Here is a 60,948-nt window from a genome sequence, read left to right as displayed (position 1 = left end):
TATTATTCTTTAAAAAGGAATCCTACTGGCACGCAGGTGGTTGAGTGGTTAGCACACATCCCACATACCCTGTTGACTCTGGTTTGAATCCCGGCTGGAGGTCCTTTGCTGCATGTCACCCCCCCTCTCTTTCCCATGTTTCCTGTCTGTCTACTACTGCTAAATAAAAGTGTCTATGCTGAAAAAAATCTTTACAAAAATAAAAAAGAATCCAACTGACATTGGTGAGCCTCTAACTCCTCTAGCGCCACCATGAGGTTGATATTTTTGTTTTTTATTGAAATGTTGCATCAAAGAATTTTGGTACAGACTTTCATGATCCCTAAAGGATGAACTGTAATAACTGTGATCCTCTGACCTTTAATAACACTGTTATCACTTCTGAAGACTTGATGTCCTCAGAGTCCAGTGGTGATACGGTCGAAGTCACCGAACTCAAGCAGCCTCGAAGAGACTCTTTCCTGCAGTTGGTTTCTCTCCAGAAGGCATCTGGCTGCTGGCTGCTTGAACCACATCTGGCAGCTGTACTTGGAAAGACCAGCGAGGAGGTGGAAAGCCCCAAACCTGCAGCGGTGGGTCATTGTAAAAAATATGAGAAGGAAATAATGATTGTTCAAAAACAGATTTCATGAAGGTTTCATATCTTTAAAAAAGTTGGACTGATTGTTTCATTCCATGAAGACAGTCAATGGGGATTAATCTGCAGAGGAATTTAAGGAGATCATAATTTACAGTCATTTCTTGGTGTGGTTAACAGTGTGATCGTGGTCAAACTGCAGTAACAGCAGAACAAATCTAAGCTGCTGTGTTGTGTGTGAAGATAAGTGAGAGACCAGATTGAGAGACTGTGTTCAGTGCCCTCTTGTGGTGATTATAAACCATCTGTTGATAAAAGTCATTGACCATATCTGAAAGTACATCACATGTACTGCACATGTTTGAGAGTACTCTTATTTTATTTAATGTATAATATTGTTAGTGCTATTTTAAGAACAGTTTAAAAGTGTGTAGTCACATTTTCCTTTGAAATGATTTTCTGTCTTTTTTTTCCTTCATTATGTTTTTCTCTGTTGTCTTTTATTCTTTCATTTGGCGAATTAGGTGAAAGAGGAAGTGTGGGCCACCATTCTGGCTCTGATCTGGCTTCATGGTTTGAAGTTGGATGTTCAGGATGAGTGGCAGCTTCTGGCTATGAAGGCTGCGTCATGGATCCGTGCTCAGAAAGGTAATCACCATAATAATAAGTGCTGATCTGATGATTTTAACTGTGTGCTGGTTATACTCTATATTCAGTGTATTAATGGCTTGTTCTGATTTTTCTTTTTTTTATTTCAGCACCATGTGTGACAGAGTGTGTGGAAGCTGGAAATGCACTGTTGGGATGTGAGGTGCAGAAAGATTCCCTGGGGATTTAAAGATTTATTTATTCTGGCTTCTCCTTCAAGACTGGAAGAGAGGAACAGATTTACTCCATCCTGTATTTACTTCATCAACATTGAATGTCTACTATGGCTGCTACTTTGTGGCTATCTGTCGTTATGATATTTTGTGCCTTAAGTTACAGACTATATATATTTGCACTGTACTTCATCCATGCAGGATCAGCCATCTAACAAGACAGAGTTGGTTTTCTGTTTCTGGCTTTTTATGTTTTTTTTGTATCAGAATCTGTTTGAATCTTTGGACCTGAAACTTGTTTGTGCGTATAAACTCAACACAATTCTCCCTGCAGCAACCCATAAAACTGTGAGTAATGTTACAGAGGGAACATGTGCACTCCACTAGATACTGAATATACTGAATGTACTCATAGTCTCATACATGTATTACAATACATTTATCTCGTAAACCAGCCCTCAGACGTTTAACATACAATTGTGGCCTCAGGGTTACCTAACAAGTTCAAAAAGTTTAAATTCCTTTTGTTATATATAAAGCATAAAATTGATACAACTGCTTTTTGTGTTTTCTTTTTTTTTTTTTTTTTTAACAATGCCAACGAGAACAAGTTAAAACCAAATTGTTGCCTTTGGGATCACTAACGTTTGGTAAAATTATACCAACAAGATTGTGAAATAAGTTTCATTCTGAATTCTGTGAGCTTGGTTTGGATTCTTGCAGCCATCTGGTGTTAAAAAAATCATTTGATGCAGGTTTAAGTTATAGAGAATGACACTGATGATGAAGCACCTAAATTCCCCTCCACTCAAAAACTGCTTGTTTCTTTATGACCTCACTTGGCTGTTTGAACTTGACTGATGATGCAGAGTTTGACGGTTTCACTGTTATGTTTATTGGGTCAGAGGTGACCCTGGGCCACGAACATTTTTGAGATGTTCAAGTACGCCCTGAGTTGGAAAAGGTTGGGAACCCCTGCTGTAGAGGAAACTTTCTCTGTGCTCATCATCTGAGCTGAAGATAAGGGCCCTAACATCGTGACATCACGGCTAGTTTGAAAGCAAGTTGTGGTCCAGTGCAGCAGTAGGAGGTAAAAGTTACGACAATTCTGAGGTCTCGTGACTGACAGGGGCCCCAAAATGCTTTAGTTTTAAGTTCATTTTTTCAAAATGAACTCATCATCATTAATATACATTTATATAGTATGTTCTTACCAATGTACTCATTAAACTACCGCTTTATTTTCCTTGTTTCTGGCAAAAACAAACCACCCAACGCCTCTGTATTGCCCAAATCCCCCCCTCCTTGTTTACATGAAATGGTTCAGTCCTGCCTCCAGCCCAGATGCAGCACTTGCTCGCAGTGTGTTTATAGTGAGGAGAAGGGCGGCAACATGAGCTTCATGAGTCAACAGGCTCGAAAAATACAATTATGGTTCCAAAAACGAAAATCAGAGAAAAGAATGACAAGCAAGAAAACGGAGAGGACGACAAGAGGTGGGTCTAATGAGTGAGTGGTGCTGGAAAAATGTTTGCATTTCAGTCTTTGAGGACATTTAATCAGTGTAAGTACATGTTTAGTAGCTACTGATACTAATTCCGTTATTCCTGTTCCTGGTGCCAGGACCAACAGCTCTGTGCCAGGTGAGCAGCTTTGTGTTGACACGTAGCATAACTTAATGATGTCTGTGGGAATTTATTTGTATTATTATTCTGAAAAAATGTAGAATGATTAAATTCTTTTCAATGATAGAAATGGTTGTATACTTTGTTGGTATGTAAACTTAGTTATTTTGTTCATTACATCATTTTATAGGTAGGAAGAATTTTCTATTTAAGAATTTTAAGATTACATTTAGACTGTAAAACCTGGCCTTAAGCACATGACTTACAGTCTTCCATCAAAGTAGTGATTTCCTCTGTATGCAGAACAGTGCATGTCTGCATAGTGTTTTATTTTCACAGTTCAATGTCAGTAAATATTGTACAGATAGTATTGGACTACAAGAGAGTTACAAGACGTCACAGGTAGGTGTGGTAACAGCAATTGTGCATAGTTGGCGTTGGGGCGCTGTGTGTGGTTGTGGGACCCAATGTGATGTGTTTTCTTGGGGCCTACAATCCCTGGCTGCATCACATCTGTGTCAAATTGGAGTGAAATATTATAATAGTATAAAAACAGTTACTTTTTCATAAAAGAGTAGATACTGACACTTTGATTTCTGTCAGTGGAACAGGAATCCTGTTTTTTGTGGTTATTTTAATTGTTGGTAAATTGTCTGTAATGTAGAGTAATTGTAATTATTGATCACTGCAGCATTAAGTCTTCATATGTCCTTGTTATTTATTGCTTAGGTACAAAGATGAACTGCTATGGTCTGCTGACAGTCCAGAAGGAACCAGGTACAGGGCTGCACATTATCAATTTGAATTATTTCAACTATTAGCTTTGTTAACAAGAAGATAGAACTGTAGTGTGGTGAATTATGTAACATTTACAGAAGAAACCTTAATTGGCACATTGATGTGATGCTAATTTTTTGTATCTATGTTGTTTTAGTCAAATTTAAAATGGTTGAAATTTGAACATAAATGCACAAATAAGCACACATTCTATTTTTGTTTTTTTGATGATTCTCTTTATTGGAAGGATTTACACAGGTAACAACATACCAGTACAACATGACAGAAGACTTCCAACCCAACATTTTCCCCCATTTTTTCCCACCCACAATCCCAACCCACTCAAAAATGAACAATTCTAAGTCCAATGACTTGTAAACATTTCAGAGTACGTACAGGTGCATGAGTAAGGGAGATACAGTAGACAAGCAAATGAAATTAAAAAACAAATAAACAAACAAACAAAAAACAACAAGAACAAAAAGACAAACCATAATAATAAATAAAATTCAAATAAGTAGGGGGGGCTCAGTCATCACAATCAGGCAGAGATGTTAAAGATTCAATATAATTTAAGAGAGGTTTCCAAGTTTTATCAAAATGGCCTAAGGAACCTTTGAGGGAAAATCTAAGCTTTTCAAGTTTAATGGACAGTAGCACTTCATTCACCCATCTACTATGAGATGGAGGTTGAGGGTGTTTCCAATTAAGAAGTATGAGTCGCCTGGCCAATATAGTGGCAAAGGGAAGAACAGTACGCAAAACTTTAGAGGCAAGAGGCTGCAAGGGGGCACCAAATAAGGCCAAGAGGGGATCAGGAGATATAGAAGTGTTATATGCTGTGCTTAGAGTATTAAAGATTTCAGACCAAAATGTGGCGAGCTTGGGACAAAACCAAAACATATGGGAATGGTCGGCTGGGGATTGTTTACACCTATTACATGAATCAGTTACATTGGGATAAATCCGAGATAGCCTCAAATTGGTGTAATGAGCTTTGTGTACAACTTTACACTGCAGGAGGCCGTGCCTCGCACAGATTGAAGAGGAATGAACCAACCGTAAAACTTGTTGCCAATAATCATCGGGCAGTGTGGACCCAAGCTCTTGCTCCCAGGACTCCTTAGGACCAGAAGCCGGGGTGTCAATAGCAGAATTAATGAGGCTGTAACTGTTAGAAATAAGCCGCTTTTGTTTAGGATCAAGAGCCAGTAAAGAGTCAACCAAAGTTTCAGGGGGGCGGCTGGGGAATTTGGGGTTCTGATTCTGAATAAAATGCCTTGCCTGGAAAAAACGAAAAAGGTGCGATTTAGGCAGGTCAAACTTTGTTGAGAGCTCAGAAAAGATCATAAAGGTCCCTTGGTTGTAAAGGTCTCTAAATTTAGTTATCCCCTTGTCAAACCAAGTCCTGAAAGCCAAATCAGTGCAAGAGGGCAGAAATAGGTGATTGTTTACAATGGGGGAGAGATCCGAGCCTCTATGTAGGCCTAGGCTTTTCCTCAATTGTAACCAGATTCTAAAGGAGTTAGCTACTATTGGGTTTGAGGTAAAATTGGAGGCAGTCAGAGGGAGTTGGGAGCAAACCAGAGAGTGAAGAGAATGTTTAGATGAAGCAAGTTCCACATCAACCCAAGCAGGGCGCTCTTCATCTGCTGTGTTGGTAATCCAATATAAGAGTTTATTAACATTACAGGACCAATAATAGTGTAGGAAATTGGGCAGCGCTAACCCACCTAGAGCCTTTGGGAGCTGCAGGACAGATCTTCTAATACGTGGATTTTTATTGCCCCAGAGGAAGGAGCTTATTAGTTGATCGAGCAATCTAAAAAAGGACTTTTTAATAAAGACGGGGATATGTGAAAATAGGTATAAAAATTTGGGTAAAACAACCATTTTAACTAAATTAGCACGACCTACTAAGGATAGAGGGAGACCAGACCATCTGTCAAAGTCTAGTTTGCACCTCTCAAGGAGAGGAGCAAAATTTTTGGAGAAAAGTTGATTGATTGAGTTAGTTACATGTACCCCCAAGTATTTAAATCCATCAGTGGCATATCTGAAGGGGAAAAAATTGGGGGGTAAATTCCTGGCCAGATAGTTGAGGGGGAGGAGTTCGCTCTTATGGAGGTTAAGCTTGTAACCTGAATAGGACCCAAATTTATCTAAAATATCTAGAACCACGGGGAGAGAGGCAGCAGGATTAGACATGTACAAAAGAAGGTCATCGGCATACAATGATAATTTATGGACTGTACCGACTCTGGTGATGCCCTCAAACCCACCCTCCTGACGCAGCCAGATGGCTAGAGGCTCAATAGCTATGGCAAATAGGAGGGGGGAAAGAGGGCAGCCTTGTCTAGTTCCACGAAAGAGGGGAAATGGGGCGGACTGGGGGGAGACCATTTGTGTGGACGGAGGCTATTGGGTTGGCGTAAAGCAATCTGATCCAAGATATAAATTCTGGGGGGAAGCCAAATTTCTGCAAAACAAAAAAAAGAAAGGTCCACTCCACCCTGTCGAAGGCCTTTTCCGCGTCAAGTGAGATAATCACTTCTACACATTCTATTTTTGTGAACAGAGTATAACATTTCTGCTTTTAATCCATTTTGACACAATATATTAGAGGATTATGGCAAAAATATCTAAATGGTGTAACCATAAAAACTTTGTACCAAATAATTAAACTTGCTAAATACCCTAAAATTGTCAATAAAACACCATATCAACCTGTTCGGCATGATCTACTTTAGATGTTTTAATATAAAATAAAAAATAATGGAATACAATTATTATTCTAAGTATTAAATATAATCTGGGGAATCATGTCAAGTCAAGTAAACTACATGAAGTGTCTAGTCTGTCAAATTAGATTTTAAAATTAAATGTCAAATGGTGTGACCAGTTACACCATTTGAGTCCTATTAAAAGCCTGAGAAGAAAATGTTGTCAAATATCTGTAGTTTATTATAGTAATCTTGTTAGGGTTAGGGTTAGAAAAATCTAATAATTTACTTAAAGGAAATGTTACTCAAACATTCAAATTTACATGTATAAAATATAATTATTTACATTCCTGCTATTTCATTACTAATATATAAATAAAACTAAAACAATTAAACTGAATAAATTAAACTGATTTTCCCCATTAGATGCCATCTTCTAACAAGGAAAAAGTGGCTCATCACAGAGCATGTGTGAATGCTGCTGTATGAAACTGCTGGGTCGGAAGATTCAACCACCTGACCTCTTTATGATCTTATAACATTATCTCTGAACCACCTGACCTCTTCATAATATAATAACATCATCTCTGAACCACCTGACCTCTTCATAATATAATAACATCATCTCTGAACCACCTGACCTCTTCATAATATAATAACATCATCTCTGAACCACCTGACCTCTTCATAATATAATAACATCATCTCTGAACCACCTGACCTCTTTATAATATAATGACATCATCTCTGAACCACCTGACCTCTTTATGATATAATAACATCATCTCTGAACCACCTGACCTCTTCATAATATAATAACATCATCTCTGAACCACCTGACCTCTTCATAATATAATAACATCACCTCTGAACCACCTGACCTCTTTATGATATAATAACATCATCTCTGAACCACCTGACCTCTTCATAATGTAATAACATCATCTCTGAACCACCTGAACTCTTTATAATATAATAACATCATGTCTGAACCACCTGACCTCTTTATAATATAATAACATCATCTCTGAACCACCTGACCTCTTTATAATATAATAACATCATCTCTGAACCACCTGACCTCTTTATAATATAATAACATCATCTCTGAACCACCTGACCTCTTCATAATATAATAACATCATCTCTGAACCACCTGACCTCTGCATAATATAATAGCATCATCTCTGAACCAGAACCCCTCAACTCATGATGGAAGATTGGAACCAGTTCCTCTCTCTCTATCTGCCCACACACATCTTTTAAAGATACATTATCCAAAATTCTTATTGTCAGATTAAATCTTTATCAACTGAGTGTGAAATACACTTCAGACCCTCAAAAAATGAATGAAACTGAAAACACTTTGAATAGCCCAGGCTACTTTGTAGTAAAAACACACGTAAAGACAGATTATGCACAAGCACTAGTGCATTAAAATTTAAATGTAGAAATACTTCAAAAATCTCTTCACATATTATGATTTAAAATGAAGTAATTATTTTGCACTTGAATACACTGTAGGTGGATAATATATTTGATGTTTATCATTCTTTTGTGGTTAAAAAAAATGCTGTAAATGTAATTTCAAATGACATGAAACCAACATAAACACAAAATGTACATATTAACAGACCTGATGCTGCTTTTGAAAAAAAAAATCAAGACATTTTAGATTTACTCATCTTGCCAAGCCTTATTAATATACAATACTTTGTGTTGTTTGTCTCTGTGTCTCATCAGTTCCTCTGAAGAGCATTGAAGTGGAGCTGGAGGTGAGGGACCATGTGGCTACAGTGGTCTCCACTCTGCTCTACCAGAACAAGGAGGACAAACCACTAGAGGCTGTTTTTGTCTTCCCTCTGCCTGGAGATGCTGCTGTCTGTCATTTCAGTGCTAACATTGGACAGACACAGATTGTAGCTGAGGTGAAGGAGAAACAGCAGGTGAGCAGGACAGTAAAGATGTTCTCACTATAATGAATCTGAAAAATAATTCAACACACCAAACGTTACTCTCATGTGCCGTATATGCTGCAGGCTCGCGAGGAGTATGATGATGCATTGAGCTCCGGTCAGCAGGCCTTCCTATTGGAGGAGAGTGATCAGAGCCCAGATATATTCTCTCTGAGTGTGGGCAGTCTGCCTCCAGGAGAGAGCGCCTCCATCAGGCTGGAGTACGTCACTGAGCTGGCTGTGCAGGCCGATGACGGGCTGAGGTTTTATCTGCCTGCTGTGCTCAACCCTCGCTACCAACCTCAGGGTAAGAAAACCAGCCTACACTTTGTACTTAGTGCACACCACATCTGTCCATACAGAGGGTTTTATTGAGACAGTGACACATCTGGTGCTGAGTGCACCCACATACACTGGAGGAAGCCAAAAACCACTGTGCAATAAACTGGCAGAACACTTAACCTCAAAACACCTTTTACTCTTCATCCTTTTACATCTTCCAGCATCAGCAACTGTTGTGATGAGTAGACCCCAAATAATCTGTGATTTTTGAGGCTGAAATTAAAGTTGATTTTTACTGTGTTTATCCTTTACAAACATGTTTGTGAATTTACTTCCCCATAAAACATTTGTGAGTCCAGTATGTTGAATAACCATGTTTACTGGCATGGCCGTGCAGAGACCTTTGGAGGGGCAGGTGCTCAAAGTTAAAAGGGGGTACATGGAGCATGAATTTGAAACACCATACAGAAACATACCTTACAGTATACTGTAACTGGTTGAATTGTAGCAAACCATATTCATAAAGAATGTAACATGGAATCACAACATACCATATGATTGTCTTCCTCTTTCTCTCCTTCCATCTCCTCATCTGATCTATCATCACTCACTCCCTGTCCATCTGGAAACAAGGCATCATTTGCTCTTGGATTAATCTAATTAACATCTCTTACACAGAATCAATAATAAACCCACCATACATAATGACAATATTGAAATTGTGCTTGTTCTTGTTGTTTTCTCTAACTGAATACCTCTGTAATGTAAATAGCCTCTTGCAGCTCCTTTTGTTTTTGTTTTAACCTCCTCTCCTTAGGAGGCATCTCTGCAGAATGAAATATGATTGATAAACTACAATCTAATGAACAAATACACACACACAAACACATTCTCTCTTTCTCTCTCTCTCTCTCTCTCTCTCTCTCTCTCTCTCTCTCACACACACACACACACACACACACACACACAGAGTGACATTTCATACCTTTTCAAGAATTATACTGTATAGCCACGGATTTACTCCATGGTGCTGATTCATAATCTGCCCTTTATTATTCCTAATGCTAATAAAAAATAATTAAATGATATAGAAATAATATAGTTAAATGTATTTGAGCTTTTATTCAGTTTGACTATCAACTTTGTGAAAGACAACAAGGTTATAAAAGTTATATATTTTATATTTATGCATATTATATTTAATTTGTTATAAACAATTAATATGTTTAATGAGAGGAAAATCACAATTCAAATTCTTCTAATTATTATTGTTCTCATATTTATACTGTAATTGTCCAAAATTATAGTTTTAGTGAAATAACAGCGTATGCCTCATTACCTCTAGAAACATAGGAAACACACTGCAACTTACTTGACAGTAAAATGATACATCTCTCTAATGCACTTTGCTCATGACAAAAGAAACATATTATACATATATTGAAACAAAAAGAAACAAAAAGAAGCCTGACATACTTTTTCCCCTCAGCACACAGTGTGTGGTTAACTGCGGCTACGTAGGCTATAAGAAGAGTGTGCAGAGTCAGATGCACGCACACAGGAAAGATGCTAATTTCTTCGGTTTCTAGCAGTAGTGACCACCGTCTCTAGCAGCTTAGCAACAGCGTTTAGCAACAGGGCACGTCAGGGCAGTGACGGCAGGTCTATGTGGATCATGTGACTGACCGAGGGTAGAGCATAATTATTAGTAAATGTTATTCTTGAAGAGCTACACAGACACACTTTCACACACACACTTACAGGGAAAAAAATTGACAAAAGGGCACTTGGGGCATCAAGGAGTATAGGGGCAGGTGCTCCAGCACCCTCCGCCCCCCCCACCCCCTCTGCACGTGCCTGTTTACTGGCGAGCAGTATACTTTATGTCTTTGCAAGGCCAGGGCATTGAAATGCATATTTGCAGTTAGCACCACCAACAGTCAGTCTAGAAATTAGTATCAAACAGTTAACGACCCCGGATAAAGCGGAAGAAGACGGTACGGTACGGTTAACATGTATGTGTATTCACACTTCAAAAACAAGACCTAGTTTGCTTCATAGCACCATTAGTAGTCAAAAACTCCACCGTGTACCTTTGACATAAACATTTTCTGCAATTCTTGATCAAATTTGAAAGTTTAGTTTGAACAAAGCAAGATATTCTTTGATTTTCTTGACTTTTAGCTGACCAGCTGCATATAAACAATAATTTTCTCATCAAACACTCATTATACGACAGAAAATAATATCAGAACATGTTAAACAATTTTTTCAAGATCACCACTCAAATACTTTGTATCTCCTGTATTTAAATCCTGTATAAATATTAATTGACACAATGTGGTTTATCAAGTATTGGAGCCATTCTTTGACCTCCACCAGTTAGCTAACAAAAACCAAGTGAGTCTCAGTGGTACTAGTTGTTAGCTAGCCAGCTAAGAAGTTATGTTCACTTTAAAAACAATGATACCAAAGCAGGTTGCATATGGTTTGGGATGGTTTACATATTTCTACACAGGTCACACCATAAAAAACTAACATTATCATTCATTATCATGTTTTCTAGTATACTGCAAAGCTTCTTTAACTTATTTAAAAACCTCTTGGCACTCCGGGGTGAAATGTATGTCTCATGGACCAGGCCACCATAATAGCTACATATATTCAATATATCTATTAAGGCCTTGTCATTCATGAAAACTATCCAAGAAGGTGGGAAGTGTGCTTCTCCGACCCCAGCTGGGTATAGGTTGGTAATGTTAATATGTTTTGATCAGAGAGTAAGTCATATTTCTGGCATTTGAGTTTTTCTGAGCTTTATGTATGTCTGTGCCTCAAATGTGAAATATGAGACATAACATCAAGCATCCTGACGTGTTGATATCTACAGTAGTACAACAAAAAAGGAAATGATCCTATTTACAAGAAAAACATGTGTAACTATTCTTTACAATAAAAAGAATATAGACACAGACTTCTGGTACAGAAGGAGTATATGGTCAGGCAGAAAGAGTACTTGTGATATGTGAGGTTGATGTGACTGACACACTGGGTCTTTTGGATGTAGAGGCTACCGCAAACTCAGTTTGACAAAGTATCAATACTGAAAGAAACTGGGTTATCTTACCACAGAAGAACAGGAAACAAATATCAACCTCACCTGCAGCTGTCTTCCAGTAAACACTGTGTTTAGCAGTTATTACGTAGTGTTCATACCCCAGAACTTTCCTTCTATAACCAAATACATAGCGAGAGTTACATGAATTGAACAATGTCTACATACTGTATACATTTACATTGTACCATTGGAATGAGACAACTTTGGAGTTACAGAAAAGTCAAAGTTTCAATAAAGGAAGTTCAAATGAACCTGGAAGATTTAGAAACTAACTAAACATACTTGATATCACACTTGATAAACAGCATGAAACTGTGTTCAAACTGACAGCATGATTATTCTCCTCACTGGTGGCCAAGTGTGGGAGGTGTTTTATTTTTTATTCTAATACCCATAAGGTATTGATGTGTCCAAGTCAGTTTAACAGTTGATTTGTTTTTCATCTTTATCACGTGTTTGGCATTTGTTCCTGAGTTGTCCTCCCAGGTCTGACTCCAGGAGTGGATGCAAGACACTGAAATGAGAGTTTCCCTTGTTGGGTGGCAGGGTTCATCCTTAGAGACAGAGTGAGGAGCTCAAATTCACTTAATTCAGGAATCTGATTAGGAAACCCTTCGAACAATTCTTTCTGGAGGTATTCAAGACACTTGCAGCTAGGAGGAAACCTTGATGTAGACCCAGAGTATGCTGGACTATATAACCCATCTAGCCTGGGAACACCCCATGATCAAGAGGAAATTGAATACTGCAGGGTGTTTATTCTACTTTGCTCAATTTTCCACCACTGTGCCTCAATGTTTTAAGAACTGCAGGTTATAGTAGCTGCAGATAAGCAGTAGAAAATTGATGAGTCTTCCTTCAGAGTAGCTAGTAGGAGTGTTTGTCCTTAAAAATTTATATTTAGGTTTTCTGTATTCTCAGGTCATCCAGAACTTCAGATGGAGTCCATCAGTGCATTCTGTTGTCCAGAAGTATTATTTTGTTCACATGTTAAAATATGAGATCAATATATTTACTGGACATTGTGTTTCTATTTATTTCTGATCTTTCTAAATCCAGCAGCTGTAAAATGTTTTGGGGACGCACATGTTTGCAAAGGTTTTGTATGCAATAGCTCTGTGTCATCCAGTGCTTAAACCAATGTCTCTCAGTTGTTCAAGTGATGTCTTTCATTACAACATTTTAAACCTGTTTCATGTTGTTCACAGGAAGTGAAGGTGGCAGTGTCCAGGTGACGTCTGTTCCAGCCTCTCTGGTGCCCTACAGTCTGTCTTTCTCTGCCCGGGTGTCCTCTCCTCGTCCAGTCTCTAAAGTAGAGTCCAGCTGTTCCCTGGACCCTCTCCAGTACCTCAACACAGAGCAAACCCAGGCTACGGTATGTAGAGTGCTGATGTGTCTGCTGTGTGTGATTGATGACTTTATTTTGATCTATGTGTGTTTTGTGAACTGCAGGTCAAGTTGGCTGCAGGACACAAGTTTGACAGGGATGTTGAACTGTTGATTTATTACAAAGATGCCCACCAACCCAATGCTGTGGTGGAGGCAGGACAGACCTCTGCCAAGCCTGGTGAGGACAAATTAGAGAAGTGGTTACTAAGTGGTTATTAAAAGTTAATGATTACATGTGTTGTAATAAATGATAAAAAGCAGATTTGTGGTCATTTTTCTGTCTCTTTCCTGTTTTTAAGGTACTCTGATGGGTGATCCAGTGGTGATGCTGAGCCTGTACCCTGAGTTCCCCCAGGCTGTGATGTCTTCAGTGGCTTCATGTGGAGAGTTTGTGTTCTTAATCGATCGATCAGGAAGTATGGATTGTCCAATGGATAACAGAAACCCACAACAGACTCGCATTGGCAGTGCCAGGGTATTCTGTGTTAACTCTGTCATAAAAGCATTCATAGTGTCCCTCTCACACAGTGGCCTTCACTATATTCTCTCTCTTCCTCCAAGGATACCCTACTGCTCCTGCTGAAGAGTTTACCAATGGGCTGCTACTTCAACATCTACAGTTTTGGGTCCAGCTATGAGCACATCTTTCCGTAAATCTCTCCCTCACTTCACTAAGTCAACAAAAATGTGTTCTTGTCTTTAATATCACTGTTTTTACAAGTGTGTTTGCACTGGTGTTCATGGGTTTGTGTTTCTGACAGTAAGAGTGTGGAGTACAGTGAGAAGACAATGGAAGAGGCTCTGAAGAAAGTTGAGATCATGGATGCTGATCTGGGAGGAACAGAGATCCTGCAGCCCCTAAAACACATTTACAGTCAGCCCTGCATTCCCAGTCAACCAAGACAAGTAATATACACACACACACACACACACACACACACACACACACACACAGTCTAAGCTCTGTCAATTTTGTGACACAGCTTAGACATACTTACCACATCTCTCTCTCTCTCTCTCTCTCTCTCTCTCTCTCTCTCTCTCTCTCTCTCTCTCTCTCTCTCTATATATATATATATATATATATATATATATATATATATATATATATATATATATATATATATATATATATATATAAATATGTATATATATATACATCGCTCTCTATGTATATACAGTATACATAGAGAGAGTGTGGCTTATGTGGGCTGTACATATATATACAGCCCACATAAGGTTACATTTTGTCATTGTACATGCCTATTTCATAGTCAGTTGTAAACAGTATTAATCATTAATTAATTAGCAGCATTGAGTGTAGTAATTGCTGTTGGATAAAAGCTGTGTTTGAATCTGTTTGTCCTTGTTTTAACTGATCTGAATCATCTGCCTGATGGCAAAAGTTCAAACAGAGAGTGTCCAGGGAGAAAAGAGTCCTTTATAATGTTCCACGCTTTTTTGATGCAACAGGAACTGTAGTTCTTTCAGGGTGGGGAGAGGGCAGTCGGTGATCTTTTGGGCCGTATTGATGACTCTCTGGAGTTCTTTCCTCTGAGCCACTGTGCAGCTGGTGTACCATACACAGATGCATGTTAGTATGCTCTCGATGGAGGCTCGGTAGAAGGACACCAGCAGCTGTGTGATTTTATCCTTCCTGAGTATTCTCAGGAAGTAAAGTCTCTGCTGGGCCTTTTTCAGCATAGACATATATACGTAGACGCCGCATTGACTGCTGCTGCCGTTTGGAGCGACATGCCTACACGGCGGCCATCTTGGTACAGGGCCACTCGCTCCTGCAGCGCATTACGTCTATAGAGGAATGACATGTTTGCACTAGAGGTCGACCGATACAGGTTTATTAAGGCCGATGCTGATTTTTTACATCAGCCTTAGCCGATGGCCGATATGTGCTGCCGATTTTTTTGAGACGATATTTACATGATAAAAATGACATAATGATAACAAATGTTACACAAGTCTCAATTTAACCAAAAAAAGAAACATTTATTTACAAAATTAACAAATTAACAATTGTATTGCAGAACATAAATAAATAGAAATAAGAAGATAAATATGTAAGCATAAATAAAATAATTACAAAAGGCTTTCATCAACATCTACAACACAGCCCTGATGATAAATGATAAATAAATGTTTGCTGATGCATACTATTACAAGCCAAATAGACATAATCTGGTTATCACAAAATGTAAAATAAAATGTTACTAGGTTAATTAGGTTCCTTGTCAACTAATTTGAATATTTTTTAAGAAAACAATAAACTCTAAAAAGTAGTCATTGAAATAAAGTGTTTAATTTGTAAAAGAAGACTGCCATGGTTTCCATTTTTTCTACATAAAATAAAATGTTTTATTATGCCTGCCTATTATGCAAAGACAACACACTAGTAGGATGTCAGATTCACTTTAAGTAACAAATTGTTAAGTTTCTGCTCTAAAAACAAGCAACATGTTGCACCTATGTTTGTTGCATTATCAACTTTAACGCGAATAAATATTCAACCACACATAAACCATTTCTCCCATCATACTTCTAAAAGCTCGAGACATGGAGCAGCTCACACACACACCTGTGATGTCTGTTCTGTGAGAGAGAGAGAAAACACACATGCATTTGGCATTCATGTTTTCACTTTCAAAGTGTAAGGCAATAACACAGGTAATTCAGACGGTTAAAAATACTTTAAAGTGTGAAAATGTACCGTTCTCTCACGTGAGCTGCGTTGTTGTTGTTGGCAGTCTTCCAGCTGCACGCTGCCAGTGAGGGAGGGGCGTGCGCTTCATGTGCTCTCCAGCACCTCCAACAACACAGGGCTGCTGGTAAGCGCGCCTGTCCGTAAATCCGGCCGGGGAAAAAAAAAAAAATTATATATATATATATATATATATATATATATATATATATATATATATGTATATCGGCGAACGCACCGTGCATCGGCCGATGCCGATACCAGTAAAAAACGTGAATATTGGCCCGATATATCGGCCGGCCGATGAATCGGTCTACCCTTAGTTTGCACTATTAAAAAATAAATAAATACAATTGCTCAATTGTCAACATAAATTCACGCTGGTTGTTTTTTACAAACGTCAGACATGGGGGACAGACGAAGACATGAAGACATGAGATGTAGACATAAATAGAACAAAAGGAACCCAGAAAATGTTCAGGTGTGTTCAAGTCTTTATTTAGAGAATTGCTTGTAGGGTATATATTTCATTTGCTATTATTATTATTATTATTATTTTTATTAATCATCATTATTACTATTATTATTTTTATTATCACTCTCAGGCCGATGGGAGCTAAAACCCCTGAAAGAGAACTGTTTTGCACAGTTTTTTTCTTGTGCTGCCACTCTGGTACTTGATTGAAGTCATTTTAGCAATGTGGTGCAGCCTAATTTTGAGAAACACAGACAATTTAAGTGTGACTAGTTAGCTCTTCATGCATACTCTGCATTTCTAGCGAATCTAGTAAACCATCCGGGAACTTCTCACATACTCTAAATCACATACTACACAGTTTTACAGTCTATGGTTGAAACACACTACATACTTCAAATGACGTCAGAGTTAGTGCGAGTAGTAAGAAAGTATGCGGTTTTGCAAAGACTGAACTGAAAACCAAAACCTATATAAACATGGGGTAGTAACCAAACAGGACACAGGTGAGTGAAACAAGACAGGTGAAACACATGAGGCAATGAACCAAGGCAGGGGAAACACAGGAAGTAAAACTAACAAAATACACAAGGAGAGAATAACTTTCAAAATAAAAGACAAACTACACCAGGATGTAACACTGACACTGCTCTCAGAATTATGTGAATGACTTATAACACATGTTGCATGTTTCATAGTGTAGTGACATGTAACTAACAGTAACTAATGTGTAAACTCTCCACCCCAGCTGTTTGTCTTTACTGATGGAGAGGTGGGGAACACCAAAGAAGTTATAAATCTGGTGAGGAAGAACTCAGGCTACCACAGGTGAAACCAGAATAATATAAACACAACAATCACCCACAATTCCCAGAATATGTCCCATGTCTGAATTCTGTGTGTTAAAAACAAAAGTACTTTATTGCAGGTGTTTCTCTTTTGGGATCGGGGAAGGGGCCAGCTCTGCTCTTATCAATGGTTTGGCCAAAGAAGGAGGAGGTCATGCTCAGTTCATCACAGGAACTGACAGGATGCAACCAAAAGTTAGACATGACCGTAGTTTTTATTCATTTGTATTTGAACAGAAGCCATTATTACAAATGTAAGTATGTTTAGTAAAAAAAACATTTAAACTTTTTATGAATATGTTTTATTGAGCAGGTGATGCAGTCGCTGCGATTTGGTCTACAGCCAGCTGTGGTGGACATCTCAGTCACATGGGATTTACCAAAGGGAGTGTCTGTCACTGTCCTCTCTCCACCAATCACAACAATTTTCCAGGGTCAAAGGTCACTGATTTATGCTCAGCTCACTGGACAGGTAGGAGCAGCACCATGTCATAGAGAAATACCTCTCTGGTCTGATTACTTTAACTTTTAAAAATAACAGTGGTAAAGTGACAAAAACTACGATGCATCCTCTGTGTCCATGTTTAAGAGATTGAATGTTTCATCAGGTATGTATTTATGATAAGAGGATGGATTTCTATGAATGTAATGCTTTCTCAGAGTCCAGAGGCAGCAGAGGGCTGTGTGACGGTGAAGTACAGCCTGGCAGGTCATCCATCCCACAACCAGCTCCACTTCAGTCTCAAACCTGCAGACGACACTGGGTAAAACAGGGTTTGGTGGTCAGACTGGAAAGTTATTATAAATTAGATACTGACCTTAAAATAATGAGTTTGTTTTGTAGAAAACTAATTAAAGACTCATTCCATGTCATTAATAGCCCTCAACTGATAAACATGTAAGTTCATTTAGAGACCAAGTACTTGAAATGGAGAGAGAGATAAACTGTGTGTGTGTGTGTGTGTGTGTGTGTGTGTGTGTGTGTGTGTGTGTGTGTGTGTGTGTGTGTCTGCAGACTAACAGTCCACAGGTTGGCTGCTCGGACTCTGATTCGCTCCCTGGAGATGGAGGAGAGAGAGCATAGAGGACAGCAAGATGGAGGAGAGAAGAAGAAGGTGGTGGAGCTCAGTGTCCAATCAGGAGTGAGCAGTTCCTTCACCGCCTTCATTGCTGTCAATAAAGATGATGGCGAGGCCATTCAAGGGCCTCTGTTGCGCAGAAATGTCCCGGCACCCAGTGAGTGTTTGTAAGAACTAATAAACACACTAATGATAGTGTAGAGAAGCACAGTGTTGTAATGCTTTAATAGTATGGACATCATCATTCTTCATTCACAAAGCTGCTTATCACTCTTATTATTGCATTTCCTCTGTACTCACTGTGTCTATCAGCTGTTCACATACCTGCATGTGTTTGTAATAACTTACAATTATTCACATTTTGAATATTTGAACATCTGGAACAGTTTATGTAATCATTTCAATGACATTTAAGACATTACATTTCTTGACCTCATTTTTTTTTCAGCTAAAGGATTGATGAAGAGGTGCAGTATGATGGCTACTTCGTATGGTGCTCCATATTCCGTGGATTGTAAGTGAAATGCTGAATTAGATTTAAACATACATATTTGTATTTTTATGAATACAGTATATGAATATAAACACAGAGCAAATTATACATGATTTTTTTGTTGCAGAAATGCTTTTTCATTGTTTGCTTTCAGTGTGAACTACTGTATGTAATAGTTATATTGACTAAGCTTTAGCAGTCCAGGGTAAAGGTAACATATGTGATTACCTATGGTGGGGGTCTGTGACCAGCAGCTTTGGAGCCACATGTGGCCCTTCAGCCCCTCTGCAGTGGCTCCCTGTAACTTTGAAAAGTTCCTCACTCTTTACAGCAGCATTTTCACCATTTAGTATGTATTCATCTTTCGTGTGAATGTTGTTAAATTACTGAGCTAAGTTGTTGATAACTCTCCACTGCTATCTGTGTCTGCTGCACATGGAGGGCTCAGCCCCGCCCCCACTGAGAAAGATGAGAGAGGACTAGAGGAACAGCGAGCCTGTTGTGTTTCTGTGTCAGTTATTGTTAGTTATTGCATTTGCTTAAAAGCATCAAGCTGATGATGAGCAATAAAAGAGCAATTTGGCTGCAGCTGAGCAGATCAAATATAGGATATACTACTTGATATACAAATATGGACTTTAGTCAGAATTACAAACTAGTTTCTTTTTTATCTTTACTCTTAAAGTATTTTAAAGTGGGTGGCAGTGGTTTGATTCCCACTTCCTCCAGTCCACATGTGGATGTGTCGTTGAGGAAGATACTAAATTACTCCTGTCATCACTGTATGTAGTGGTCTTCATATAATTCTGTGTTTAATCTATTTCAAAGTAGGCCTACACATGCCTGTGTGTTTCCCCCTCCTCTTTATAAGAATGTTTTCATTTGTTATAACAGGAAAAAATAGCAATACAATGTCAACAGTTTTCTTTATTGTAATTCTAGGTTTTGTATAAATAGTTAAACTACATATAAAACTTTATAGGCTGTGTTATCTTCATTTTAAGAGTCAAATATGTTTTGCAGCTCCACACGAATTGTATTTTGTGAGAGGGGCCAAAAATGGCTCCTTTGATAGTAAAGGTTGCAGACCCCTGGCCTAGGGCAGCAAGACAGTATCAAGAAGCACAATGATTCTTTATGGTTTAATGCTTTAATATGATTGAAATCATCATTCACAGATCTACTAATCACTCTTATTATTGCATGAGATAAAAGCCAGCTGTTCCTCAGTTGCACTTTTGAATATTTGAACATCTTAAATATCATGTGTAATACTTTTAACTACGTGTTGTTGTGAGTCATTGCAATAAACTCAGAAAACAGAATTTTATTAGTTGATATTTTTTTCTCAAGTTATATTTTCTTGACCTTTTTGTTTTCTTCTTCTTCCTAAAGTTGGGTTACCTGCCCAAGGTTTTTTTTTGGGTGCTGCACCCACGAATACATGTAAGTAAAAAGTTGATTGGGATGAACACACATCTATGTATTTCTACAAATACAGTAAGTGGATAGAAACACAGAGAATATATATTAAAAAAATACAAACAATAATATAACATTAGTTTTTATGGCAGAAATGCACTTTACTTTGAACTACTGTATGTAGGAGTTGCTTTCCCTCTGGTAGAGGTAAAAAAGGTTCAAACTATGGGAAAAATGATGTCCTATATGCTGCAGAGGTTTTTTAAGAGAGTCCTGCAGAATTTATTAGCTTTTTAGCTTTATTAGCTATATTCTACTCTGTTTGACTTTTATATACTTTTACTTTTTATACGATTTGTACTACCTTTTGCTCATCATCATCATCATCATCCTCATCATCATCATCATCATCAAGGGTCTATTATCCCTGGAAGGCAGAGGCATTTATTTTGTCTGACATACTGTTTAACAACTTAAATAAATAAAAACATGAATAATAAAATCTCCACACATGTATTACTTGGACTAGATTACATGCATCATTGAGTAGTTAGTAAGAATATAGTTTGAACATCTGTGTATGTCTATGAATACAGTATATGAATAGAAACACGGAGCAAAATATAAAATGTGTTTTTTTGGTAGACTTTCTCTTTCTGGCTTTTTCTCAGCTCTGCACACTTATCAAAGTTAGGACAGAAATAACCCAGTTTTTGCAAGAAACCAAACTGGAATGTTTCATGTTTAATTTTCAATAATTATGAGGAAAAGTTGAAGTCAGCCATACATAACAGGAACAAGAATAAAGTGAAATATTCCTGGAAAACACTTTCATTTACATTTTTAAGCCACAACTTATGTAAACATAATGGAAAAAGAAACCACGCTCCAAATACACACCATACTTACACACCAAGTAATAATCCAAAAGTATTAAATGATTGATTTTCTCCTTAAATGCAGCTTGCTCAGTCAGTCAGCCTCACAGAGATCCTTTGCTGCAGTTGGTGTCCCTCCAGAAGGCGTCTGGCTGTTGGGAGATCCACCCAGCTTTGGCTGCTTTGCTGGGAAAGACCAGCGAGGAGGTGGAAATGTCAAAGCCTGAATCGGTGGGTCATTGTAAAAAAAACAAAAACCACAAATTAATGTTGGGACTTACTTAAAACAGATTTCATCGTGTGGTTTATATACAAACAGAGGAAATAGTAAAACACATGGAAATAGATCTCTGTTTGGGTCTTATTTCAGGATGTTGTCTAGAAGATTTTTCAAAGTGATACAGCAACATTTTCCTTACATAAATGTTGTCTTCTTGGTGCTATGTGGTGTTTTTCTTCCTTTCTGCCTGTCCCATTTCATGTGTTCTTTGATTTGGTGAATTAGGTGAAAGAGGAAGTGTGGGCCACCATTCTGGCTCTGATCTGGCTTCATGATTTCATGTTGGATGTTCAGGATGAGTGGCAGCTTCTGGCTATGAAGGCTGCGTCATGGATCCGTGCTCAGAAAGGTAATCACCATAATAATAAGTGCTGATCTGATGATTTTAACTGTGTGCTGGTTATACTCTATATTCAGTGTATTAATGGCTTGTTCTGATTTTTCTTTTTTTATTTCAGCACCATGTGTGACAGAGTGTGTGGAAGCTGGAAATGCAATGTTGGGATGTGAGGTGCAGAAAGATTCCCTGGGGATTTAAAGATTTATTTATTCTGGCTTCTCCTTCAAGATTGGAAGTGTTTACTCCATCAACATTGAATGTCTTCTATGGCTGCTACTTTGTGGCTATCTGTCTTTATGATATTTTGTGCCTTAGTATATTTGCACTGTGCTTCATCCATGCAGGATCAGCCATCTAACAAGACAGTCCCATAAAACTGTGAGAAATCATGTTGAAGAGGGAGCATGTGCACTTTTACATTTTACTGGATACTTAATATACAGAATGTACTCTGCACTAAATCTCATAGTCTCAACATAAAGTTGTGGCCTCAATGTAACCAAGCAAGTTCAAAAAATGTAAGTTGTTTTACTATATATAAAACATCAAACTGATACAAATGGTTTTTGTGCTTTCTTTTTTCATTTCACGTTTCATACACAATGCCCATGCAAGCAAGTGAAAACCAAATTGTGGCCTTTAGTTACTTTGTATTACTTACAAGGTCATCAATCAAGTTTAATTCTGAATTCTGTGAGCTTGGTTTGGATTCTTGCATTCACCTGGTGTTAAAAAATAATTAAATGCAGGTTTAAGTCATTAAGAGTGAAACTGATACCAAACACTGGACTTATAGGATGAGTAAAAGACAGTGGTTACAAAACAACTGTTGCTTCTTGTTGATACTCCCTTACAGTTATGAGGACTATATTCTGTTCATTTATCTATCCTTGTAATGTCTATCACATATACATGATATTGTTTTTGCATTGTGTATTTCATGCCACATTGATATGTATCTCACTATTGCGTTTACCTAACAGCTACACATTTTACATTCCACAGAGGAGTATCTGAAATGAGCAGCGATCAAGGAGTGGCATGTCAGTGATGTGTGTCATGATCAACTGTCTTAATTGACCTATCTACGCTATTGCTTATTATTACCGGACAACCTGTGGAGAACGCAGCAACATCCACAACACAAGCCAGGGTTGTTTGGTATCCAGTAAACCAATATCCGATTTTAGATTCTGGATGTTTCAATGGCGAAGATATACATTATACCTCCATGCCATAAAATATATATCTTTTTGGCTTTCAATACTTCAATTTATTTTTTTCACAAACTCCAAAAAACGTGCATAACGTCTGTTTAGAATATGAGTCACAAATACAAGCCCCACCCATCCTGTTGATAAAACAACCACACGCTGCCTGGACATCATAAGATACTCTTCCTGTTTTTTCATCCTTCATCACATCTAGGAAACAACGGACTGATCATCATTTATTCTTAAAGGTACGCATGTTTTAATTTCCCTGTTTAGTTTAAATCGTCTAAGATGACGCAGTAAAAGTAAACCTAGCTGTCAAATAAATGTAGTGGAGTATGAAGTACAATGTCATCATGTGTTGGGGAGTAACGAATTACATGTAACGACGTTACGTAATTTAATTACAAAATGTACACAATTGTAATCCGTTACATTACTGTAAGACAATGTGTAGCCTAATTAAATTACAGTTGCTTTTGGAAATTTCCATGATTACAATTTTAGTTACAATTTTAGTTAAATCGCAGTAAAAGCTCGGATTTATCACATAGTTTTTTCATATCAACCTCTGCCGCAAGTTGGATCCTGACGCTTGTGATTGGCTGTCTCTGGTCATGTGCCATTCAGTCAGACTCAGCAACATGTCAGGGGCGCAGAAGAATATGTTCATGTGTTGGAAATACAAACACAGACATCCCATCTCCCTGATAGCAGCTCCCTGACGCCCGCGACACAATCTCCTGGAATCTGGAGTGAGTGAGCAGAGTGCACACCAGAGAGTGTCTGTGCATGTGTGTATATGTGTGACTATAAATGCAGTGTGTGTGTGAGAGCAAAGCGTCCTTATAGCTCTGTGTTGCTGCTTATTATACCGACACCGATTGCACCCCTCCCCCGGACCGACACCAAATGTAACCCCCCCCCCCCCCCCGGAACAGGTTGGGATGTCTGTGTTTGTTGTTGATGTGATTGTTTGCCAGCGGTGAAGGTAAACAGTAACACTATCAGGTCTTAAGTGTGAAAATGGTTAACAGTCAAGAGCATTCATTCAAGAAAAGTAATAAAAAATGTAATCAAATGTAATTAGTTACATTACTTTGAGAAAGTAATTGAAATAGTTACACTACTATTACATTTTCAACAGGGTAACTTGTAATTGTAACCAACTACATTTCCAAAGTAATCTTCCCAACACTGGTCACCATCAGAAATGTAGTCGAGAAGAAGTACAAAGTAGCAGAAAATGGAAATAATCAAGTAAAGTAGCCTACATGTGACCTACCTCAAAATTGTATGGAAGTGCATACTAGTTACATTCTACCTTTGTATTAGAGTGACTGTTAAGTGATCAGTTACTCAAAAACTAAACTGCAAAACTAAACAAATATATGGAAAAACTCTAAAATAAACAACATCTAAAATGTAACATAAAGTAACTTTATTACTACAGCAGGAAGTCCTCAAATATCCCTGTAGGTGTGGCACATGAATGATGGAAGACTGCTGTGGTCTACTCACGACTCAGAGTGAACCAGGTACAGAACTGAAAACATTTCTTATTTATGTTATTTTCACTTCATGAATTCCATATGTTACATGATAAGCATAGAGGAGCAGGGAGCATTTGTAGATAAATTCAAATGTCAATCAATTGTGTCTCATCAGTTCCTCTGAAGAGCATTGAAGTGGAGCTGGAGGTGAGGGACCATGTGGCTACAGTGGTCTCCACTCTGCTCTACCAGAACAAGGAGGACAAACCACTAGAGGCTGTTTTTGTCTTCCCTCTGCCTGGAGATGCTGCTGTCTGTCATTTCAGTGCTAACATTGGACAGACACAGATTGTAGCTGAGGTGAAGGAGAAACAGCAGGTGAGCAGGACAGTAAAGATGTTCTCACTATAATGAATCTGAAAAATAATTCAACACACCAAACGTTACTCTCATGTGCCGTATGTGCTGCAGGCTCGCGAGGAGTATGATGATGCATTGAGCTCCGGTCAGCAGGCCTTCCTATTGGAGGAGAGTGATCAGAGCCCAGATATATATTCTCTCTGAGTGTGGGCAGTCTGCCTCCAGGAGAGAGCGCCTCCATCAGGCTGGAGTACGTCACTGAGCTGGCTGTGCAGGCCGATGACGGGCTGAGGTTTTGTCTGCCTGCTGTGCTCAACCCTCGCTACCAACCTCAGGGTAAGAAAACCGGCCTACACTTTGTACTTAGTGCACACCACACCTGTCCATACAGAGGGTTTTATTGAGACAGTGACACATCTGGTGCTGAGTGCACCCACATACACTGGAGGAAGCCAAAAACCAACAAAGCTGGGGTCATCCTTAGAGACAGAATTAGTAGCTCAATTTCTCTTAGTTCATGAATCTGATTAGGATACCCCTCGGTCAAATCTTTCTGGAGGTATTCAAGACACTTGCAGCTGGGAGGAAACCCTGTTGTAGACCCAGAGTATGCTGGACTATATAACCCATCGAGCCACACATCAGGACCCTTCAAGAGGAAATGAAGACTGCAGGGTGTTTATTCTACTTTGCTTTATTTCCCACCACTATGTCTCTATGTTTAATAGAGTAGAAAATTAATTAGTATTTAGTAAGGATGTTTTTTCATTAAAAATTGATATTTGGGTTGAGGATTTGTTTTCTGTCATCCAGAACGTAAGATGGACTGAAGGTTTTCAGCTACATAAGTGATTTCAGTGTCTTTGATTACAACATTTTAAACCTGTTTCATGTTGTTCACAGGAAGTGAAGGTGGCAGTGTCCAGGTGACGCCTGTTCCAGCCTCTCTGGTGCCCTACAGTCTGTCTTTCTCTGCCCGGGTGTCCTCTCCTCGTCCAGTCTCTAAAGTAGAGTCCAGCTGTTCCCTGGACCCTCTCCAGTACCTCAACACAGAGCAAACCCAGGCTACGGTATGTAGAGTGCTGATGTGTCTTCTGTGTGTGATTGATCACTTTATTTTGATCTATGTGTGTTTTGTGAACTGCAGGTCAAGTTGGCTGCAGGACACAAGTTTGACAGGGATGTTGAACTGTTGATTTATTACAAAGATGCCCACCAACCCAATGCTGTGGTGGAGGCAGGACAGACCTCTGCCAAGCCTGGTGAGGACAAATTAGAGAAGTGGTTACTAAGTGGTTATTAAAAGTTAATGATTACATGTGTTGTAATAAATGATAAAAAGCAGATTTGTGGTAATTTTTCTGTCTCTTTCCTGTTTTTAAGGCACTCTGATGGGTGATCCAGTGGTGATGCTGAGCCTGTACCCTGAGTCCCCCTCAGTGGCTTCATGTGGAGAGTTTGTGTTCTTAATCGATCGATCAGAAAGTATGGATTATCCAATGGATAACAGAAACCCACAACAGACTCGCATTGGCAGTGCCAGGGTATTCTGTGTTAACTCTGTCATAAAAGCATTCATAGTGTCCCTCTCACACAGTGGCCTTCACTATATTCTCTCTCTTCCTCCAAGGATACCCTACTGCTCCTGCTGAAGAGTTTACCAATGGGCTGCTACTTCAACATCTACAGTTTTGGGTCCAGATATGAGCACATCTTTCCGTAAATCACTCCCTCATTTCACTAAGTCAACAAAAATGTGTTCCTGTGTTTAATATCAGTGTTTTTACAAGTGTGTTTGCACTGGTGTACATGGGTTTGTGTTTCTGACAGTAAGAGTGTGGAGTACAGTGAGAAGACAATGGAAGAGGCTCTGAAGAAAGTTGAGAACATGGGTGCTGATCTGGGAGGAACAGAGATCCTGCAGCCCCTAAAACACATTTACAGTCAGCCCTGCATTCCCAGTCAACCAAGACAAGTAATATACACACACACACACACAGTCTAAGCTCTGTCAATTTTGTGACACAGCTAAGACATACTTACCACATCTCTATCTCTCTCTACATACATATATCTCGCTCTCTCTCTCTATGTGTGTGTATATGTATATATATATATATATATATATATATATATATATATATATAGCCCACATAAGGTTACATTTTGTCATTGCACATCCCCATTTCTAAGCTGTGTCAATTTTGTGACACAGCTAAGACATACTTGGCACATCTCTATCTCTCTCTACACATATATATCTCGCTCTCTCTCTCTATGTGTGTGTGTATATATATATATATATATACAGCCCACATAAGGTTACATTTTGTCATTGCACATGCCTATTTCATAGTCAGTTGTAAACAGTATTAATTATTAATTAATTAGCAGCATTGAGTGTAGTAATTGCTGTTGGATAAAAGCTGTGTTTGAATCTGTTTGTCCTTGTTTTAACTGATCTGAATCATCTGCCTGATGGCAAAAGTTCAAACAGAGAGTGTCCAGGGAGAAAAGAGTCCTTTATAATGTTCCACGCTTTTTTGATGCATCTTTTAAAGTGCAGAGCAGGGGCGTCACTAGGTTTTAAGGACGGGGGGGCTTAGCCCCCAGGAGATGCACAGGATGTGATCAAACGTTTAATTTCACAAACAGCTAACAAAAACTGAGAAATTGCTTTTCCACTTTTGGACAGATTTAACAGAGATAGTGTACTGTGTAAATGTTTTAGGCCACCATTAATTTTTTAACACAGTACAACAACAAACACAGGAAGTACTGTATGTTTACAGCATTAACAACAAAAAAAGAAAAAATCCACATAGTTACAGTGCCGTATTTAACCAATGCTTCTTATTCATTAAGAGCCCACATGTATAATCCAAAACTGTATGCAAAAAAGAGCACTGTGTTCTCACAAAGTACATAACTGTTTACTCCCAAATATTTTGAAGTCGCACAGAATATATTTTGGGCACACATGTGACTAAAATGGTTGTCAGGAGTTACTAAACAGAACAAAAATACTGGACCCACAATGCAGATCTGAAACCGATAATGGTTTATTCAGGCAACAAAAAACAAAAATGCAGCAGGAGAGGACAGAGCAGGGCGAGGCGAGGCTGAGGGCAGGCAAATGGCTGGGAAGAGAGAAGAAAAACAAAAACAGGTAAGTCAAAAGCAAGGAAAATCCAAAAAACATCCAAAACGGGGTCAAGGTTTACAAAATACTTGATCGAAGAGCCGTGAGCGTTACCACTGTGGGTGAAACAACGAACTGGCGATGAGTGGAGGAAGAGACCGGCTTATAAATCTGTAGAGCAGGAAACGAGGTGATGAATCTCAGGTGTGCAGAGGAGGGTGGCTGCAGAAGTTCCCAGAAGGCCCCGCCCAGCCCTGGAGGAAAGAAAACATGGACAGAAAAAGGAGCAGCGGCGAACTGGATCCTGACAGTACCTCCCCCTCAACGGGAGCCTCCAGGCGACCCACCAGGCTTATCAGGGTGTTCCCGGTAGAAATCAGAGATCAGTGCAGCGTCCAGAATGTAGGAACGGGGTACCCAGGAGCGCTCCTCAGGACCATTCCCCTCCCAATCCACCAGGAACTGCAACCCACGGCCCCTGCGCCTCACATCGAGTAACTTCCTCATAGTATAGGCCGGATGATCGTCGATGAGTCGGGGGGGTAGAGGGGAGTCGGAAGGAGGGTTCAGGTCGCTAGAAGAAACAGGTTTCAACTGGGAGACATGAAATGTAGGATGGACCTTCAAGGACTCAGGTAACTGAAGTTTGACGGCAGATGGATTAATGACCTTGACAACGGGAAAGGGACCAATATACCTGGGGGACAACTTACGGGATTCAGCTGCTAGTGGAATGTTCTTGGTGGAGAGCCAGACAGACTGACCTGGCTGGTAGGGAGGAGCTTGATTCCTGTGCCGGTCAGCAAGCCGTCTATGATTCTCCTGGGTGCGTTCGAGGGTGGTCTTAGTTTCTGTCCAGATCTTTTTGCAGCGATCCATGTAGTCCTGTACTGACGGAACTGAGAGGTCTTGCTCGTGAGAAGGGAACAGAGGTGGTTGATAGCCAAGAGAAACTTCAAATGGAGTCCTACCAGTGGAAGAGCTGGGGAGGCTGTTGTGGGCATACTCAATCCAAGGAAGGAGACTACTCCAGGAGTCTGGCTCTCTCTCCACCATGCAGCGAAGTGAAGTTTCCAGAATCTGGTTTGCCCTTTCAGATTGCCCGTTGGTTTGAGGATGGTAACCTGAGGACAAGCTGGCTGTAGCTCCCAAGGCTTTACAGAAGGCTTTCCACACCTGCGAGATGAACTGAGGACCCCTGTCAGAAACGATGTCTATGGGAATACCATGTAGTCTGAAAACATGCAAGACTAGAAGTTCAGCTGTGGTGAATGCAGAGGGCAATTTAGGGAGAGCAATAAAATGAGCAGCCTTAGAAAATCTATCAACTATAGTGAGTATCACCGTCATACCACTAGAGGGAGGTAACCCAGTAACAAAGTCCAATGAGATGTGGGACCAAGGCCGACCGGGAACTGGAAGCGGGCGCAGCGGTCCAGCGGGAGCCTGATTAGTGGCCTTGCTACGAGCACAGGTGGTGCAGGCTGCCACAAACTCCCTGGCATCCGCGTCCATGTTTGACCACCAAAAATGCCTTTTCAGGATGGCAATAGTGCGCCTAGTGCCAGGATGACAGGCAAACCGGGAGACGTGGCCCCACTGCAGCACCTGGGAGCGAACAGAGCTGGGAACAAACAGGCGGTTGACTGGGCCGGTGCCTGGGTCAGGTTGGATCACTTGAGCATCCCGCACAGTCTTTTCAATGCCCCAAGTGAGCATGGCCACTACCCGCTCTGGAGGGAGGATGGTCTCAGTCTCAGCCTCAGGGCTACTGGAGGCAAACTGGCGAGAGAGAGCATCTGGTTTCACATTTCTAGACCCAGGACGATAGGTGAGCGAGAAGTTGAATCGACTGAAGAAGAGACCCCACCGGGCTTGGCGAGAGTTCAACCTCTTAGCTGTCTGGATGTAAGCGAGGTTCTTGTGATCTGTCCAGACGATGAACGGCTTCTCTGCCCCCTCCAGCCAGTGCCTCCACTCCTCCAGAGCTTGCTTGACGGCTAGTAGCTCCCGGTTGCCGACATCATAGTTCTGCTCTGCAGGAGACAAACGACGAGACAGAAAAGCACATGGATGCAGACGATTATCGGGACCCACATACTGAGACAGCACAGCCCCGACACCAGAATCAGAAGCATCGACTTCCACAATGAACTGCTTACTGGTGTCAGGCTGTACCAGAATAGGTGCAGAGGTGAACAATTTTTTAAGCTTCAGAAAAGCCATGTTAGCCTCCTCTGTCCACCTAAACGTCACTTTGACAGACGTTAGTTTAGTGAGGTGAGGCAACCTTACTGTAGTCCAGAATGAAGCGCCGGTAAAAATTGGCAAATCCCAAAAACCGCTGCAGTTCCTTCCTGGAGGTTGGGACCGGCCACTTCTCCACTGCCTGGACCTTGGCTGGATCAGCCATGAGACGACCACTCTGAACAATGTAGCCGAGGAATGAGACAGAGTTAGTGTGGAACTCACATTTCTCAGCTTTAACGAACAGCTTGTTTTCCAACAGACGGGAGAGGACTTGTCTGACCTGGGTGACATGTTCATCAATAGAATGAGAAAAAAAAAAAAATCAGGATATCGTCAAGGTAGACAAAAACAAATCTGTTGAGGAAATCTCTCAGGATGTCATTAATCAGATTTTGAAAGACTGCAGGAGCATTGGTGAGACCAAACGGCATTACCAAATACTCAAAATGGCCTAGTGGAGTGTTGAAAGCTGTCTTCCACTCGTCCCCCTCCCTGATGCGAATGAGATGGTAAGCATTCCTGAGATCTAGTTTAGTGAAGATTGTTGCACCATGAAGGAGTTCGAAAGCAGAGTTGAGTAAGGGAAGTGGGTATTTGTTCTTAATGGTAATGTTGTTCAAACCCCGAAAATCAATGCAGGGACGGAGAGTATTGTCTTTCTTGTCGACAAAGAAAAAACCAGCTCCTACAGGTGAGGAAGAGGGCCGAATTATGCCCGCAGCTAGGGACTCAGAGATATATTTCTCCATAGCTACACATTCTGGCTTGGAAAGGTTGTACAAACGGCTGGATGGGAGGGGTGCCCCAGGCAGCAGGTCAATAGGACAATCATAAGGTCTGTGGAGGACGCGATAAGGCCTTAGTTTTACTGAAGACTTCCCTGAGGTTGTGGTACTCGCCGGGTACAGCAGTCAAATCAGGAAACTCAGATTTGTTGGTTTCAGACTGGGGATTAACACAAGGTGGTCGAGCTGAATGAAGGCAGAAAGAATGACAGTGGAGACTCCAACCCCTAATGGCGCCTGTGGGCCAATCAATGTGTGGGTTATGGAGCATTAGCCAAGGGTGTCCTAATACCAGAGGTGTGCGTGGAGCTGAGATTACCTTTAGAGTGATCTGTTCATGATGGTTGCCAGAGACGATGAGGGTTACCAGGGAAGTTTGATGTGTGATCTGGGTAAACATGTTACCGTCCAATGCCAAGGCAGGAATAGGTCTGTCCAACTTTTCCAACTGGCACCCCAGTAGAGTAGCAACCTCTGAGTCAATGAGGTTATCCTCGGCGCCAGAATCAATTAGGGCCTGTAGAGATAGCACAGTCTGTCCACACATAACAGAGGCAGGTACCAGCAAACGAGACAATTCAGGGGATTTGACTATAGGTGCAGAGGGGCTCGTCAGGACCCCCAAACTTACTGACGAGCCTCCCCTTTTGGCCGAGTCGGGCAGGTGGCCACTAAGTGTCCCAATTTGCCACAGTACAGGCACTCACCGGACCTCAGACGACGCTGGCGCTCCTCTGGAGACAGTTTGGCTCTACCGAGTAGCATGGGCTCATCAACGGGTGAGACCAAGGCCGGTGGAGCAGGAGTGCCTGACCGAGCTGGCAAGAGGGACGGTGACCATCTTCCAGGTGCTGATTCAGTAGAAGAGGAAGGAGCATGTCTCTAGAGTCGTCGCTCTCGTAGCCGGTTGTCCAGACGGATGGCTAAGGACACAAGAGAAGAAACACTGGAAGGTTCATCTCTGGCAGCCAGCTCATCCTTAAGCTGCTCAGAGAGACCGTTCAAGAATACTGCCTGTAAAGCAGCACCATCCCAATTTGCGTCAGCTGCCAGAGTCCAAAATTCAACAGCGTAGTCAGCCACGGTTCTGGTGCCTTGCTTCAGCCTTAAAAGACGGGCTGCCGCATCTCCCCCATAATTAGGATGATCAAAAACAGTTTTTAGCTTTTCTTTGAAGACAGCGAATGGCAAAACACAAAAGTCCTCATGGGAACTAGCCGCTTCTGCCCAAGCCAAAGCTCTCCCCCTCAGTAACCCCAGCACGTAACGTGTCTTGGCTGCGTCAGAGGAAAAAGATGCCGGACGTTGAGCAAAGACCAGTCCACATTGCAACAAAAAACCTCGGCATTGATCCAAATTGCCATCAAATGGCTCAGGGTCACTCACGTGAGAGTCCTTGGGGGAAAGGGTGGTTGGAGATGACTCCGGAGCCGAGCTGGCCTGTGAGGAGTGGATGGTGGAAGCCAGGGAAGTAACCTGTCTGGAAACCTCCATTACACTGGCGGACAGAGCCTGGTTACTCTCAAACAGAGCACGGATTATTTGATCATGCTGTCCGATGATGGTGCCCTGATTAAATAGTGTCTGATGAGTTGGATCTGCGGGGTCCATTGTAAATGGCCAGTTCGTTCTGTCAGGAGTTACTAAACAGAACAAAAAGACTGGACCCACAATGCAGATCTGAAACCGATAATAGTTTATTCAGGCAACAAAAACAGAAACAAAAATGCAGCAGGAGAGGACAGAGCTGGGCGAGGCGAGGCTGAGGGCAGGCAAATGGCTGGGAAGAGAGAAGAAAAACAAAAACAAAAACAGGTAAGTCAAAAGCAAGGTAAATCCAAAAAACATCCAAAACGGGGTCAAGGTTTACAAAATACTTGATCGAAAAGCCGTGAGCGTTACCACTGTGGGTGAAACAACGAACTGGCGATGAGTGGAGGAAGAGACCGGCTTATAAATCTGTAGAGCAGGAAACGAGGTGATGAATCTCAGGTGTGCAGAGGAGGGTGGCTGCAGAAGTTCCCAGAAGGCCCCGCCCAGCCCTGGAGGAAAGAAAACATGGACAGAAAAAGGAGCAGCGGCGAACTGGATCCTGACAGGTTGTAATTTCAAGCCCTGAAAAATATTACTTAATTACATAAATTACAGTTATATTAAGGTACTCATGAAAATATTTGGGCAAGGCTAATTTGTCTTATATCCGCATACTCCGCATTTCTAGCGAAACTAGTAAACCATCCGGGCACTTCTCACATACTCTAAATCACATACTACGCAGTTTTACAGTCTATGGTTGAAACACACTACATACTTCAAATGACGTCAGAGTTAGTGCGAGTAGTAAGAAAGTATGCGGTTTCGAACAGAACCAAAGACTAAACTGAAAACCAAAACCTATATAAACATGGGGTAGTGACCAAACAGGATACAGGTGAGTGAAACAAGACAGGTGAAACACATGAGGCAATGAACCAAGGCAAGGGAAACACAGGAAGTAAAACTAACAAAATACACAAGGAGAGAATAACTTTCAAAATAAAAGACAAACTACACCAGGATGTGACACTGACACTGCTCTCAGAATTATGTGAATGACTTATAGCACATGTTGCATGTTTCATAGTGTAGTGACATGTAACTAACAGTAACTAATGTGTAAACTCTCCACCACAGCTGTTTGTCTTTACTGATGGAGAGGTGGGGAACACCAAAGAAGTTATAAATCTGGTGAGGAAGAACTCAGGCTACCACAGGTGAAACCACAATAATACAAACACAACAATCACCCACAATTCCCAGAATATGTCCCACGTCTGAATTCTGTGTGTTAAAAACAAAAGTACTTTATTGCAGGTGTTTCTCTTTTGGGATCGGGGAAGGGGCCAGCTCTGCTCTTATCAATGGTTTGGCCAAAGAAGGAGGAGGTCACGCTCAGTTCATCACAGGAACTGACAGGATGCAACCAAAAGTTAGACATGACCGTAGTTTTTATTCATTTGTATTTGAACAGAAGCCATTATTACAAATGTAAGTATGTTTAGTAAAAAAAGCATTTAAACTTTTTATGAATATGTTTTATTGATCAGGTGATGCAGGTGATGCAGTCGCTGCGATTTGGTCTACAGCCAGCTGTGGTGGACATCTCAGTCACATGGGATTTACCAAAGGGAGTGTCTGTCACTGTCCTCTCTCCACCAATCACAATTTTCCAGGGTCAAAGGTCACTGATTTATGCTCAGCTCACTGGACAGGTAGGAGCAGCAGCATGTCATAGAGAAATACCTCTCTGGTCTGATTACTTTAACTTTTAAAAATAACAGTGGTAAAGTGACAAAAACTATGATGCATCCTCTGTGTCCATGTTTAAGAGATTGAATGTTTCATCAGGTATGTATTTATGATAAGAGGATGGATTTCTATGAATGTAATGCTTTCTCAGAGTCCAGAGGCAGCAGAGGGCTGTGTGACGGTGAAGTACAGCCTGGCAGGTCATCCATCCCACAACCAGCTCCACTTCAGTCTCAAACCTGCAGACGACACTGGGTAAAACAGGGTTTGGTGGTCAGACTGGAAAGTTATTATAAATTAGATACTGACCTTAAAATAATGAGTTTGTTTTGTAGAAAACTAATTATAGACTCATTCCATGTCATTAATAGCCCTCAACTGATAAAAATGTAAGTTCATTTAGAGACCAAGTACTTGAAATGGAGAGAGATATAAACTGTGTGTGTGTGTGTGTGTGTGTGTGTGTGTGTGTGTGTGCAGACTAACAGTACACAGGTTGGCTGCTCGGACACTGATTCGCTCCCTGGAGATGGAGGAGAGAGAGCACAGAGGACAGCAAGATGGAGGAGAGAAGAAGAAGAAGGTGGTGGAGCTCAGTGTCCAATCAGGAGTGAGCAGTTCCTTCACCGCCTTCATTGCTGTCAATAAAGATGATGGCGAGGCCATTCAAGGGCCTCTGTTGCGCAGAAATGTCCCAGCACCCAGTGAGTGTTTGTAAGAACTAATAAACACACTAATGATAGTGTAGAGAAGCACAGTGTTGTAATGCTTTAATAGTATGGACATCATCATTCTTCATTCACAAAGCTGCTTATCACTCTTATTATTGCATTTCCTCTGTACTCACTGTGTCTATCAGCTGTTCACATACCTGCATGTGTTTGTAATAACTTACAATTATTCACATTTTGAATATTTGAACATCTGGAACAGTTTATATAATCATTTCAATGACATTTAAGACATTGGAATAAACTCAAAAACAGTATTTTATTAGTTGATATTTCTTGTGAAGTCATTCTCATGTAATATTTTCTTGACCTCATTTTTTTTCAGCTAAAGGATTGAAGAAGATGTGCAGAATGATGGCTACTTCGTATGGTGCTCCATATGGATATGTGGATTGTAAGTGAAATGCTGAATTAGATTTAAACATACATATTTGTATTTTATGAATACAGTATATGAATATAAATTATACATGATTTTTTTGTGGCAGAAATGCTTTTTCATTGTTTGCTTTCAATGTGAACTACTGTATGTAATAGTTATATTGACTAAGCTTTAGCAGTCCAGGGTGAAGGCAACATATGTGATTACCTATGGTGGGGGTCTGTGACCAGCAGCTTTGGAGCCACATGTGGCCCTTCAGCCCCTCTGCAGTGGCTCCCTGTAACTTTGAAAAGTTCCTCACTCTTTACAGCAGCATTTTCACCATTTAGTATGTATTCATCTTTCGTGTGAATGTTGTTAAATTACTGAGCTAAGTTGTTGATAACTCTCCACTGCTATCTGTGTCTGCTGCACATGGAGGGCTCGGCCCCGCCCCCACTGAGAAAGATGAGAGAGGACTAGAGGAACAGCGAGCCTGTTGTGTTTCTGTGTCAGTTATTGTTAGTTATTGCATTTGCTTAAAAGCATCAAGCTGATGATGAGCAATAAAAGAGCAATTTGGCTGCAGCTGAGCAGATCAAATATAGGATAGACTACTTGATACACAAATATGGACTTTAGTCAGAATTACAAACTAGTTTCTTTTTTATCTTTACTCTTAAAGTATTAGGCTGCGGCTTTATGTTTTATTTATTTTAAAGTGGGTGGCAGTGGTTTGATTCCCAGTTCCTCCAGTCCACATGTGGATGTGTCGTTGAGGAAGATACTAAATTACTCCTGTCATCACTGTATGTAGTGGTCTTCATATAATTCTGTGTTTAATCTATTTCAAAGTAGGCCTACACATGCCTGTGTGTTTCCCCCTCCTCTTTATAAGAGTGTTTTCATTTCTTATAACAGGAAAAAATAACAATACAATGTCAACAGTTTTCTTTATTGTGATTCTAGGTTTTGTATAAATAGTTAAACTACATATAAAACTATATAGGCTGTGTTATCTTCATTTTAAGAGTCAAATATGTTTTGCAGCTCCAGACGAATTGTATTTTGTGAGAGGGGCCAAAAATGGCTCCTTTGATAGTAAAGGTTGCAGACCCCTGGCCTAGGGCAGCAAGACAGTATCAAGAAGCACAATGATTCTCTATGGTTTAATGCTTTAATATGATTGAAATCATCATTCACAGATCTACTAATCACTCTTATTATTGCATGAGATAAAAGCCAGCTGTTCCTCAGTTGCACTTTTGAATATTTGAACATCTTAAATATCATGTGTAATACTTTTAACTACGTGTTGTTGTGAGTCATTGCAATAAACTCAGAAACCAGAATTTTATTAGTTGATTTTTTTTTCTCAAGTAATATTTTATTGGCCTCTTTTTTTTCTTCCTCTTAAAGACCGATCACAGACGGATTGTCTACAAGATTTGATGCGTGGTGCTTCACTCAAAAGTTATTGTAAGTAAAAGGCTGAATGAGATGAACAAACCATCTCAACAAGCCATCTGAATTAAAACACTTAATTTATGAAAAAACTCTTGATGTGAATATTAAGTGCTTTGGGTAGAAGCACAGGTGTTTGCTGCCTGCAGGGCATTTCTGCTTGTCGCACTTCCGCCGGTAGTCCAGGTAATGCATTATTTTATATCAAAGCTATATTTGTTACATCCGAATTAAAACTCTTGATGTGAATATTAAGCACTTTAAATTTAACCATGTATCATCATTGTCTCAAGTAATATTTTCTTGACCTCATATTCTTTTTTCTCTTCTTCTTCTTAAAGGTAAGTCAGCTCCCCGAGGTCTGGCTGATGATGCTGCACCCACGAAGACATGTAAGTAAAAAGTTGATTGGGATGAACACACATCTATGTATTTCTACAAATACAGTAAGTGGATAGAAACACAGAGAATATATATTTAAAAAATACAAAGAATGATATAACATTAGTTTTTATGGCAGAAATGCACTTTACTTTGAACTACTGTATGTAGGAGTTGCTTTCCCTCTGGTAGAGGTAAAAAAGGTTCAAACTATGGGAAAAATGATGTCCTGTATGCTGCAGAGGTTTTTTAAGAGAGTCCTGCAGAATTTATTAGCATGCTTTGTTAAGATGAGATCCAGTAAAAGATTCAAAACCATCCTCCGTAGATTCTACTGTTTGACTTTTATATACTCTTTTGTTTACATTGATTTCTACTACCTTTTGCTCATCCTCATCATCCTCATCATCATCATCATCATCATTAAGGGTCTGTTATCCCTGGAAGGCAGAGGCATTTATTTTGTCTGACATACAGTTTAACAACTTAAATAAATAAAAACATGAATAATAAAATCTCCACAAAACTGCCACATATGACTCTCAGTGCACAGCTCTCCTGTGTCAACCAGTACGAATAACTCAACTCCACTTATCTCAACTTGATATGTGAGAAAGACATTTTGCTTTCATGTACATCAGTTACTGCACTTTAGCTGCATTACTTTAATCTGTATTATACCCAAAATATATCATTTGGAGGATTATAGTGCAAAAATACTTAAATGATGATTATTATTATTATTATTATTATTATTATTATTATTATTGAATAAGTTATTCATTTATAAGAGTTAGACATGTGATGGTGGTTATACATAAAACTGTTGTGTCCAAACTATATTCTTACTAACTACTCAATGATGCATGTAATCTAGTCCAAGTAATGCATGTGTGGATTACTGTAATCTATTATTTTATATCAAAGCTATATTTGTTACATCTGAATTAAAACTCTTGATGTGAATATTAAGCACTTTAAATTTAACCATTTATAATCTTTTTCACCTTGTGACAAAATCTAGACTAGACCTAGATTATTGCATGAGATAAAAGCCAGCTGTTCCTCAGTTGCACTTTTGAATATTTGAACATCTTAAATATCATGTGTAATACTTTTAACTACGTGTTGTTGTGAGTCATTGCAATAAACTCAGAAAACCAGAATTTTATTAGTTGATATCTTTTGTTTTTCTCAAGTTATATTTTCTTGACCTTTTTTTTTCTTCTTCTCAAAGACGAAATGGGATTTCCCGAAGGTCGGGCTTGTCGTGCTGCACTCACAAGGAATTGTAAGTAAAAAGTTGATTGGGATGAACACACATCTATGTATTTCTACAAATACAGTAAGTGGATAGAAACACAGAGAATATATATTAAAAAAATACAAACAATAATATAACATTAGTTTTTATGGCAGAAATACACTTTACTTTGAACTACTGTATGTAGGAGTTGCTTTCCCTCTGGTAGAGGTAAAAAAGGTTCAAACTATGGGAAAATGATGTCCTGTATGCTGCAGAGGTTTTTTAAGAACATCAGTTACTGCACTTTAGCTGCATTACTTTAATCTATGTTCTACCCAAAATATATCATTTGGAGGATTATACTGCAAAAATACTTAAATTATTAACATATGTTAAACATGTGATGGTGGTTACGCGCAAAACTATTGTGTCCCAACTATATTCTTACTAACTACTCAATAATGCATGTAATCATTTTCTTTGATATCAAAGGCTATATTTGTTATGGACATCTGAATAAAATAACTTCAGATCAGGAGAAAAAACCCTGGATGTGAAAGTTTTCCTAGTCAAACATCTCAACATTTATTAGATGGACTGGCATGAAACTATTATTCTTTAAAAAGGAATCCTACTGGCACGCAGGTGGTTGAGTGGTTAGCACACATCCCACATACCCTGTTGACTCCAGTTTGAATCCCGGCTGGAGGTCCTTTGCTGCATGTCACCCCCCCTCTCTTTCCCATGTTTCCTGTCTGTCTACTACTGCTAAATAAAAGTGTCTATGCTGAAAAAAATCTTTAAAAAAATAAAAAAGAATCCAACTGACATTGGTGATCCTCTAACTCCTCTAGCGCCACCATGAGGTTGATATTTTTGTTTTTTATTGAAATGTTGCATCAAAGAATTTTGGTACAGACTTTCATGATCCCTAAAGGATGAACTGTAATAACTGTGATCCTCTGACCTTTAATAACACTGTTATCACTTCTGAAGACTTGATGTCCTCAGAGTCCAGTGGTGATACGGTCGAAGTCACCGAACTCAAGCAGCCTCGAAGAGACTCTTTCCTGCAGTTGGTTTCTCTCCAGAAGGCATCTGGCTGCTGGCTGCTTGAACCACATCTGGCAGCTGTACTTGGAAAGACCAGAGAGGAGGTGGAAAGCCCCAAACCTGCAGCGGTGGGTCATTGTAAAAAATATGAGAAGGAAATAATGATTGTTCAAAAACAGATTTCATGAAGGTTTCTTATCTTTAAAAAAGTTGGACTGATTGTTTCATTCCATGAAGACAGTCAATGGGGATTAATCTGCAGAGGAATTTAAGGAGATCATAATTTACAGTCATTTCTTGGTGTGGTTAACAGTGTGATCGTGGTCAAACTGCAGTAACAGCAGAACAAATCTAAGCTGCTGTGTTGTGTGTGAAGATAAGTGAGAGACCAGATTGAGAGACTGTGTTCAGTGCCCTCTTGTGGTGATTATAAACCATCTGTTGATAAAAGTCATTGACCATATCTGAAAGTAGATCACATGTACTGCACATGTTTGAGAGTACTTTTATTTTATTTAATGTATAATATTGTTAGTGCTATTTTAAGAACAGTTTAAAAGTGTGTAGTCACATTTTCCTTTGAAATTATTTTCTGTCTTTTTTTCCTTCATTATGTTTTTCTCTGTTGTCTTTTATTCTTTCATTTGGCGAATTAGGTGAAAGAGGAAGTGTGGGCCACCATTCTGGCTCTGATCTGGCTTCATGGTTTCAAGTTGGATGTTCAGGATGAGTGGCAGCTTCTGGCTATGAAGGCTGCGTCATGGATCCGTGCTCAGAAAGGTAATCACCATAATAATAAGTGCTGATCTGATGATTTTAACTGTGTGCTGGTTATACTCTATATTCAGTGTATTAATGGCTTGTTCTGATATTTCTTTTTTTATTTCAGCACCATGTGTGACAGAGTGTGTGGAAGCTGGAAATGCACTGTTGGGATGTGAGGTGCAGAAAGATTCCCTGGGGATTTAAGGATTTATTTATTCTGGTTTCTCCTTCAAGATTGGAAGAGAGGAACAGATTTACTCCATCCTGTATTTACTTCATCAACATTGAATGTCTATTATGGCTGCTACTTTGTGGCTATCTGTCTTTATGATATTTTGTGCCTTAAGTTACAGACTATATATATTTGCACTGTACTTCATCCATGCAGGATCAGCCATCTAACAAGACAGAGTTGGTTTTCTGTTTCTGGCTTTTTATGTTTTTTTTGTATCAGAATCTGTTTGAATCTTTGGACCTGAAACTTGTTTGTGCGTATAAACTCAACACAATTCTCCATGCAGCAACCCATAAAACTGTGAGAAATCATGTTACAGAGGGAACATGTGCACTTCACTAGATACTGAATATACTGAATGTACTCATAGTCTCATACATGTATTACAATACATTTATCTCGTAAACCAGCCCTCAGACGTTTAACATACAATTGTGGCCTCAGGATTACCTAACAAGTTCAAAAAGTTTAAATTCATTTTGTTATATATAAAGCATAAAATTGATACAACTGCTTTTTGTTTTTTTGTTTTTTTTTAACAATGCCAATGAGAACAAGTTAAAACCAAAGTGTTGCCTTTGGGATCACTAACATTTGGTAAAGTTATACCTACAAGGTTGTGAAATAAGTTTCATTCTGAATTCTGTGAGCTTGGTTTGGATTCTTGCAGCCATCTGGTGTTAAAAAATCATTTGATGCAGGTTTAAGTTATAGAGAATGACACTGATGATGAGGCACCTAAATTCCCCTCCACTCAAAAACTGCTTGCTTCTTCATGACCTCACTTGGCTGTTTTGACGGTTTCACTGTTATGTTTATTGGGTCAGAGGTGACCGTGGGCCACGAACATTTTTGAGATGTTCAAGTGCGCCCTGAGTTGGAAAAGGTTGGGAACCCCTGCTGTAGAGGAAACTTTCTCTGTGCTCATCATCTGAGCTGAAGATAAGGGCCCTAACATCGTGACATCACAGCTAGTTTGAACGCAAGTTGTGGTCCAGTATGCAGCAGTAGGAGGTAAAAGTTACGACAATTCTGAGGTCTCGTGACTGACAGGGGCCCCAAAATGTTTTAGTTTTAAGTTCATTTTTTCAAAAACAAACCACCCAACGCCTCTGTATTGCCAAACGCACCCCCCCGTGTTTACATGAAATGGTTCAGTCCTGCCCCCAGCCCAGATGCAGCACTTGCTCGCAGAGTGTGTTTACAGTGAGGAGAAGGGCGGCAACATGAGCTTCAAGAGTCAACAGGCTCGGAAAATATTATTATGGTACCGAAAACGAAGATCAGAGAAAATGTCCCTTTTGAGGACATTTAATCAGTGTAAGTACATTTTTAGTAGCTACTGATACTAATTCCGTTATTCCTGTTCCCGGTGCCAGGACCAACAGCTCTGTCCCCCCATAATAATGAAGAAGGAGGTGAGCAGCTTTGTGTTGACACATAGCATAACTTCATGATGTCTGTGGGAATTTATTAGTGCCACGGGGTTCAAGCTCCGAGGCACTCCACTAATCTTCTCCATACTTAATATTATTATTATTCTTCCGCAGTTTTTCGGCGCGTAACTCCTCCCACAGCTTTGAGAAAACCCCGACAATATATACATCAAAACGTGCGGCTTGACCGGGGGAGGGGTGCTATGACTTTTGGTGTTGAAATTCCAAAGTTTCCCAAAGTTATTCCCAAAATACCGGGAGATTTCTCCATTGGAAATGAATGGGAATTTTTTGAAAATCCCCCAAAAGTTCACCTTTTTTCACCTTTTTTCAGAGTCACGTAGCTCGCTCATACGTGCACGTAGAAACGTCATTCAAACTTTAAAACGGAGGAAAATTTGTGCTCTCTGGAAAAATACCAAACTATTTTCACATAAAATGTAAACTTTTCAAACTATGAGCAGTCAAACGAGGAGTGGAAATCACTTTTTCGTCAAAGTTAGAGTGGAAGCGGCAGTTAGCTAGAGTGTGAGAAGCAGTAATGCATAACCTTAATTTTTATTTTTAACTCGAGCTCACGGCCAAACCGTGAAAAGGAGACAAATAATTTTTGGTCAAAATGTAGACATAGGTGTTGGGATTCATAAAATGTGAAGTTGATAGGCGGGGTCTGCACAAAATTTAAATAGGGGGGCCGAGACCGGAAGCAATACCTGTCTCGCTCCCCATTAAACCTAATGTAATTTTCTTTTTTTTTCAAAAGAATATCACTCTGTGTTCACACTGAGCTTACTCGCTCATTTTAAGGAATATGTGAATAAAATAAACACTGTCAGAATCTGCCGGCTTCTGTGTCTCTCACGGTGTTTTCGGTTTTTGGACAGGAGTTACGGTTTTCTCACAGTTTGCAATTGTTCGGGACCTTGTCAGAAGCCTAATTCTTTAGAATTTTAAGACATTTTTCAAGACAGATCCTGAAATCGCCGTAGCAACCGCAGGGCCTTAGCTGACCTTAGCAACCTGTTGCTGGGCAGAATCTGACCTACTTTTTTGTGATTGGCTGAACTGATCTACCTTTTTTTGATTGGCTAATTCTACCTGTCTGTTTTGCCAGTTAACTGAGCTAGTATTGATACTCTCTCTCTATATATATACATATGAATTATATTGACACACCTACTGCTCAAATGCTGGCTTGTGTGTGTGTGTGTGTGTGTGTGTGTGTGTGTGAGTACATACTGTGTTGTAGTGCTTAGAGTTAGTGCATGTTGCTACTGCCTTGTGCTCTGTGTGCTACTCTCTGCTTACATCTACTGTTACACTTGATACTGACCAGTAAGATGTGCTTAATACTGCCACAGTAAAAGTTACTTAGTGTTATATGATCAGGGGGACTTTTGAACACTGGAAATAAATGGTCTACTCATCCCGGCAGCAGCCCCGTGGCACTCAAAATTTCCCTGGAATTTTCTAGTTTGTATTATTATTCTGAAAAACTGTAGAATGATTAAATTCTTTTCAATGATAGAAATGGTTGTATACTTTGTTGGTATGTAAACTTAGTTATTTTGTTCATTATATCATTTTATAGGTGTCATGTATTGTGTTGTAGTACTGGAGTCACCACTAGGTGGGGCTATACGATTACTAGGACTGTGTTGTATATGTTGAAGCGGCACCAGTAAACACTGTTCAGTCTGATTCAAGATGGCTCCTCATTGACTCATAAACATTACATGGTGTCAGAATCGAGATTTTAAAAAAAAAGACAAAGAGAACCCAGAAAATGAAAGATGGAACTTCAAAAACCTCCAGGAACATTGAGCCTAGAAGGTAATCTATCTGAAAACTGGAGAGTTTGGATTCAAAAGTTCAACATATATCTCATCGCTAGTGGAATAGCAGAGAAGTCGGAGAAAGTCAAATGCGCCACGTTTCTTCATGTTGCCGGAGACGACGCCATCAAGGTATACAACACGTTTCAGTTTGACGATGATGTTGATGATCTGGACGTACTGAAAGATTTATTTAAAAACTACTGTGAGCCTCGAAAAAATCTGACGTACCAGAGACATTTGTTTTTTACGAGAGTGCAAGGTAATACAGAGTCCATTGATGCGTACGTCACAGATTTAAAAAACAAGGCTAAAGACTGCGAGTTTGGAGAATTAACCGAGTCATTAATAAGAGACAGAGTTGTATGTGGAATCACAAATGACCAGATCCGAGGCAGACTGTTGAGAGAGCCGGAGCTATCGCTACAAAGAGCTGTGGATATTTGCCGTGCTAGTGAAGTGAGCCAGACTCAACTGAAAAAACTACATGAAGAAACTGAAGTACCGGTTCAGAAAGTGCACAAGCAAAAAGCATATGGAAAAAAGGAAAGACCACAATTCCAACCAAAGGCAGGAAAAACACAAGCAGACTGTGGTAAATGCGGATATAAACACGAGCCAAGAAAGTGCCCTGCATTTGGCCAAACCTGCAACTCCTGTCACCGAAAGAATCACTATGCAAAGATGTGTATGAGCCGTGGACGGACAGAAAGCCGACGGAAAATACAAGGTATTGAATGTGACACAGAACATGATGATGATATGTTTATAGGGACAATTGAACTGAAACAAGAAGAAAAGAGCCATGTTAACAGGCTAGACAAAGAGAAAGATCAAACAAATAATGATGACTGGACTGCAACACTAAACATAAACAAACAGGCACTCACTGTACTGATAGATACAGGTGCAAACTGTAATGTTATATCCAAAAGAGACTTGGATGCACTGAAACTGACTGAAAAGAACCTGAACAAATCTTGCTATAAATTAGTGGGGTTTTTTGGGAAAAAAGTGAAGCCATTAGGGCAGAAGACCATAACATGCAAGTACAGAGACAAAGAGTTAAAAGTGGACTTTCAAGTCATAAAGCATGGTACAAAAGCAGTTTTGGGAAAAGAGACTTGTGTTGCATTTGGTATGGTGAAGAGGATCTATGCAGTGGAAGAAAAAACACAGACCAACATATTGAGTGAATATGAAGATTTATTCAGCGGACTAGGCTGTGTCCTGGGAGTTCACCATATTCAGGTAAACCCAACTGTTGCACCAGTGATTCATCCTCCCAGAAAGGTCCCAGTGGCCCTGAGAAAAGATGTAGAAAAGGAGTTAAAAAGGATGGAAAATCTCGGTGTCATTGAAAAACAAACTGAGCCTACAGAATGGGTCAGCAGCATGGTGACAGTTGTGAAACCAAACAAAATAAGAATATGCCTCGACCCTCAGAACTTAAACAAAGCAATACAACGAAAACATTATCCTCTGAAAACTGTGGAGGAAGTTGTGGCTGAAATGCCCAGAGCAAAGGTCTTCTCAGTTGTAGATGCTAACCAAGGCTACTGGCAGATCCAGTTAGATGATGAGAGCTCAAAACTATGTACCTTTAACTCACCCTCAGGAAGGTACAGGTTTAAGAGGCTTCCCTTCGGAATTTCTTCTGCCCCGGAAGTATTCCAGAGATGCTTGTCACAGCATCTAGAAGGACTTGACGGAGTCGTCAACGTGATGGATGACATTCTGGTGTGGGGTGAAGATAGAGAGTCACATGACAACAGACTAAGAAAGCTGTTAGATCGACTGAGGAGCATAAACTTGAAACTAAATCGAAAAAAATGCAAAATTGGACTGAGTGAAATCAGCTACATAGGACATGTGCTGAGCAAAGACGGACTGAAACCTGACATGGATAAAGTGCGAGCCATACAAGAAATGCCTCAGCCAAGAGACAAAACAGAGCTTCAGAGATTTATGGGCATGGTGCAATACTTAGCAAAATTCATTCCAAACCTCTCAGAAATATCTGCACCACTCCGAAAGCTGCTGGAAGGAGACACCACCTGGCATTGGGAGAATGAACAACGAAAAAGCTTCACACGACTGCAAGAGCTGGTGAGTAACACTCCTGTGTTACAGTATTATGATGTGGAGAAGCCTGTCACATTGTCAGTCGATGCCAGTTCAGGTGGACTGGGAGCAGTGATCCTTCAAGAACAACATCCAGTGGCATACGGCTCAAGGACACTGACAGAGTGTGAACAAAGATACGCTCAAATAGAAAAAGAGCTGCTGGCAATAGTGTATGGTTGTGAAAGATTTCATCAATATTTGTTTGGCAGATGTGTTCAAGTTGAGTCAGATCACAAACCATTAGAGACTATATTCAAAAAGCCACTCCACAAAGCTCCTGCAAGGCTGCAGAAAATGTTAATGAGACTACAGAAATACAGCCTGCAAGTGTCATACAAGCCTGGTAAAGAAATGCACATTGCGGATGCATTAAGCAGAGCCAGTTTGAGACACCACACACAGGACGGACAGGAGGACGAGCTGGATGTGAGCTATGTGGTCCAACAGTTACCTCTTTCAGAAGAAAAAAGTCAGCAGTTCAAAAATGCAACAAAAGAGGATGAGGAACTCAGTCTAGTCAGACAAGCAGTTCAAAATGGATGGCCTGAATTACGGAGCCAAGTTCCAAAGACAATCCAAAAGTATTGGACGTTCAGAGAGGAGCTGACATACTCAGATGGTCTACTGTTCAAAAACTCCAAGTTGATGTTCCTACAAAGATGAGAGAGGAAATGCTTGAAAAAATTCATGAGGCACATATGGGAATTGTGAAGAGCAAGGAACGTGCAAGAGACATTTTGTTTTGGCCAGGGATGGCAAAACAAATTGAAGAAGTTGTGCAGAAATGTGCAGTGTGCAACAAACATAAAAACAACAATCCCAGAGAGCCCTTGATACCACATACAGTTCCTTCAAGAGCATGGTCTAAAGTCGGAATTGATCTCTTCCATTTCAACAATGCAGAGTACATCATGTGTGTAGATTATTACTCAAAGTACCCAGAGATTTCAAAATTAAGTGGTACTACAAGTAAACACATCATTACAGCACTCAAGTCTATTTTTGCCAGACACGGTGTACCTGATGAACTGTTTTCTGACAATGGGACTCAGCTGACAAGTGCAGAAATGCAAGACTTTGCGGCCAGCTGGGAGTTCAAACACACAACCTCGAGTCCAGAGTTTCCGCAGTCAAATGGACAAGCCGAAAGAGCCATACAAACGGTAAAAAATCTGCTGAAAAAAGCTCAGGAGAGCTTCAGAGACCCGTACATTGCTCTTTTAGAGTACAGGAATACGCCAGTGGATGGGGTGGGGTACTCCCCCGCACAGCTCCTTATGGGAAGAAGGCTGAAAACAAAAATACCTGTGTCGAGGAAACTGTTAAAGCCAGGAGTGTACAGACATGTACGGAGCAGATTGATGAACAGACAGGAAAAGCAGAGACGCTACTTTGACCGTGGAACAAGGAAACTCCCTCTGGTGGATGTAGGAGAAAGAGTCAGAATCAGACAGCAGAAACATTGGCAACCTGCTGTTATACTGAAGAGACATGATCAGCCAAGGTCGTACATTGTACAGACTGACAACGAGCAAATTTACAGAAGAAACAGGAGACACATTCTGAAAAACAAAGAAATGTCAAGTTCACCACAACAAACACGACATGAGACAGTGGAAAGTGTTCACGATTCGTTGCCACTGATGGAAAGCGGACAGCAGACGGCAGGGACTGAACCAGGACAGATGGAATACCAAGAAAGTCACATGCCTGCAAAGACTCCACCGCAAACACCAAAGTTATCAAGGATAACAGAGACTGTGAGCACTGATCGTCGTGAAAAAACTTCACGTTTTGGGAGACCTATTAGAGTTCCTTTTAGGTACAGGGAATGATAGCAGAAACTGTGTAATGTTCAAATATGTTTTATTGAAGAACATTGTGTTAAGTAAAAAAAATAAATAAAAAAAAAAAGCTAAAGAAAGAGAGATGTCATGTATTGTGTTGTAGTACTGGAGTCACCACTAGGTGGGGCTATACGATTACTAGGACTGTGTTGTATATGTTGAAGCGGCACCAGTAAACACTGTTCAGTCTGATTCAAGATGGCTCCTCATTGACTCATAAACATTACAATAGGTAGGAAGAATTTTCTATTTAAGAATTTTAAGATTACATTTAGACTGTAAAACCTGGCCTTAAGCACATGACTTACAGTCTTCCATCAAAGTAGTGATTCCCTCTGTATGCAGAACAGTGCATGTCTGCATAGTGTTTTATTTTCACAGTTCAATGACAGTAAATATTGTACAGATAGTTTGGACTACAAGAGAGTTATATCTCACACAGGCTTCGCCCTCTACTGGACTCTATGGGTACTATACTCCACCAATCGCGTACGCGCGATGGCCCACTGAAATTTTGCATGTACGTAGCCGGCCGCTAGGGCGTGTCTACCTGACCCGCCTCCTTCGGCGGGTATATAAGCAGGTGCATCACCAGCTGCCCTCATTCCCTTTTTACTTCAGCGATCGGCGAGTGCCCACTGTCACATCATCTCCTCAGATGGAGTCGCCGCTTCAGGAAACAACACATTGCCCGGCCTGCCCCAGCGGCATCATCGCTCCGGGAAACCGGCATCTACTCTGCTACAAGTGTCTCGGGAGAGAGCACGCTATCGCCGGGTTAGAGCGGCGCCAGGCCTGCGTCTGCTGCCGAGACCTTCCCCGTGTTCGCCGCCAGCAGCGAGCTGACTTCTTCTCTGGCGAATCGCTTCTCACCTTGTCTCCTGACGGCAGTGAGGAAGAAGAGCGGGAATCAGAAGATGACACCATGGAGGAGGAGGACGCCGCTCCGGCATACACCACCGCCATAACGCCTGATGAAGCTCCGCCGCCCGGGCCCGACTCAGTCTTTGGTCCCGGCCCGCCGCCGCGAGGAGAAGAGGACGAGGATGATGAGCTCTCCCTCTCTGACGCCTCGGCTGTTTCCGGCACCGCTTCAATTAAGCTGAACTTCCCGAAAGTCATGACGGCGGCAGCAGAGTGTGTCGGGCTTCCCATGCCCCCTCCGCTGCCACCGAAGCCTGTGAGCCGACTCCGTCATGGGTTTTACGGCCCGGCTCAGCCACCCCGACCTGTGTTCATCTCCCCAGCGCTCCCCGACATTTGGCAATGTGTGAGAGCATCTTGGCAGGAGCCGCTGAAAACCAAAGCGACGGTCGTGGGTATGACGTCTTTCCTGCGTGTGCAGGGCCAAACGGAGACGGTGTTCCCCGGTGTGCCCCCGCTGGAAGAGGCTCTTGCTGCGCTCATTATCCCACAGTCAGCTGGTTGGTCAGGGCACAGGAAGCCTCTGCCACAGGATAAAGATACGCTGGAATATTTGGACAAAATATTCCAGCTGGGCGCGCAACTTGCAGCAGTAGCATACAACTTGGGTGTGCTGGGCGTCGCGGCAGCAGCTTCACTGTCGCGTGACGCCCCCCTTCCACTGACGCTGTTGATTGTCTCGGCCGTACCGTCGGTCAGATCAACAACCTCATCCAGGGCGTCGCTACTGCTGCTGGGCGCTGTCGGTCATCGGCTCTCGCCACGTCTGGCTTGGCCGCACCAGTGTCGTCAGACGGCCTCTTTGGCTCTCACCACGGTGACACAGCGGCTAAAGAGGCTGGAGGAGGAAAAGGCGCAGCTGAGCCGCCATCTGCCGCTCGCTGTCGCCGTCAAGAAGCGAGAGAGGACGCTGCCGCGTCGCAATGCAACGGCGAGGAGGAGAGAGCGTCGCCAGCGGAGAGGCTTCTCCGCGACGACCCCCCCAGCTGACCAGCAGCCGGCTCCGCCGGCCCCACCACAGCAGCGCCCTCCACGGGACACGAGCGTGTCTCGCCCCGCAGCACGCGGCACCAGCGGACAGAGGCCCCGGCCGAAACTGTCCTGTTCCTGGTGCGCACAGCAACCAAAATGACAGCTAACGGGAGGAATGGCGCAAGCGGGTTGCTCCGCCACCCTCCCTCATGGTTCATGTTATGGTTCTGTATGTTCTGCTTGTGTGACTAAACGTGCTGAAAATGTTGAAACTGTTTTTATTAAAACACGTTACACCATTAAAAGAGCAAAATCCTCCCGTCCCATACCCCCGGCTTGCTGGACAGCCCCGGTCGGTGTAGCATACGCTGCACCATCCAGCGGGCTGCCGGTAATGTGTGCTCCACCGTTGCATCCCCGCAGCGGGCCCGGCGTACGAGGCCCCCCGGTCACGGTCACTCAAGCACACACACAACACACACCCTCAGCCGCATCCTTTGTGAGTAACAAGGCTGAGCGGAACATTGTTGTCTCTTTTAACCGGGAAAGATCCGCGGTTGTCCCTCCATATGAGCGCTACAACCGGTGGCGATGCATAGGTAAACATCGCTCCCCACCGGTTGTAGCGACCACACAGTTAGCCTCGCGCAGGCCTAACCGGCACAGCGCAGGCGATGATTACCACCGCCTAGCCGCCGGCTACGACGAGGCTCCACTTTCTAACAAAGACAGGGTTAGCTTGCGTAACGCGCACTCAGACCGTGACGTTACTCAGCTGCAGCACCGTTCGTTTAACCGGCGCCGCTACATCGAAGCGGCCGGGCTAACACGAGCCAGCCCCCCGCCAAACGGCAGCGGAACGGTCAGAGTCCCTGTCCAAGCGGTCAAGGCCTCTGACCGCTTCGCGAGGCGGGCGTTAGCAGCTAGCTGCTCGCTAACGGCGTCGCAGGCCCCTCGCAATCGCCGAGTGGAGCTCGCTGAAAGTAAAAGCGTTTCTCCTTGGTACGCATGTCGTAATGCTGAGCTAAACAACCCTGCTTGTTCCCCTGTTGTTATTTCCACGGAAGAAAATGACAGCAGCAGGGACAGTGTTTTTCCTGTGACTGTAAAATGTCGGACGGTGAAAGGGCGTTCAGGTGTCGCCTCACCGCCTCGGACATCAGAGTTGCGTTCACGGACGACCACGGCAGCTCGTAAACCGGGCCTGCCGCGTTCAGGAACAACTCAGCCCTTTCACAGAGGGCCCCCCATGGGCCGAACTCCCTTTTATGGCAGGTTTGGCGGCGGAGAGGGCCGAAATTGTGTACCACAATTTTCTGAAAGCCGCTCCACAGCTGCCTGCGCGTCCCCTCACGTGGTTTCACGAGGAGTGGCGAAGCAGCTGTGTGGTTAATTGTATGTTTTTACATGTTTTTCTGTTTTATGTAAAGCACATTGAATTGCCATTGTGTATGAAATGCGCTATATAAATAAAACTGCCTTGCCTTGCCTTGACAAACTGGCTGGACAGGACCCTCAAACTAGGATATTCTCTCCAGTTCTGCGGGCTCCCACCAGCATTCAGAGGCATACGGGCGATAAATCTATCCTCTCAACAAGAGATAGATTTTCTCGAGAGGGAAATTCAGGACCTGATATCAAAACAGGCTGTGTCAATTGTCCCTCCCCACGACAGGGAACAAGGTTTTTACTCCCCATACTTTTTGGTCCCCAAAAAGACGGGGGATTACAGACCCATCCTGGACCTCCGTGCCCTGAACATGCGTATCGGTCGCAAAACGTTCTGCATGCTGACCACGGGGAAGCTGCTGGAGCTCGTCCAGCCAGGCGACTGGTTCACAACCATTGACCTGAAGGACGCTTATTTTCATGTCGAGGTGGCGCCAAAACACAGGAAGTTCCTGCGTTTCGCCTTCCAGGGAACAGCCTACGAATACAACAGGCTCCCATTCAGCTATTCCCTGGCCTCCCGCACGTTCAGCAAATGTGTGGACGCAGCGCTACAACCGTTGCGTGGCCAAGGCATGAGGGTCTTCTTTTATTTGGACGACCTCATTGTGATGGCCAGGTCCAAACAATGGGCCATTTTTCACACAGCTCAGTTGATACTGCACCTGACCAGATTGGGGTTTGCTATCAACTGGAAGAAGAGCACCCGCCAACCGAGCCAGCAGGCCGAGTACTTGGGGATGGTGCTCGACTCTGTCAGACTGAGGGCCGTTCTGTCGGAGTCCAGACGGACGGCCCTGCAGCAGGAGGTTCTCAAGCTGCGACGGGGCTCACGTGTTACAGCCTTGACAGTAATGCAGGCACTGGGGCACATGGCGGCAGCTCACCCGGTGGTTCCACTGGGACTGTTGCACATGCGCCGCCTGCAGAGATGGTTCACCGGCCTACACTTAGACCTCAAGAGGCAAAAGTTTCGGCTGCTGACAGTCCCCCCAACGGTGCAGGACAACCTGCGGTACTGGGGGTCCCCTCAACATCTGTTAACCGGGACGCCGCTGGGACGGGTGACCTCCTACACAGCGGTGTTAACGGATGCCTCCCTGAAGGGGTGGGGAGGCACCTGCCTGGGGAAGGCGATAGGTGGTGTGTGGCCTCCGGGGGAGGTACGCCACATCAACCTACTCGAACTACAGGCAGTGTTACTGGTTCTCCAACACTTTGGTCCCCTACTAAAGAGGAGACACGTGCTGGTGAGGACCGACAACCGCACCATGGTCGCTTACATCAACAGACAGGGCGTGTACACTCCGCAGCCCTGCTAGTGATGGCAGAGAACCTGTGGTCATGGGCTTCAGAGCACCTACAATCTCTGAGAGCCCTCCACATTCCAGGGCTCGAAAACAGGGGGGCCGACCTTATGTCGAGGGGCGGTCCCCTGGACGACGAGTGGAGGCTGCAGATCTGGTCACGATTCGGGAGGGCAACGGTAGACCTGTTTGCCGACAGGCAACACCCACTGCCCTCTCTGGTTCTCCCTGAGGCCGCAGGACACGCGCACACGCGCCATGGCCAAGAAGGCTGCTTTATACCTTCCCCCCCCTCCACCTCATCCCCCAGCTACTGGAGAGAGTGAGAGTGGAGCGGCTGAGGGTCATTCTGGTGGCCCCCGACCGGCGGTCAGCCCCGTGGTACGCGGTGCTGACCCTGATGGCGGTGACTCCACCATGGCCCATCCCCCAGTTCCAGGGGGGCGCTGTTGCAGGAGGCGGACGCAATACAGGCGCTGCCGACCCTGGGCCAGCCGCTTCAGGCCTGGCTCCTGAGAGGGACAGGCTGATGCGGGCTGGGCTGACTGCTCAGGTGGTGCAAACCATTCAGGCGGCTAGGGCCGGGTCCACCATTGCCTGTTACAGGCCAAAATGGTTGGGTTTCCAGCGGTGGTGCAAGGAAAGGGGAGTGGACCCACTGACATGTCCAGTGGGGGACACTCTTTCCTTTCTACAGCTTTTGGTTGATAGAGGGCTGTCTCACGCGACTATCAAAGTTTACGCTGCAGCCATCTCATCATGCCACGAGGGGTTGGGCGGAGGTCCAGTCTTCGCCCACCCTCTGGTGAAACGATTCCTGCAGGGGGTCAGAAGACAGCGGCCTGTGGCACGCACTTCTGTACCACAATGGGAATTGCCGTTGGTGCTCGAGGCCCTTACTAGGGACCCCTACGAGCCCTTAGAACACTCCTCTCTAAAGGCGTTGTCGTTCAAGACAGCATTGCTTCTTGCTCTGACATCAGCCAAAAGAGTGAGTGAATTGTGCGCCTTGTCGGTCCACCCGAGTTGTTTACTCCTACGTGGGGACCGCAGCGGTGCCATCCTTAAACCGAACCCTTCTTTTGTTCCCAAGAACATAAGAAGTTCATTTCGGTCGAGAACTATTCAACTGGAGGCTTTTCACCCTCCCCCTCATGGGGATTCGAGGGAGGCGAAACTGCATCTCCTGTGCCCTGTACGTGCGTTGACATGCTATGTCGACCGCACGGCCACCGTCAGAAACACAGAACAGTTGTTGGTGTGTTATGGTGACGGGACGGCTGGCAGAGCCTTGTCCAAGAAACGCTTGGCGAAGTGGCTGTGTGATGGTATCTCCGCAGCCTACAGTCAAGCGAATCGGGAGCCGACCGCTGCGGTTCGGGCGCACTCCACACGAAGTGTGGCGACGTCTGCGGCCCTGTTCAGCGGTGCGAGTGTTGAGGACATGTGTACGGCAGCATCGTGGTCTTCACCCTGCCCGTTCATACGGTTCTATCTCTTGGACGTGTCAGGCTCCTTCTCCAGATCTGTGCTCACCATAGGGTCACAGGACATGTGAGAAGAGGGATGTGTCGAGTGTTTTATACTCGGCCCCCACAGGGTGCCATGCACCGGCATTGGGTCGCGCTCAACTAAGACGCGGGCAATAAGGTGCACCCAGTCTAGCCAGATGCTGCTAACTGGGGAGAGGTTGGATCTGTTATCACTCCGCATGGCGGCTTAGATCAATAAAGTGATGGCTGGGTCTGGTACCTAACCTGTAGCTGGCCTGGTCAGTGGGCGGAGCCTCTCCTGCGGCAGGGAGTACATAAATCGGGCTTCGCCTACTGTACCCATAGAGTCCAGTAGAGGGCGAAGCCTGTGTGAGATATAACGAAGGTTACGATATTGTAACCCTAGTTATATTAGCACAGGCGGAGCCCTCTACAAAGGGACCCTGCCGCTCTTTCGCCTTACGCTGAAGTTTGGTGGAATGAGGGCAGCTGGCGATGCACCTGCTTATATACCCGCCGAAGGAGGCGGGTCAGGTAGACACGCCCTAGCGGCCGGCTACGTACATGCAAAATTTCAGTGGGCCATCGCGCGTACGCGATTGGTGGAGTATAGTACCCATAGAGTCCAGTAGAGGGCGAAGCCTGTGCTAATATAACTAGGGTTACAATATCGTAACCTTCGTTACAAGACGTCACAGGTAGGTGTGGTAACAGCAATTGTGCATAGTTGGCGTCGGGGGCGCTGTGTGTGGTTGTGGGACCCAATGTGATATGTTTTCTTGGGGCCTACAATCCCTGGCTGCATCACATCTGTGTCAAATTGGAGTGAAATATTATAATAGTATAAAACAGGTACTTTTTCATAAAAGAGTAGATACTGACACTTTGATTTCTGTCAGTGAAACCACAAAAACAGGAATTCAGTTTTTTGTGGTTATTTTAATTGTTGGTAAATTGTCTGTAATGTAGAGTAATTGTAATTATTGATCACTGCAGCATTAAGTCTTCATATGTCCTTGTTATTGATTGCTTAGGTACAAAGACGAACTGCTGTGGTCTGCTGACAGTCCAGAAGGAACCAGGTACAGGGCTGCACATTATCAATTTGAATTATTTCAACTATTAGCTTTGTTAACAAGAAGACAGAACTGTAGTGTGGTGAATTATGTAACATTTCCGTACAGAACAAACCTTAATTGGTACAATGATGTGATGCTAATTTTTTGTATCTATGTTGTTTAGTGTCACAGTTGGCTCAAGGCCATGACAAACAATGGAGATGCACCATTTTAAAGGAATAACAAATTATATTTATTTAACACAATCATAAGGATAACTTAGGAAATACAATAACATGAGGTGTGGAAGTCAGTAAGATCAGTGGTGTAGGATGTGCATGCATGGTAAGTATGGTGTGTGTGGATGTTGTATGGTGCACCAAAAGGAAACCATAAGAACACAAACTAAAACTGCTGCATCACCCGGGAAGGCAGGCGTCTGTCTGCAAGGGAAGAGCGAGAGACAATGAATGAGAAGCTGCTTACATAGGAAACCAGATCACTGGCCCAGCCAACGCCCTGCCAACCAGCAATCCACTCAAGACCACACTGGCAAACACCAGTAGGGGTCGCCACATTTAGTAAAATTTAAAATGGTTGAAATTTGAACATAAATGCACAAATAAGCACACATTCTATTTTTGTGAACAGAGTATGACATTTCTGCTTTTAATCCATTTTGACACAATATATTAGAGGATTATGGCAAAAATGTCTAAGTGGTGTAACCATAAAAACTTATACCAATTTATATATTTAACCAAATAATTAAACTTGCTTAATACCCTAAAATTGTCAATGAAAATAATGGAATACAATTATTCTAAGTATTAAATGTAATCTGGGGAATCATGTCAAGTCAAGTAAACTACATGAAGTGTCTAGTCTGTCAAATTAGATTTTAAGATTAAATGTCAAATGGTGTGACCAGTTACACCATTTGAGTCCTATTAAAAGCCTGAGACGAACATTTGTCAAATATCTGTAGTTTATTATAGTAATCTTGTTAGGGTTAGGGTTAGAAAAATCAAATAATTAACGTCAAGGAAAATGTGTAAAATATAATTATTTACATTTCTGCTATTTCATTACTAATATATAAATAAAACTAAAACAATTAAACTGAATAAATGAAACTGATTTTCCCCATTAGATGCCATCTTCTAACAAGGAAAAAGTGGCTCATCACAGAGCATGTATGAATGCTGCTGTATGAAACTGCTGGGTCGGAAGATTCAACCACCTGACCTCTTTATGATATAATAACATCATCTCTGAACCACCTGACCTCTTCATAATATAATAACATCATCTCTGAACCACCTGACCTCTTTATGATATAATAACATCATCTCTGAACCACCTGACCTCTTTATAATATAATAACATCATGTCTGAACCACCTGACCTCTTCATAATATAACATCATCTCTGAACTACCTGACCTCTTTATAATATAATAACATCATCTCTGAACCACATGACCTCTTCATAATATAATAACATCATCTCTGAACATTCTTTATAATATAATAACATTATCTCTGAACCACCTGACCTCTTCATAATACAATAACATCATCTCTGAACCACCTGACCTCTTTATAATAACATCATCTCTGAACCACCTGACCTCTTCATAATATAATAACATCCTCTCTGAACCACCTGACCTCTACATAATATAATAACATCATCTCTGAACCACCTGACCTCTTCATAATATAATAACATCATTTCTGAACCACCTGACCTCTTCATAATATAATAACATCATCTCTGAAACAGAACCCCTCAACTCATGATTGAAGATTGGAACCAGTTGCTCTCTCTCTATCTGCCCACACACATCTTTTAAAGATACATTATCCAAAATTCTTATTGTCAGATTAAATCTTTATCAACTGAGTGTGAAATACACTTCAGACCCTCAAAAAATGAATGAAACTGAAAACACTTTGAATAGCCCAGGCTACTTTGTAGTAAAAACACACGTAATGCACTAGTGCATTAAAATTTAAATGTAGAAAACTTCAAAAATCTCTTCACATATTATGATTTAAAATGAAGTAATTATTTTGCACTTAAATACACTGTAGGTGGATAATATATTTGATGTTTATCATTCTTTTGTGGTTAAAAAAATGCTGTAAATGTCATTTCAAATGACATGAAACCAACATAAACACAAAATGTACATATTAACAGACCTGATGCTGCTTTTGAAAAAAAAACAACAAGACATTTTGGATTTACTCATCTTGCCAACCCTTATTAATATACAATACTTTGTGTTGTTTGTCTCTGTGTCTCATCAGTTCCTCTGAAGAGCATTGAAGTGGAGCTGGAGGTGAGGGACCATGTGGCTACAGTGGTCTCCACTCTGCTCTACCAGAACAAGGAGGACAAACCACTAGAGGCTGTTTTTGTCTTCCCTCTGCCTGGAGATGCTGCTGTCTGTCATTTCAGTGCTAACATTGGACAGACACAGATTGTAGCTGAGGTGAAGGAGAAACAGCAGGTGAGCAGGACAGTAAAGATGTTCTCACTATAATGAATCTGAAAAATAATTTAACACACCAAACGTTACTCTCATGTGCCGTATGTGCTGCAGGCTCGCGAGGAGTATGATGACGCATTGAGCTCCGGTCAGCAGGCCTTCCTATTGGAGGAGAGTGATCAGAGCCCAGATATATTCTCTCTGAGTGTGGGCAGTCTGCCTCCAGGAGAGAGCGCCTCCATCAGGCTGGAGTACGTCACTGAGCTGGCTGTGCAGGCTGATGACGGGCTGAGGTTTTGTCTGCCTGCTGTGCTCAACCCTCGCTACCAACCTCAGGGTAAGAAAACCAGCCTACACTTTGTGCTTAGTGCACACCACACCTGTCCATACAGAGGGTTTTATTGAGACAGTGACACATCTGGTGCTGAGTGCACCCACATACATTTCCCACCACTATGTCTCTATGTTTCAATGGAGTAGAAAATTAATTAGGATTTAGTAAGGATGTTTTTTCATTAAAAATTGATATTTGGATTGAGGATTTGTTTTCTGTCATCCAGAACGTAAGATGGACTGAAAGTTTACAGCTACATAAGTGATTTCAGTGTCTTTGATTACAACATTTTAAACCTGTTTCATGTTGTTCACAGGAAGTGAAGGTGGCAGCGTCCAGGTGACGTCTGTTCCAGCCTCTCTGGTGCCCTACAGTCTGTCTTTCTCTGCCCGGGTGTCCTCTCCTCGTCCAGTCTCTAAAGTAGAGTCCAGCTGTTCCCTGGACCCTCTCCAGTACCTCAACACAGAGCAAACCCAGGCTACGGTATGTAGAGTGCTGATGTGTCTGCTGTGTGTGAGATTGATCACTTTATTTTGATGTATGTGTGTTTTGTGAACTGCAGGTCAAGTTGGCTGCAGGACACAAGTTTGACAGGGATGTTGAACTGTTGATTTATTACAAAGATGCCCACCAACCCAATGCTGTGGTGGAGGCAGGACAGACCTCTGCCAAGCCTGGTGAGGACAAATTAGAGAAGTGGTTACTAAGTGGTTATTAAAAGTTAATGATTATATGTGTTGTAATAAATGATAAAAAGCAGATTTGTGGTCATTTTTCTGTCTCTTTCCTGTTTTTAAGGCACTCTGATGGGTGATCCAGTGGTGATGCTGAGCCTGTACCCTGAGTTCCCCCAGGCTGTGATGTCTTCAGTGGCTTCATGTGGAGAGTTTGTGTTCTTAATCGATCGATCAGGAAGTATGTGTTGTCGAATGGATAACAGAAACCCACAACAGACTCGCATTGGCAGTGCCAGGGTATTCTGTGTTAACTCTGTCATAAAAGCATTCATAGTGTCCCTCTCACACAGTGGCCTTCACTATATTCTCTCTCTTCCTCCAAGGATACCCTACTGCTCCTGCTGAAGAGTTTACCAATGGGCTGCTACTTCAACATCTACAGTTTTGGCTCCAGCTATGAGCACATCTTTCCGTAAATCACTCCCTCATTTCACTAAGTCAACAAAAATGTGTTCCTGCCTTTAATATCACTGTTTTTACAAGTGTGTTTGCACTGGTGTTCATGGGTTTGTGTTTCTGACAGTAAGAGTGTGGAGTACAGTGAGAAGACAATGCAAGAGGCTCTGAAGAAAGTTGAGAAGATGGGTGCTAATCTGGGAGGAACAGAGATCCTGCAGCCCCTAAAACACATTTACAGTCAGCCCTGCATTCCCAGTCAACCAAGACAAGTAATACACACACACACACACACACACACACACACACACACACACACACACACACACACACACACACACACTGTCTAAATTTTGTCAATTTTGTGACACAGCCAAGACAGTCTGATAGTTTGGTGTTTTCCTTATTTAAAAAAAAAGAGCTTCTCTTACCGTTTGTGTTTTTGTGTCTAGTCCAACTGTGCAAAACAACACAGTGACTCAGACAAAGACTGAACTGAAAACCAAAACCTATATAAACATGAGGTAGTAACCAAACAGGACACAGGTGAGTGAAACAAGACAGGTGAAACACATGAGACAATGAACCAAGGCAGGGGAATCACAGGAAGTAAAATTAACACAAGGAGAGAATAACTTTCAAAATAAAACACAAACTACACCAGGATGTAACACTGACACTGCTCTCAGAATTTTGTGAATGACTTATAGCACATGTTGCATGTTTCATAGTGTAGTGACATGTAACTAACAGTAACTAATGTGTAAACTCTCCACCCCAGCTGTTTGTCTTTACTGATGGAGAGGTGGGGAACACCAAAGAAGTTATAAATCTGGTGAGGGAGAACTCAGGCTACCACAGGTGAAACCACAATAATACAAACACAACAATCACCCACAATTCCCAGAATATGTCCCATGTCTGAATTCTGTGTGTTAAAAACAAAAGTACTTTATTGCAGGTGTTTCTCTTTTGGGATCGGGGAAGGGGCCAGCTCTGCTCTTATCAATGGTTTGGCCAAAGAAGGAGGAGGTCACGCTCAGTTCATCACAGGAACTGACAGGATGCAACCAAAAGTAAGACATGACCATAGTTTTTATTCATTTGTATTTGAACAGAAGCCATTATTACAAATGTAAGTAAGTTTAGTAAAAAAAAGCATTTAAACTTTTTATGAATATGTTTTATTGATCAGGTGATGCAGTCGCTGCGATTTGGTCTACAGCCAACTGTGGTGGACATCTCAGTCACATGGGATTTACCAAAGGGAGTGTCTGTCACTGTCCTCTCTCCACCAATCACAACAATTTTCCAGGGTCAAAGGTCACTGATTTATGCTCAGCTCACTGGACAGGTAGGAGCAGCACCATGTCATAGAGAAATACCTCTCAGGTCTGATTACTTTAACTTTTAAAAATAACAGTGGTAAAGTGACAAAAACTATGATGCATCCTCTGTGTCCATGTTTAAGAGATTGAATTTTTCATCAGGTATGTATTTATGATAAGAGGATGGATTTCTATGAATGTAATGCTTTCTCAGAGTCCAGAGGCAGCAGAGGGCTGTGTGACGGTGAAGTACAGCCTGGCAGGTCATCCATCCCACAACCAGCTCCACTTCAGTCTCAAACCTGCAGACGACACTGGGTAAAACAGGGTTTGGTGGTCAGACTGGAAAGTTATTATAAATTAGATACTGACCTTAAAATAATCAGTTTGTTTTGTAGAAAACTAATTACAGACTCATTCCATGTCATTAATAGCCCTCAACTGATAAAAATGTAAGTTCATTTAGAGACCAAGTACTTGAAATGGAGAGAGATATAAACTGTGTGTGTGTGTGCGCGTGTGTGTGTGTGTGTGTGTGTGTGTGTCTGTGTGTGTGTGTGTGTGTGTGTGTGTGTGTGTGTCTGTGTGTGTGTGTGTGTGTGTCTGCAGACTAACAGTCCACAGGTTGGCTGCTCGGAC

The 60,948-nt window shown here is 41.8% G+C and overlaps 5 protein-coding genes across 5 annotated transcripts in view; all 5 read left to right on the top strand.

Annotated features, from left to right (window-relative positions):
• Positions 1-235: 235 nt before the first annotated feature.
• LOC128360568 (von Willebrand factor A domain-containing protein 5A-like) lies at positions 236-22,169 on the top strand. Its single transcript, XM_053321021.1, has 4 exons — positions 236-572; positions 1,102-1,225; positions 1,336-1,557; positions 22,114-22,169. The coding sequence occupies exons 1-3, from the start codon at positions 330-332 to the stop codon at positions 1,413-1,415; spliced, it is 447 nt and encodes a 148-aa protein (XP_053176996.1). The 5' UTR covers positions 236-329; the 3' UTR covers positions 1,416-1,557; positions 22,114-22,169.
• LOC128359821 (von Willebrand factor A domain-containing protein 5A-like) lies at positions 2,830-21,996 on the top strand. The gene is made up of 19 exons (XM_053320144.1): positions 2,830-2,894; positions 3,022-3,041; positions 3,753-3,800; positions 8,267-8,469; positions 8,563-8,785; positions 13,087-13,253; positions 13,331-13,445; positions 13,567-13,742; positions 13,829-13,917; positions 14,029-14,173; positions 17,207-17,286; positions 17,387-17,501; positions 17,620-17,778; positions 17,967-18,070; positions 18,322-18,542; positions 18,834-18,899; positions 21,264-21,409; positions 21,684-21,807; positions 21,917-21,996. Exons 1-19 carry the CDS (start codon positions 2,830-2,832, stop codon positions 21,994-21,996), a joined length of 2,346 nt encoding a protein of 781 aa, XP_053176119.1.
• A 2,335-nt stretch (positions 22,170-24,504) lies between the features above and the next one.
• On the top strand, positions 24,505-35,181 carry LOC128360526 (von Willebrand factor A domain-containing protein 5A-like). Its single transcript, XM_053320969.1, is given in 14 exon segments — positions 24,505-24,550; positions 24,681-24,883; positions 24,977-25,054; positions 25,057-25,201; positions 25,769-25,935; positions 26,013-26,127; positions 26,249-26,409; positions 26,496-26,584; positions 26,696-26,840; positions 33,716-33,795; positions 33,896-34,010; positions 34,138-34,293; positions 34,482-34,585; positions 34,811-35,181. Coding segments are annotated over 14 exon segments (1,842 nt in total). The 3' UTR covers positions 35,049-35,181.
• A 4,176-nt stretch (positions 35,182-39,357) lies between these two features.
• Positions 39,358-40,965, top strand: LOC128360527 (von Willebrand factor A domain-containing protein 5A-like). Its single transcript, XM_053320970.1, has 3 exons — positions 39,358-39,694; positions 40,223-40,346; positions 40,456-40,965. The coding sequence occupies exons 1-3, from the start codon at positions 39,452-39,454 to the stop codon at positions 40,533-40,535; spliced, it is 447 nt and encodes a 148-aa protein (XP_053176945.1). The 5' UTR covers positions 39,358-39,451; the 3' UTR covers positions 40,536-40,965.
• An 11,515-nt stretch (positions 40,966-52,480) lies between these two features.
• Positions 52,481-60,948, top strand: part of LOC128359820 (von Willebrand factor A domain-containing protein 5A-like) — a 15,017-nt gene continuing 6,549 nt past the window's right edge. The window contains exons 1-15 of the mRNA XM_053320143.1: positions 52,481-52,642; positions 52,774-54,017; positions 54,363-54,547; positions 57,333-57,535; positions 57,629-57,851; positions 58,165-58,331; positions 58,411-58,525; positions 58,647-58,822; positions 58,909-58,997; positions 59,109-59,253; positions 59,763-59,842; positions 59,943-60,057; positions 60,177-60,335; positions 60,524-60,627; positions 60,919-60,948. The exon at positions 60,919-60,948 is cut by the window's right edge and continues 191 nt beyond it. Coding sequence (XP_053176118.1) covers positions 52,481-52,642; positions 52,774-54,017; positions 54,363-54,547; positions 57,333-57,535; positions 57,629-57,851; positions 58,165-58,331; positions 58,411-58,525; positions 58,647-58,822; positions 58,909-58,997; positions 59,109-59,253; positions 59,763-59,842; positions 59,943-60,057; positions 60,177-60,335; positions 60,524-60,627; positions 60,919-60,948 — 3,197 coding nt within the window. The remainder of the gene's footprint in view (positions 52,643-52,773; positions 54,018-54,362; positions 54,548-57,332; positions 57,536-57,628; positions 57,852-58,164; positions 58,332-58,410; positions 58,526-58,646; positions 58,823-58,908; positions 58,998-59,108; positions 59,254-59,762; positions 59,843-59,942; positions 60,058-60,176; positions 60,336-60,523; positions 60,628-60,918) is intronic.

Source organism: Scomber japonicus, chromosome 6, assembly GCF_027409825.1.
Source record: "Scomber japonicus isolate fScoJap1 chromosome 6, fScoJap1.pri, whole genome shotgun sequence".
In the NCBI taxonomy this organism is placed as follows: Eukaryota; Metazoa; Chordata; class Actinopteri; order Scombriformes; family Scombridae; genus Scomber; species Scomber japonicus.
The sequence above is the reverse complement of the archived record's forward strand: the minus strand, read 5'-3'. Positions and strand labels throughout refer to the sequence as shown.

Bases quoted from the DNA above. Each gene is read 5' to 3' on its own strand.
- LOC128360568 (XM_053321021.1), top strand. From the start codon at position 330: ATGAACTGTAATAACTGTGATCCTCTGACCTTTAATAACACTGTTATC. The intron at 573-1,101 runs GTGGGTCATTGT...TTGGCGAATTAG, and splicing joins AAAGCCCCAAACCTGCAGCG to GTGAAAGAGGAAGTGTGGGC. The intron at 1,226-1,335 runs GTAATCACCATA...TTTTTATTTCAG, and splicing joins ATGGATCCGTGCTCAGAAAG to CACCATGTGTGACAGAGTGT.
- LOC128359821 (XM_053320144.1), top strand. From the start codon at position 2,830: ATGGTTCCAAAAACGAAAATCAGAGAAAAGAATGACAAGCAAGAAAAC. The intron at 13,446-13,566 runs GTGAGGACAAAT...CCTGTTTTTAAG, and splicing joins ACAGACCTCTGCCAAGCCTG to GTACTCTGATGGGTGATCCA. The intron at 17,779-17,966 runs GTAGGAGCAGCA...ATGCTTTCTCAG, and splicing joins ATGCTCAGCTCACTGGACAG to AGTCCAGAGGCAGCAGAGGG.
- LOC128360527 (XM_053320970.1), top strand. From the start codon at position 39,452: ATGAACTGTAATAACTGTGATCCTCTGACCTTTAATAACACTGTTATC. The intron at 39,695-40,222 runs GTGGGTCATTGT...TTGGCGAATTAG, and splicing joins AAAGCCCCAAACCTGCAGCG to GTGAAAGAGGAAGTGTGGGC. The intron at 40,347-40,455 runs GTAATCACCATA...TTTTTATTTCAG, and splicing joins ATGGATCCGTGCTCAGAAAG to CACCATGTGTGACAGAGTGT.